Genomic DNA, 60,948 nt, shown 5'->3' with positions numbered 1-60,948 from the left:
TAATAATGGTGATGGATTGAAACTGAGCCAATCCCACTTTTTATTCAGCTGTAACCAAGAAGCATGCGTGTGTAAGATGGCTATTTCTAAATCAGGTGAAAGGACTATTTAGAATAGCCTGAAAGTAAAGAGATCAGACTGTCAAGCTAAAACTCATTAGCACCAATTAAAACTCAACTAACTGCCTATAATAAGTAAGCTTAGTACTCACTGAGATGTTTTATTTAAATGAAGTAAAAAAATGATGCTACGGGATACAGAATTTTAAGAGCATTATACTTTAAGAAAATGAACCTAATATATACTGTAAGTAATAGGATCCTATGGAAGAACACAAAGGTGCAACCCTGCCTAAAATATTCCTATAGCAAGAATGTGGTTTATCGTATTTGTGAACTATGACAGAGGCAGAGAAAATATCTGTACATAAAAAGAGACCCTATGTTAAAACCACAAAGAAGTTATTTCTGGGCAAAAGTTTAAAGCTTGGTGCAATTAATACTGATGAATTATTCACCTGAAAATGGTTAAAATGGTAAATTTTATGTTATATATTTTTACCACAATTTTTGAAAAGTAAAAAAAATGGATAGAAAGATGGTGAATGAAAAAACATCTCAGAGACAGATATGGAAATAAAGACTAGAAATATCGCCAAGTCCACTACTAAGAAACAAGCAACTTTTGGAAATTTTGGAAAATCATTTACAGCAGAAATCAGTCTGGAAAATTGAAACTAATAAATTCAACTCTTTTGACTATGAGTTACAAATAGACTACATAACAAGTGAGCCTTGAAATTGTCTTTCAATATGTTTCTGCTATAGGCTGAATGTTTCCCCCTCCCCCCAGCCAAATTCAAATGTTGAAACCTAATCCCCAATGTGATGGTATTTGGAGGTGAGGCATCATTAGGTGATTACGTCATGAGGGTGGAGCACTCATGAAAGAGATTAATGCCCTTGTAAAAGAGACCACAGAGAACTCTCTTGCCCTTTCTACCATGTGAGGACACAGAGAGAAGACGACTGTCTATGAACCAGGAAGCAGGTCCTCAACAGACAATGAATCTGCCAGCACCTTGATCATGGACTTCCAGCCTCCAGAAAAATGAGGAATAAATTTCTATTGTTTATAAGCCACCCAATTCTGTTATAGCAGCCCAAACGGACTAAGTTTCAAAGTACAATTCAAGAAATTCTAATGCTAAGAGGAAAAAAACCACTCATGATTGAGCCAAACAACTTCTGAGCCTGCCCACCTTTACAGTTATTAGGATTACAAAGGGACTCTTGCCACCCTTTAAAGTTCTAAAAATTAGTAAAGTATACACAGTGAGCTTTTAACTGCGCTGAAGCAAAAACCAGAAGATGGATTCAACAGATAAAGCTCTCAGTCTGTAGGCCAAGTAATCAGGCTTCCATGTAAGAAGTAAAGCAATGCTCCTAGTTGTATGACAAAATCTGCAGCTTTTTTTTTTTTTTTTTTTTTTTTTTTGCGGTACGCGGGCCTCTCACTGTTGTGGCCTCTCCCGTTGCGGACGCGCAGGCTCAGTGGCCATGGCTCATGGGCCCAGCCGCTCCATGGCATGTGGGATCTTCCCGGACCGGGGCACGAACCCGTGTTCCCTGCATCGGCAGGCGGACTCTAAACCACTGCGCCACCAGGGAAGCCCTAAAATCTACAGCTTTTATGCAAAGTTATTTATTAGAAAATAATTCCAGAGGCACTTTAACAGTACAAATTTTATTAAAAAAATAAGTAATAACATCAAAACTCTTCAGCAAATCTATATTCAATGTAACCAAAATAAACAAACACCAAATAAAAAAAAATATACATCTATATATATATGGGCAAGAAACAAGTGCAGTTTTTGGTCCCAATATTTTCTGGATATATTATCTTTATCCAAAGGAGTTACATTAATGGCTAAGAAGACATTATGTGTTAGATGTACAGAAAATGTAACTTTAAAATTTGTTTTAAGGTCTGTAGGAAGTGTTTTTTGCCAATTCTTTATGTCTTTGACCTCACAATCACTAAGATAATGTTAATGATAGTCCCAGGATAGACAGAGGATATAATAATGTCTAATGGTCTAAACAATTACCAAATTAAGAAGTCAATAGGTAGCTACATAAAATCTGTGGAGAATTGTAAGGATTTTTTTGGGAGTTATTAATGAAACAAAACAAACACAAAACAAGTTTTAAAGAAAAGAAATAAAAGAGGACATGACAAAACGGACATTAATAAATTTGGTGAAGACAACATAAAACCAAGATAACAAAATTAAATTAGACTTAAAAAAGTTGAATATTAGTATTGCTGAAAACTCCTAGGGTTTTTTAACACTGGATAAAACTTTAAATGACAGTAAAAATCACTAACTTTAGAAATTTGTTTTCCAAGAACATGGAAATAACCTTGGTTCCCTACATAACCAGTTTTTATATTCCTTGGACTGCATGCATGCTAGAGAAAGATTAAAGGGCAGCAGCCAAAATGATTAAACTTCAACTTGGATGTTGAAGCATTGATTTGATGGGCTTTTTTCTTGGTCAGAATCAACCCATAAGCTTAAGATCAAGAACCAAAGCCCCCAGGGGGAAGTTGTGCTCAATTTGGTGGGCCTTGAGGTCATCTCTGGCCACATTAGCATCAGTCTTATGGGAGGCCAGTCATGAAGGAAGGGACTCTCCCTAAGATCTGATTTCTTAAGGCCACAACCTAGAGGAGGTCTCACAGTCAAACAATTCACATTCCTTGGAAAGAGAGAACAGGCATCAGATGTGTCCATCGAAGGGGGACACTGACCAGGAGTACCCTGGACTTTTTTTGAAATTTCTGTGTTGCTTCTGCATCTGAAAAATACGAAAAATAGAACAATGACAGACAAGGAATGAGGAAAAAGACAGCTATCTGATCTAAAATTGTAAGACTTATAAGAAATTAACTAAGAAACCAGACAAAACAGACAAAAAAAGATGAACAGTCACATCTTTTGGAATGCAATATTCTGAAAGCAAGTATAGCAGAGAAAAACACAAATTATTTTAAGCAAAGCAAGAAAAGACCATAGCAACAAAAGTTATTTTTGAAGAGAGCCAACTGGAGAGAAAAACATATGTTAAGATATGTTAACCTGACACAAAGATAAGGTGGAATAAGACTCTAGTGCCATCTGAAAGCTGAAAAGAGCTGAATAATGAGAACTAGTGTCATGAACTTGGCTGTTTAACCGCCTTCGTATGAGAAAACACTTCAGAACTTTGAACTTAGGAAACTGCCTTTGTGTAAGAAAACACTTCAGAACTTTGAACTTAGGAAATTCCAACTTGTCTTGCACCAGGTTGCACGAGCTCCATAGAGCAGGAATCTATTTCAACAAGCGGCTTTAAAAACAAAAACAAAAACAAAATACTTTAATATTTTTCATTTCTATTAATGATACATTTAAAAAATGCAACAGTGCTAAAATCCATCAAAGAAAAATGCACTAAATGAATATTAAACTTACGCAGAAGTGGGTCCAGAAGCTGAGATACTCCCAGGAACTGAAATTAGAAGAGTTTTACATTTAAAATAGAATATATGAGGAATGAAAAGGGGAAAGGGAGGAAGGGATAAATTAGGAGTTTGGGATTAGCAGATACAAACTACTATATATAAAACAGATAAACAAGGTCCCACTGTATAGCACAGGGAACTATATTCAATATCTTGTAATAAACTATAGTGGAAAAGAATCTAGGTGTATAACTGAATCACTTTGCTGTACACCAGAGACTAACACTGTAAATCAACTATACTTCAATAAAAAAAATTCTTAAAGAATATATGAGGAATGAAACTGTCATTTTAATATGTAAGAGCCGTATTGTGGCTGATCAAAAACACTGGAATAAGTATCAGAAATCCAAAGTAACACAATTATATACGTACCATTCTCTATTATAACTTGGCAAGTATGAGTTTTACGTTGACTTAAGTGTTTAGCCATAAGATCTAAACCAGAAGAATCAGTTAGGAAATCACATTTAAGGCACACCAGAGTAATGCCCCTATGAAAAAAAGAAGACAGAAAGAAAAGGTTTTTATCTTTTATGAAAATCCATATACAAGTTCAATCATTATTTTTCCATGTAATAACTTGACTTGTTTTTTATGTGTCATGATCACCATTTGCAAATTTTGTTATATAAACCCGATATATATGAAATGGTATAACCATGTCTCTAGAAAATGGTATAGCCATGTCTAAATTATGCTAGCATTTAGTGCTCTATAAGCTTGTTCCCTCTGATGCCGGTTTCCAAAAGATATGAGTGAAGAGAACTAAAGCCCAGTCATGACTCCACTAACTTATATAACTTGTGCAAGGTACAATCTTTCCATGCCTTTGCCCACCTGCAAAGCAAGGCTACAATATTCATCCATTCAATACACATTTTCTGAGAACCTTCGTTACATACTCTGTACTACTAGGTCTTATGGATACAAGAGTGAACAAAAAAGGATACACTCTGTGAAGTCTACAATCTAATGTCCTATTTAATTGATGATGAAGTCAGAAAAGAAAGGAGGCCTTAAAAATAAATCATGCAGGGAGTTTCAAGATGGCGGAAGAGTAAGAAGTGGAGATCACCTTCCTCCCCACAAATACATCAGAAATACATCTACATGTGGAACAACTCCTACAGAACACCTACTGAACGCTGGCAGAAGACCTCAGACCTCCCAAAAGGCAAAAAACTCCCCACGTACCTGGGTAGGGCAAAAGAAAAAAGAAAAAACAGGGACAAAAGAATAGGGACTGGACCTGCACCAGTGGGAGGGAGCTGTGAAGGAGGAAAGGTGTCCACACACTAGAAGCCCCTTCGCGGGCGGAGACTGCGGGTGGCGGAGAGGGGAAGCTTCAGAGCCACGGAGGAGAGCGCAGCAACAGGGGTGCAGAGGGCAAAGCGGAGAGATTCCCGCACAGAGGATCGGTGCCGCACCAGCCCGAGAGGCTTGTCTGCTCACCCGCTGGGGCGGGCGGGGCTGGGAGCTGAGGCTCAGGCTTTGGTTGGAGCGCAGGGAGAGGACTGGGGTTGGCGGCGTGAACACAGCCTGAAGGGGGCTAGTGCACCACGGCTAGCTGGGAGGGAGTCCGGGAAAACGTCTGGATCTGTCTCTTTTTGAATTATGGTTTTCTCAGGGTATATGCCCAGTAGTGGGATTGCTGGATCGTATGTTAGTTCTATTTGTAGTTTTTTAAGGAGCCTTCATACTGTTCTCCATAGTGGCTGTATCAATTTACATTCCCACCAACAATTCAAGAGGGTTCCCTTTCAGAGCCCATATTCTTAAATGTGACATGACACCACCTCGCCACCTTAACCCAGGTTATCTTATTAAATCAGTGTTAACTACTGCAATAGTCTTAACCAGTCTATGTGCCTCATGTAGCTACAACTCACCTTGTATACCCCTCCAAATTGATCTTCTTTCAGTACCCTTGATTCTACACAAAACCGCAATGGCTTTCCCAACATCCTCAAATTAAAATTACGTCCAAATTCCCCAGCCTTTTTCAAGGATTCCACAATCTGCATCTCAGCTCAAAACCATTTCCCCAGACTCTGAACTTAATGCTATGTTATATGAACTTCATGCTCCATTCAAACTGTACTACTTGCCATTCATTGTGTATGTCTTCTGCTTTTTTCCTGTCTGCATTTTTATTCATGCTATTTCTTCCAACTAAAATGCCCCGTGCCTCTTCTTCTAAGTAGAAAACTTTCTTTCTTTTGAAATCAGTAACTCTCATTGCACTTATTACAAACCTCCTTGCATTAATTTCTGTAGTTATTTATGTTCACACCTTACTGTAAATGGTACATTCCTTGAAGGTTGGTACCAAGCCTTCTTCATCACTGTCATCTTTATAGGACTTGCTACACTGTGTTATACATAATAGATGTACAATAAACAGTTAAAAAATGAACACTGCATTTTAACAAAATATTAATTACAAAATTTATTTTGTAAAATTACAAGTATGAAACCTCCCATACACAGAAAATAACCAATTTTCTGTTTAAATTTGAGATCCACCCAAGGTAAGAAAAAAGCACCTCAGATCTTTAAAGTCATACAGTTAATTTAAGAATCAAGCACACAACTGTGTTTGACAATAGTGAGGTAAAAATCAAATTAAATTCTCATCTTTACAAATCCTTTTCATTACTATAAAAATTTTTAGTACAGGTTAATACCTAAATATAGTTTATTAGAATCTTCTAATGCCCTGAATTTAGTAATATTTTAAAAATAGCACTAATATATTTTAAAAATGGAATCAAACTTTCCTCTGCCTATGAGCTATTTGTCTATCGTCCACATACTCCACATATGTCACTTTCAATATTAATTTACTCAACAAATATTTATGGAATGCCTATCATGTGCCAGGCACTATTCAATGCCCAGCAAATGTCTGGCATAGCTCAGTATCTGAACTACACACATTCTAGTGAGAAGATATAGACAATAAACAAGAGGGTGAAATACACAATATACAATACATTGAACAGTAAAAAGCTGCCATGAAGTAAAAACAAAGCAAGAAAGGGAAGAGAAGGAGTGCTGGGGGTGGGGCCTGGGGAAAGGATGCTACTTTATTATTATTATTTTTTATTTTTATTTTATTTTTTGCAGTACACGGGCCTCTCACTGTTGTGGCCTCTCCCGTTGCGGAGCACAGGCTCCAGACACACAGGCTCAGTGGCCATGGCTCACAGGCCTAGCCACTCTGCGGCATGGGGGATCCTCCCAGACTGGGGCACGAACCCGAGTCCCCTGCATCGGCAGGTGGACTCTCAACCACTGCGCCACCAGGGAAGGCCGGATGCTACTATAAATGGGGCGGTCCAGGTAAGGCTCACTCATTGGAGGAGAGACCTAAAGGAGCTACCTAAAGGTAGCTACCATGGGAGCTAGCTACCCATACAGATATCTGGGGAAGAGGAAATGAGGCAAAAGGAATAATAAAATACAAAGGTCCTGAGACACAGCATTCCCTCTTCTACTTTTCCACTAACCCAAAGCATCAAAACAACTATTGGCTAAACTTAAGTCTATGTCTTAGCCTCCTGCTACAAAGATCTTGACACTGGTATTTCAAATAGCAATGAGAACACGAACAAAATAATTAAAGGAATATAGAGTGAAAAGGAATTAGAAGAATGTGAAAAAAATGGTTCTTAGTGGATTCTGAGCTAAGTGTGTGTGGTATAACCAAAATGAATTATCAATGCCTTTAGAAATGTTCACAATTCCTCTGAACAGTAAACAAGTTGTGTACTTTTATTTCAAAAATAAAAAAGCCCCAAGGATTATGAAGGCTATATACTGATCACAACCAAAGTAGTGTTAGTCACTTTACTAGGTATCTTAAAAGTCTTAAATTTTCAAATATTGCTGGAGAGCCTTATTTTTTTAATTTTATAATGCAAATTCATGAAAGTTTCACCTTAATGCCTGACATCACTGAAACAAGTTTAGCTAGAGAATACAGGCAATCCCCTCTTTGAGGTAAGGATATAAAGTACAGAACTCTATTATGTCTAGTAGCAATCACTTCATTTTCCAAACTAGGCACTCCAGCATCAGGTTAAAAAGCTACTATAATTTTTCAGTAGAGAGAATGAAAAAAGATCGAGTAGGGCTTCCCTGGTGGCGCAGTGGTTGAGAGTCCGCCTGCCGATGCAGGGGACACGGGTTCGTGCTCTGGTCCGGGAAGATCCCACAAGCTGCGGAGCAGCTGGGCCCATGAGCCATGGCCGCTGAGCCTGCGCATCCAGAGCCTGTGCTCCGCAACGGGAGAGGCCACAACAGTGAGAGGCCCGCGTACCGCAAAAAAAAAAAAAAAAAAAGATCGAGTAGTTACCTGAGAGTTCCAGAATGCTTCTTAAAAAGATAAAACCGTTTAGTTGGCTGGTTGCTATGAGAGCTGGAGAGACAAAAGACAAATGAGATTTTATTATACAATAAGTCATTAATTTTATGATCAGTTTTCAAGCCTATGCTTAGTTTTGAATAAAAGACCATGATTTAGATTATAAAACTCTATTAGCATCTCTGTTTAATTCAAGATTTTTATCTTACATTTCATTTTCCCTGTGTGTTTTCGAACAACATATTTCCCTGAGAATAATCTTAAATGATCATACCTCACCATTATAAAAAAAAAACCTTTAGAGTTAAAAATGCAAAGAGCATCAAGTTAAGTTTTTCAACTGTTAAGAGTTGAGAACAACTTAAAAGGTATTGGCTAATAATGTATTTTGCTATAATATAAATTGTTATGAATAATAATTATTACTTTCTAATCTTGATATACTTAGCCCAGGGGACCAATCTGAATGATCCTGGAAGTAAATGTTTCTTGGGCTAAATGACATTACTTACCATCAGTAAAATGAAACATTTAGAGAATCTTTTGCAATTACTAGGAGAGCTTTTAAAGAACGCGAATTAAAAACAGAGCTCATGAGTTAAAACAATACTTTCTCTCCGCACAGAACAGAAAACCACTAACCAAATTTTGCAGCCAATGCTAATAGCTTTTATACCCCCTTTTAAACTGATAAGGAAAGCTTTCCTGTATTAGAAAGTCAGGCAGAATTAGCTGGGATTAGTGTAGCACAGTATTACTCAAACTGTGGTCCATAGACCAGCAGCATCCGTATCACCTGGGAGCTTATTAGGAATACAAAGTCAGCTCCCACTCCAGACTTACTGAATTAATCTCTGGTGGTGGAGCCCAGAAATCATTTTCAACAAGTTTTTCAGATGATTCTTATGCAAGATAAAGTCTGAAAAGTACTAGCCCTAGCTTGCACTGACAGACCCAAACCAGACAACACATCAAGTCAATGGTTACCCTTAGACACACAGTAACTATCATCAGCATACCACGTATACATGGGAAAAGAATGGCTACCTATAATGCCAAGAAAAAATCCTCAGAATAGGTGCTATGGTGAATACAAAGAACTGCTCTCTCAAGTAGGTAAGACAGACACGTATTTAATATGAGGCAGAATAGCTGAGTAGTACAGAACTCAAAGAAACAACTGATTCCTACGAGTGGCTGTGGTGATCAGATACTTCACAGAAGGTAAAATGAAAGGGAAGGAGAAGGGCATTCCAAAGAATTAAGGAAAAGTCACTTTAGATATTGAATATGGGACAAACTATACATTGGGGAAGATTAATTAATCTGGGAGGCTTGACTTCTGTATGATTACAGAGTTGGTATGGGCTGAGAATAAAGATACTCAACCTCTGAGAAAAATGAAGCTTCTGTACATACAGAGCTTAATCCTATGACAAAAGTCCACACGGGTCGGAGTGAGGGTATCCAATTAACGGAGAGGTACTTGAGGCAACCAGGGAAGCAAGGCACCAATGAAGTAGGGGAAACAGAAGAGAGAGCTTCAAGGCCCTTAGAAGAGTAAAAGTGGAAGATTTCAGTTCTGTATGAGGCTAACGATGAGTAAGCAATCAGTGTGTGTGATGACAATGCAGTGCAGGGTTGGGGCTAACTGGAAATTAGAAAAAGGCTATGAAGGAAGCCTGGAGCCAATTGGGAATATTTTGGGATAGAATGGGGTTAGAGGTCCTACAGGACAGTTGAGGAGCCTATGGAAAATGGGAAAGGAGAGGACAGAATGATCCATGGGTTTAAGAAACACCAAAGATAACTTCCAATTTAATCTCTTGGAAATTAGGGGCAGAATTAAAGCCCCACTGGGGCAGCCATGTGTTAGGCACAGAATAAGAGACCAGCATTCTCCCCAGCAGTATACTGAGAGAAAGGTTGGCTGTGGTCTGGTTTGGAACAACTGAGGTATGGGTGCAGAACCACTGCAGTAGTTGTGAGGCAGAGTGGTAAATTACAGAAGATGGACTTTCAGGAAGCCATGATGAATGGTGGCAGATCAAGAGAACTCCATAGGCTTCAGAAACTTAAAGTCTATTATTTCCAGGTGATGCTCCACATTTATGGAAATAATGCGTGGAGACAGACTGAGCTTAAAGGGTATTGGGGTGATAAGAGTTTGGATCCTAGACAGACAAAAATGTTTGACTTATTTGTGTCCTGTATAAATGCCAGTGAGTTAAAGGTGAAAATATCTATCAAATAGTTAGAGATGAAGAGTTGGATCTCAGGAAAACTCAGCACTGAAATTGGAGGATTTACAGTTGAAAGGTAAAAGATAAAACTCTGAGAGTGGTTGAAGTACCAAGAAAAGAAACGTAAAGAGGCAAGAAGAGCTGAAGAAAGAAAAGGTAATGAAATAGAGGAGTAGCAAACAAGAAAAAAATGGTGGTAATAGTTTAAGAGAAGTTGAGAAGAGTTTCAAAAGTGAGTGATCAAAAGTATCAAATACTCTAAAGAAGTCATGGAGGAGTAAGAATGAAAAGCAGTGAGTACACGGAGTGATTAGGACATGACTGATAACCTTCAAAGGGGCAGCTTGAACTGATAGATGGGGGTGATACTCAAATTACAAAGGGTAAAGAAACGACAAACAAGATAGTAAAGAATACTCTTTACAAATGTTGACAGTAAAAGGAAGATAAGAAAATATGCAAAGTAAAGGCAAATCTCCCTCATCCTAAAAAAAAAGAATACCTGAAAATATTTGCAGGCAGAAGGAATGTGGTAGAGAGAAAAATGAAATGAAGGTGCATAAGATTATGGAGGAAATGGAGGAGATGAGGGGCAGGATTAACTTTGAAAAAGAGGACATATCTTTTTCTGAGATTAATGTTTGGATGAAGGAAAACAAAAACGAGGTAGAAAGAGGTTAACCTTGGGAAAAATGAAAAGGATGACCTCTGAGTAATTAGTAGGCAAGGTTAACAACTGAGAGACTAGAATAAAATCTTGAAGGTACTGAAAAGGATTTAAACATGTTGTAGACAAAAACAAAGAGGTATTTTTTAAAAGACAGGACCACATTAAGGTTAAAGATCAGGAATTCAGAGCTGACTGAATCAAGCACAGTTTGGTGGTCTAGAATTGAGCATAGAAAAAGATCAAAAAGGATAAGAGAGTCAAGGATAGCAAGGTTAAGCATGATTGAAGATGTAAAGGATTCTAGAACAAAAAACAAAGCAACATTCAAAACAGATGAACTTGAGGGTGAAGTTGACTATACAATTGGATTGGTGATGCTGGACTGGAAAGAAGGGTCAAGACTGAAAGTCCTGGGGTAATGAGATTTCAAAACGAATGAATATTGTATATGATGAGGTAAAATTGGATGGTGGTAAAGAAGCGGGTACAACACCTCAGAGGTGGATGTGAAGTGCTGGCATTAAAGAAGTCAAGGCAACATGATGACAGGCTGATCATCAAGGGGAAACAAAAAAACTGAGAGCTAAGTTCTGAAGGCATTAAAAAATGTGGGCAAATCCTTGAAAGTGGTAGTTAACTATGACCATAAAGTAACGTAGAGGTCTTGTTATGATTTGCAAGAGAACCACTTTTATTGGTTATACCTTATTTTTGACTGAAAATAAATGGAACTACCTCAATCTGAATAATCAACTTATTTATATCTGAATAATTTTTGTCTATTAAAAAAAATCTATCCCGAAGGCATAAAGTACCAATGAGGTTCAAATGAAAGTAATGAGGGCTCTGAAGTCTTTCTCTAGCAATAGAGTACATGGTAGGTGCTCAAATAATGTAAATAGAATTGATATATGAAAAGAAATTCCAACAGTAGCGTCATGACCGGAATATCCCTGTACTCTCTCATTTCACATTCATCAAATGAATGCAAAGATAGATGGCTTGAAAGACAAATGGACAGACAGACGGATGAGAGAGAGAGAGAGAGTGCGAGAGAGTGAGCATGTGAGCACCGATGATGTTCCTAGCGTCTTTGACAAAGCTGAAGTCTCTAAAAGTTGACTGCTTTGAAGTGGATAACACTCACGTGGTTCCATGTATTTATTTGATAAATATTTTGGAAAAATTTTAAATTTTATGGACCACTTTCTGAAAGACTTTGAAAAATAGTTTCCCTAACAAACCTATTCTAATTTCATTAGTCTAACTGTTCTTAAAATTTTTGTTCCACTAATTTCATGAGTTATTATGCTGGAAAACAGTATTGGGTAATATCCTAGAAGTTCCCTGTTGCTAGATCTTTTTAGATCCTTGATGTGACAAACTGGCTTTGTTTTCAAAAACCAAATATCTAAATATTAAAAACGCATGAGAAATATTTTTAAAAAATAAAACAAACAAATAAAAAAAAAACCCAAACCAAATATCTTGAATGGCAGTTTTGACTGGCAGTGTACATGTTTAACTCACCTCACCGTATGATTTATAAAGGCTTTGTTACAGTTTGTTTTGTATCTGCAAAAATTACAGTGGATATATATTGAAAAGTGGCTTGCAAAATCTTTTATTTTGGAACGACACTCAATGCACTTGTGAACTCCCCGAAGACACCTTATGGAGACAGGAAAAAATATATTGTAAAACAAAATAATATGGTAAAGCCTTATTAATGTTTTATTAATTGAAGCCAAGGTGTTTAAATTAAATCTTTAAATAGAGACTTATAATTTGAAAATCTGCTTGGAAACAACAAGCTAGAATAAGTAAAAAAGTCTAATACCAGTTAATGTTTCCTTGGAATAAAAAGGATCACGTTAACAATTCAACTATCACAAGATATAAGCATAAAATATAAGATTAGTGTAAAAGATGACAATTATACAATAAACTCAGTAATTCAAGTTCTGTTCAGCAGTTGTAGAAAGTACCTTTTTATTATCTTCTTGGCCTACATGCCAGATAAGTGATTATCATGTAAATGTGCATACCTAGTGATATGCTAAGCTATATTAAAATAACCTTTAATATTTAATATTAAATTAGGATTGTATATCAGGAATAAAAGATATTACCTTAAGTTCTTCAAAACTATGCCGATTTTATTCTTCTTGTTGCACTCTTTCTTTTGCTTGTGATAGGTTTTTGCTTTATATTCAAATACATCTCCACCTTGACTACTTGCAGTGGACGTAGTTGCATAAGACTTTCTTGTCTTATATTTACTTTCATAAGGTTTTGTAGGATCTTCAGCAGTTTCACTTGTAGACTTTGAAGGTGAGACCTGAAGAGAAGAAGTGCTTGGAGTATCCTTGGAAGATGTAGTTGATAGACTTGAACGAACAGGTCCAACTGAAGCTCGAATAGTAACCTATAAAAATGAAGGCAATATATATTTTTAGAAAATTAAGCATCACATTAATATTAAAAAGATCAAACATTATGCAGGCCATAATTGGTTTTTGACAAGGATGCCAAAACAATTCAGTGAGGGAAACAATAGTATTATCAACAAATGGTGCTGGGACAACTGGATATCTACATGCAAAAGAATGAATTTGGACCCCTACCTCATACTAAATACAAAAATTAACTCAAAATGTATCAAAGACCAGACTGTAAGAGCTCAAACTATAAAACTCTTAGAAGAAAACATAGGAGTAAATCTTCATGACCTTGGGTTAGGCAATGATTTCTTAAATATGATACTGAAAGCACAAGCAACCAAAGAAGAATAGATAAATGGACTTGGTAAAAATTAAGACTTTTGTGCTTTGAAGGACACTATTAAGAAAGATAAAAGATAACCACAGAATGAGAGAAAATATTTGCAAATCATATCTCTAATAAGGGACTTGTATACAGAATATATAAAGAACTCTTACAACTCAATAAAAAGACAAATAACCCAATTAACAAATGGGCAAATGATCTGAATAGACATTTCTTCAAAGAAGATATACACATGAAATAAGCACATGAAAAGATGCTCAACATCATTAGTCATTAAGGAAATGTAAATCAAAACTCCAGTAATGTATCACCTCAGACCAACTAAATGACTATAATGAAAAAGACAGGTAGCAGCACGTGTTAACAGGATGTGGAGAAACTGCAGCCCTCATATATTGCTGGTGGGAATGTACAGTGGTGCAGTAGCTTTGGAAAACAGTTTGGCAGTTCTTCAAAATGTTAAACATAAGAGTTATTATATAATCCTAGGTGTTCCACTCCTAGCAATTCCACTCAAGAGAAATGTACACACAAAAACTTGTACATGGGCTTCCCTGGTGGTGCAGTGGTTAAGAATCTGCCTGCCAATGCAGGGGACATGGGTTCAAGCCCCGGTCCGGGAAGATCCCACATGGCACAGAGCAACTAAGCCCGTGCATCACAACTACTGAGCCTGCACTCTAGAGCCCGCGAGCCACAACTACTGAAGCCCGCATGCCTAGAGCCTGTGCTCCACAACAAGAGAAGCCACTGCAATGAGAAGCCCGCGCACCGCAACGAAGAGTAGCACCCATTCACCACAACTGAAAGCCCGCGCACAGCAACAAATACCCAACAGAGCCAAAAATAAATAAATAAAAATAAATAAAAATTAAAAAAAAAAAAAAAAAACTTGTACATGAATTTTCATGAGAGCATTATTCATTACAGCCAAAAAGTGGAAACAACCCAAATGCTCATCAACTTATGAGTGAATAAATAAAATATGGTATATCCATACAATGGAATAATATTCAGCCATAAAAAAGAATAAAGTACTGATACCCAAGTACTAATACAGCCTTAAAAAGGAACAAAGTACTGATACAAGCTACAATATGGATGAACCTCAGAAACATTATGCTAAGTGAAAGAAACCAGTCATAAAAGACCACATATTGTATGATTCCATTTGTATGAAATGTCCAGAAGAGGAAAACCCACAGGGATGGAAAACAGATTAAAGTTTGCCTGTTGCTGGTGGAGGGGAAATTGGGAGTGACTACTAATGGTTATGGGGTCTCTTTAGGGGGTGATAAAATGTTCTAAAATAGATTGTAGTGATGTTTTCACAACTCTGTGAATATGCTAAAAATGCTAAAAACCCCTGAATTGTATACTTTAAATGGGTGAATCGTATGGTATATGAATTACATGTCAATAAAGCTGTTACCAAAAAAAAAATCACTGCAATACAAAAAGTTAAACATCAGGGTATAAACTACAATCAGGTAAGTCTCGCATTTATTCTAAATGGTCATACCAATTAAATGAAATTTACCCTCAGTATTTATTTACTGTTGTAATACTAGTTTTGTATTGATAGCATTTATATGTTAACACAGATAGTAATGGGTCAGAAGAGCACATTCCATGGCTATTTTATGCTCTGATATAACTAAATAGCTTTGGTAAATATAGAGGTCAAAATTTAAATCTCAAATCCTGAAATAACTCTTTGGTAACTATAAGACAGATCTCCAGAATCACTGTTAACACCTGAAACTTATATAATATTGTACATCAACTATACCTCAATTAAAAACAATAATGCACCCCCCCAAAAAAACCAGATCTCCAGTAAATGTGACCTCTCTCTGGGGGTTCTTTGGGCAAAGGTTACTGCGGAGGTTACATCAATTCATCATACAGCATGGAGAATTTAATAATATTCAGAATTTTCTTAGAGCGAACTAATATAAAATTTCTAATTTAATATTCAGAAAAAGAAATGTTTGATTATACCCATTGGTTGATAATGAAAAACAGTCACCTATATATTTGGTATCATACAAAAAGCACTGAACTAGGAGTCAAAAGACCTGAGGTTAAATTTCAGTACTACCTCTTCCTAGCCACGTGACCTTGAGTAAGTAACTTATCCTCTCTAAGCCTCATCTGTAATATGGGAATAATACCTGCCTTCTCTACCTCACTGGTTTGCTACAGGGATTAAATAACAGAATGTATGAAAAAGCAAATGGAAAGCTTAATTCTGAAGTGCTAACAAGACATTTAGTCTCATTTATTAATAATATCATAATTATAGTATATAATTATTACCATTATTATTAATAAGGGAAGATACGAGAGAGGATTGCACTGCTTATGTTAGTATTCTGCGTGTCTTGTTCCAGCATGGAATGAATGGACTACAGGGAAGGATACTGGATAGCTTCTCTCCCTCTAGAGCTTCAGAGCATTGCTTTACATTATTTTAATGAACTCAAATAGCAGACATACTCACATCAAAGTTTAGTACTCAAATATAAGTACTAAATGTTTGGGAATTATTTCACTTTGGATTGTGCATCCCTCTACTGGAGCAAATAGTCAAAAGCTGACTTTACATAGAAGAAGTCAAAGAAAACAGATGTACATAAGGCAGAGGGAAAATGAAATTTGTCGTCAGATGTGTGTTTGCTCACTTAACAGTGCAATGCTAATTAAGAGAATTTGCTTCTCTAAGAGTTGACTCAGTAATACCAACTTCAACAAACTACGGCATTCAAGGCATTATGACAGATGTTGGAGACACAAAGATAAACATGATTCCTCACCAGCTGAAGCAGACATGTACGCTGCCAACTGGAAAAGCTCAAAAACAGACTATAGAATATTTTTTTAAAGTATTTTTTAAAATTAATTAATTAATTAATTATTTTGCTGCGTTGGGTCTTTGCTGCTGTGCAGGCTTTCTCTAGTTGCGGCGAGCGGGGGCTACTCTTCATTGCGGTGAGTGCGCTTCTCATTGCGGTGGCTTCTCTTGTTGTGGAGCACGGGCTCTTAGGTGTGTGGGCTTCAGTAATTGTGGCTCACGGGCTCTAGAGCGTGGGGTCAGTAGCTGTGGCGCATAGGCTTAGCTGCTCCGCGCATGTGGGATCTTCCCGGACCAGGGCTTGAACCCGTGTCCCCTGCATTGGCAGGCAGATTCTTAACCACTGCGTCACCAGGGAAGTCCCCAGACTATAGAATATTGGAACAACACAATAACTCAGTCTACAGTTAATATAGTTGCACTCACTGCAAAGGAATATGCTCCAATATAGCACATTTCAATCAACTCAAAAAACAATGGATAGGGCTTCTGCCTGCCAATGCAGGGGACACGGGTTCGAGCCCTGGTCCGGGAAGATCCCACATGCCGCGGAGCAACTGGGCCCGTGAGCCACAGCTACTGAGCCTGAGCGTCTGGAGCCTGTGCTCCGCAACAGGAGAGGCTCCGACAGTGAGAGGCCCGCGCACCGTGATGAAGAGTGGCCCCTGCTCACTGCAACTAGAGAAAGCCCTCACACAGAAATGAAGACCCAACACAGCCAAATAAATAAATTAATTAATTAATTTAAAAAAAACAATGGATAAAAAATTTTCTTTCCAAGCATAAGAATGATAAAACCTAAAATTAAAATTTTAATGACAACCAGAAGTCAATTTTTAATATTATATTGAATAGATTAAAACAGGCAGGGGTTTATTTCTATTATCATACAATGTTAAAACACAACATATTTAAAACTCACTTTTGTACCAGGAGGCAATCCTTCTAGCTCTTTAGGCTTTATAAATGTCCGATGCTGGGTCCTGTGATCCAGTTTCTCTTTGTAGGTCAAAAATTGTAGTCTGCATTTTGTACAACGATGAACTCCTTTCTTCTGTTTACAATAAATATTAGAAATAATATTAGAAAATAATTTCTGCCACCACAAATCCCGAGGCCTGAAATTGCTCTTAATAGCTAAAGAATTTTAAAACCAGAATTTTACCACATCCTATCATAAATAATTCCAAAATATTTCATTTTTTACAAGTACTTCTTGCATTAGTATTTGAGTTTCAAAAGTATTTGTTATCATACAGGCAATCAATATGATAATTATATCAATTAGATTACAATGGGACAAGTCCTATACTATTTGTAGTGTGAGTTTACTTAATTATTAATTTGAAGTATAAACTATTCAAACATATGATATCATGAAAATGAGCTATATTATACTTTTATTCTTGGAAAGATCAAATAATTTTTGTTATTTCCATTTGTTTCACAAGTTGGTAACATATATTGAACTTTCTAAAACCAAACAAATTTAACCACTCCCAAGAAAGTTATGTTATAGAAATGGTTGTATATGTCAGTGTTTGTCCAACAGAACTTTAAACAGTGATGATAATGTGCTATACTGCACTGTCTGATATGGTATCCACTGCCACATGTGGTTACTGAGTGCTTGAAATGTGGCAAGTGCAACAGAGAAATCGATTTTAAAATTTCATTTAATTTTAATTTTAAATTAATTTAAATTTGAATAGACGCATGTGGCTAGTGACTGATATTGGACAGCATGGTTACAGAAGCATAAATCAGAACAACTGATCTGAATTTACTATTTGAGAACCCCTTGACTATGTTCCTTCTGAAACCTGGTCATATTATTACTTTACCAATAGGAAACAGGACCGAAGAGAGATGTAAGGCACTTGGCTCATAGCTAGTTAGTGTTCTTTCTACTACATACTAGCAACTGCAGTTTTTTTGTATATGCTGTCATCAATTAAAATATGTATTGTACATTCATCGGTAAATTTGGAACAACGTACAAATATAAAAATGTTTTCTCTAAAGCTGTATCTCCACAGGTTCATCACTATTTGCATTTAAAACACAAATAAACATTTAGGAAAAATCAAATGAGGTAACATACATTAAAGTACCTAGCCATTACTGGTGCACAGCAGGCATTTGATAAATAAAAATTCCTTACAAAGTTCAAAGCAATAGGTAAATATAATGTACTTGTATTACTATTTTAGTTTCATCTTAAGAAGTATGGTTAATTGGATCATATCATAGGTACAGCCAACATAAACAGATTCACCTATATGTACTCAAGAGAGGGGAAAGAGGGGGGAAAAAAAACTCAGTCAAGAAGCTGATAGCAAGGTAACATGACAGAAAGTTCCCCAGATATAGGTCCCAGAAATCTTTTCTCTACCTGTACCTATATCTCATCCAGTTTCATGACTTTAAATAGTATTCATCCAACTGCCTACTCAACATCATTACTTGATATCTAACATGCACTTCAAATCAACATGGACAAAATTAAACTCTAGATTTTCCCCCATCAACCCTTAAAAAAAATCTGTTCCTTCCATAGTCTTCCCAATATCTCAATATATGGGAACATCATTCTTGCAGCTGCTCAGGATGAAGGAATTTGGTCACTCTTAACTCTTTCTCTCACACCCCACTGATAAAACCTTTCAGCTCTACCTTCAAAAGCATAATCTTTCCACTTGTCATCACCTCCGACCACTGCCACCAGATGAGTCCAAGTCACTCACCCGCACTCTCTCACAATAGCCTCCTACCTTCTTGTTTCCACTCTTTCCTCCCAACAGTCTATTCTCTCCATAGCAGCCAGAATAATCTCTCACATGCCTAAACACTCCAATGGCTTCCCATAACCCTCCAAAATCCTGACTCTGGCTTACAAGGCCATATACTATCTTCCCCGCATTCTGTTGCTACAACCTCATCTCCTACTACTCTTTCTCCCACTTGTTTACCATGCTCCAGCCACACTGGCCTCCTTGTTGCTTCTTGAACATCTAGATATACGCTCACCTCACTGCCTACTTACTGTTCCCTCTGCCTGGAACATTCACTCCCAGATAGCCACATGGCTTAATCCCTTATTTCCTCTGGAGAGACTTCTTTGACCACCCCACATAAAAAAACAGAAGCTACTCTTTCACCTCCTAAGCCCTGGCATTCCCTATCCTCATGTATTTCCTCCCTATGGTACTTATTACCAGCTGGCATACAGATACATTCAGACATAATACATATTCTCATTCTCTCTCCCACCTGCCACTATAATGCAAATTCCAGAGAGCACAAACTTTGTTTTGCTCACTTCTGTAAAACAGTCCCTGGCATATATTAAACAGTAAATAAGTATCTGTTTAATAACCAGTAAGGCAGGCAGCAAGAGACTGACAGAGAGTGCACATGAGAAGCAAGCACAATTAAACTAGTTCAAAATGTCTGCCATTCCATTCAATGAGCATTTGCCCAGAGCCCTGAGATGGGGACATTAACCTACTATTCCCTTAGATGGACTCAAGTCTTTCATATCTCTCTTATGCATGTATACCTGTGATGTGCTGAGAATAATACAGTACGTTTTTAAAATAACATGATGTTCAACCAAAAAAATGGTGACCTATTCCAAGGATAGAGACAAAAATTGTGTTGAACTCTTTGACAAGGATACTATATCTTTTGGGCGATTTGAAGGTTTTCAAGGCTAATTCTGACTCTCTGTAATATCTGCCTTTAGACCTAATGTCAGTGAAGAATGACTCTGAGGTAAAAGCTTGGGCCCTAGGTCAATTTTTGGCTCTGCCAACTATCAGCGAATGTGACACTCGGCAAGGTAACTTACTTTCTATAAAGCTTTGTTTCCTTATCTATGAAATGGAAATGATCGCATACCTGCTTTGTAGAGTGGTTGTAAGGATCAGACAAGATAATGCAAGTAAAAGCACTAGTGGCTGTCGTACAGCAAGTGATTAGTATATGTTAACTGCTTGTTATTACTATAAAGATCTAATGAGGCTATTTAACACATCTGAAATCCTTCATCCTTTCTTAAAAGTTGTACAAACTGTCCTGTTAGCTCTGAAATCACTCAATACATAATAATCTATTCTTTTAAGGAAAAGGTTACAACCAAAGTCTTTAAAAAGAATAAAATGAGCCACAGACTCAACAATTCTTATGGTCTAAAATTGCCCTAATATCATCTCAATTACAAGCTTATAATCTTGCTCAGCTATGGTTTTTGAGTCTTTTGTGAACAATTATATTCAAACTGAGAGTCTTCCTCTATTGATTGCTGACTGCCTACCTCTTAGGTACTCCAAACTTACAAAAAAACTGGGCACCCATGGTGTGTCAGTAGTCCCAAGACTACTCTCCGGTTTGATGATTCAATAGAAGGACTTATAGGGCTTAAAAGCTGTTATACTCACAGCTATGATTTATTACAGTGACAGGATACAGAACAGGATTAATAAAGGAAAAAAGTGCATTGGGTGAAGTCTGGAGGATACTGGCACCAGTTTCCAAGTGCCCTCTCCCAGTGGAGTTGCATAGGACATGCTCATCAATCCCCCAGCAACTAACTGCAGCAACAGGTATGAAGTTTTTTGGTTTTGTTTTGTGTTGTTTTATTTGGTTTTCCAGGGAAGCTCTCTTTGAGTCTTAGAGCCCAGGTTTTTCATGGGGTTCAGTCACCAAACCTTCAGACTCCAGAAGAAAAGCAGGCATTCACCATAAACATATTTTTGCACAAGACCTAGAAAAGCTGGTACCACATGGCTCAAGGTTCCAGGCGTGTAAAACACTCATCAATTAATAACAAAGGCTCAGTTTCCAGAGTTAGCCAAGGGCTAGTTATGCAAGTAGACTCTTCTGAAAACGTGCATATTTGAGCAACTCAGACCTGCTGGGTTAACACTTTCCTATATATGTGGCAAGTTAAGACATACAACTCACGGTATGAAGAGTGACTACAGATCAGGTTAAACCATTTAGGAGACACAGTCCACATAGCAAGCCCATCCATCTCTTTCTTACCTTTCTAAGCATCTATTACTCCCTCCACATCTACACCTCACTCTGGAGCTTAGTAAAGCACAAGAGAAAGAATTACGTTAAAAGCTTCATAATAAAATAGAGCTACTGCTTTATATCTCATTCTTTCTTTCAAAATCAAAGGTCAAAGGATGAAATACAGAGTACCAAGATCAGTGTTTCAAAAACTCTATTCCTAAAGAAATGTTAGTATGTGTTGTGCAAATAAAGGATTCAATGGTCAAATAAGTTTTGGGAACAACATATACAATATCACTTGCTTGGAGATTTATGATCTTTAAAGCATTTTTTAGCATGTTAAAAGCTCTGAAAAATCCTATCAAAAAATAAACAAAAAACTATTCATTTTGTAAGTGCAGCCATTTACTGAATTTCTTTTTCCAGGAACAATTTTAGAGTAGAACATGTATTTGACGTCTGATGGAACATGGGGGAAACTCTAGAATAGAAAGATTTTGCCAGAGTTTAACAGTGAGGTGACATACCAGGATAAAAAAATAAGCATGTTGCCATAACACAGGTGATCTTGAATGCATCTGGATATTCTATATTTATGATTTTTTCCAATTAACAACTATAAGTTGATTTCATGATTATCTAATGACTGGAACTGAAAGCAATGTTAGCACAAGTGCTGAATAAAATGGCCATGATAATGCATTCAATAATAAGGAAATGTAATGAGCTGATCAGTGAGGAGGCAAAACCTCATTACATAATCAGATTCAGTAAATTCATTGACTTCTGATTTTGGCAAATGTATGACTGCTCTTTCAAGCACTCAAGAATAGGCTCACTGTTATCAAGTTTTCAGCCCAAATAAAGGATGGTCTAATTGTGTCAGGAAAAGAACCAGCAAGCATAAAATGAAAATTCAAGGGAAAGGTGCAAGCACTAGTACTGATATTCCAGAAATTACAAAAGCAGAACTGGTAAAAGTCATCTAAGAAACAAGTTATAACCTAAACACTGTTCTTTGGCATAGTTCACATATCTAGAAATGTGTCATTGCTGTTTACTTTGTCACTGTCTGCTACAAGAGACCATCCTGGATCACTGATGACAACCACATGTCTTCTCATAATAAAAAGTGGGCTAGGGAATTCCCTGGAGGGCCACTGGTTAGGACTCTGCGCTTCCACTACAGGGGCCTCTGGTTTGATCCCTGGTCAGGGAACTGGGATCCACAAGCCGTGGAGCGCAGGGGTGGCGGGGGGAAGGTGGACTAGAAAGTGGAGATAAAGTTTGAAGAGAAAGAGGAAAACAGAAGATTGTGAATCCTCAATCTTATCTTCCTTAGTTCAAACTTATCCTTTTCCCTGCTCTTTAAAATCATTCCCATTCTCACCACTCTTAAACCCTTGAAATGTCCAATATAAATATTCCACTCATCTTTCCTCTTCCCCTCCACACTAGGCTCCTATTTGTACCTACCTTTCAGAATTTTCACTATCCATGAGCCTCATCATCACCAGGAAGCAGACAAGGAGAAGAAGTGGAAGTTTCACAAGTATTTCAGCATAAATTATGAATTAATGGTGTCATTTGGAACAACTTTGCTTTCCTTCTAGAACAAATCTAACCAATGTTCTAAGTTTATATATATAACCTTTTCACTAAGACAAAATGAACAAATAAGAACTGCTAAACCTCACCTGATGCTTCATGTAATGATTCATGTAGGGGGTTGCCATTCTACTAACTTTGAGGCAAAATGGACATAGCAAGTTCTTAGTATTTTCATGGGATGCTCTAAAATGAGTTTCTACATCAGAAAATGTTGATGATCTAAACTGGCAAACCTAGAAATATAAAGAAGATTTAATTTAACTTGAAAATTTGTAACCGATATGCAATTATATCAAAGTAGCCACAATAAGTCATTTGTTTAGAGTAACATGATGTAGTACTAATTCAGCTCTGCTGCCTATACAACCAAGGATCCTGATACTGCAAGTAATACAGATAATCTCTGAAGCAGAAAAGTTGTCTTTCAAAGTTTAGGGATATTCCTAAACATCAGTAGATTCCCTTCTTTTCAGATCTACTACCCCCCATCCCCATCCTGACTTGAATTTTCAAAGTCTGACACCTCTTGACCAATAAAGTTTTTCCTGTTACATCAAATGAGGATCCTCTTCTTTGGATTTTAAATAGCATCCAGGCTGTAACAGAGGCAATTTATCTTTATCTTGCTATCTTACTGGGGACCACTTGAAATTCTGGAAAAATACTGGCTCCAAAGCCTTTAGTTGAGTTCCCCGTAACTAACAGTATTTCCGATTTCTCTAACACGTCTATATTCTTCCCTACAGGGTAAGAAAGTCAATGTGTTTGTCTTTCTCCAGCAGGGCTTTTTGTTTGTCTAGCAGAGGGGTCAGCAAACTATGGCCCACAGGTCAAATCCAACCCACCACCCACACATACATGAGTTAAACCAAGAGTTTCAACTATTGAAGAGGGTCTTCATTTTAGTAATTCATTTTTATTTTTTAAAAAAAGAACAATACTATTTCATGGCATGTGAAAATTAAACACCTAAATACACAATAAAATGTGTGTGTACCTGGCAAACATATGGCATTTCACCGGGTTTATGAGTGTCCTTCATATGTTGTAAAAGAGTATGTTCTGTTTCAAATGATAATTCACAGATTTTACAAATAGCTGAAAGTGGAAAAAAACACATTACATCATTTTAAGGATGTATAAATCAAAGATTCAGTTTGCACATCCATAACAACAGCAGCAACAAGTAATAATAATAATAGTGGTGATGGTGGTTCCAACAATTCTAGTGTGGTTAACTTTGTAACGCTGTTCTAAGGACTTTACTTAGTATTAGCTTGTTTCATTCTCATACCATCACTGAGAGCTGTACTGTTAATTTTTATCCCCATTTTTTCAGATGAGGAACCTGAGGCACAGAAAGATTAATTAAGTTGACTGACATCTCACAGCTGTATTAAGAGGCAGAGCTGGGATTTGAATCCAAGCTAACTCCAGACTCTGTGATTTTAACTATCACTGCAGTTACTTTTCTTATTAGAGTGTAAATGAAGACCATTAATTTTATATTTGCAAACCAGGGAATCTGAGTTTTGTAATTTACTTCCTACATACAATGCGTAAGTTATGCCAAGGAAGTTTCAATTTACAAGAGGGACTTCAATTTTAGTAAGTAATTTTATTGAAAAGTTTATACAAGTTAAAATATGCTTTCAACTTTGCCCCCAAATTACAAAATCTACTTCTTATTTTTCCATCAGAATTCTTAAGGATTCCTCATAGGTTAGATAATCAAAATCATTAATGTTCAGGATTTTAATAAAATTGTGACTTACTAGAAAACTCATGGGGAGTGTGTGTGCTCTCAATGTGACACTGCAGCTGGAATGGTGTGGGATACTGACGGTAGCAGTGCTGGCAGGTGGTGTGGTTTTCCCAGCTCTCAGTGTTCTGCTTCTCAAGTTCCAAATGATGTTTCATGTGGTTCATAAACCTATAAATGATTGTGAACAGGTTCAAATATTCAAATTTATAACCAAAGACAAATCTCACAAATAAGTACCTGAACCTAAATGTTAAAAATGCAGTTGTATTACTCAAAGTAACACCTCTAAAGCCATATAGTCCTCTGGAAAAGTGTGCAATTCAAATGATCACTTTCATTAAGTGCATCAGTGAACATTCTTCTTTGCATCTTTGTTTTAAAATAATCCATTAATATAGTTAATACGAAATACTGCTAATTTGCTTCCTCACCATTATTTCAGATTAAAATTTTTTTGTAAAGAAAAACAGCAGGCTTCTTTTCCATACATGAAATACTATTTACATTTTAAAATAAAATACTTAAAGGAAACTCTACCACCAAGAGCAGCTACAGAATCATGAGAGAAATCTTTTGACGGCCTTGTGATATACAATAGCTTTCAGCTGCTTAAAAGACAAATTGTTAGTATTTTTATTTGTGTCTTGGTTTCTACATGCATGTAATAGCAATTTTAATACCTATAATTACAAGAATCTTTTATTTAATGATACAGGTTTACCGTTAGCACAAACAGTTCATTTTAACTCACAGACTGTGCCCTTTGTAGCACAGTCCATTTTTCAGTTCTACATTCTGCTATGTCAGATTCCCTAAAAGGCTTCTTATGAGAAGGAACTATGACCTTTAATGGCAGAGAGTACAATATAAACAGGCATATCTATTTCAAACGGCTTACTGAAATGTTTTACTGAATTTCAAAGTAAAGTTATTTAATCAAAATTACAATCTCAAGTCTGGGTCAAATATTAATAGCTAGTCACTATGAGTCCCTAAAGGAAATAATCTTGAAATGAAGTAATAATGTCAGCAACCTAGGCAGCACTTATTACAGAGGTTTTAACATTTATCTCTTCACACCTCCAAAACACCACTTATCTTTAGAGCTGCTTATGGTACACTTTGAAATATCTTTTTCCCCCTTTCATTTTAATATCATCTCTATTAAAATCTATTTAAAAATCCTAGTCTTGCCTAAATATTTACATATAAAGGTCATGAGCCATTAACCTTTCAGCTCACAACTTTAGTAAAATGTATTTGTATAAAATAATCTGTTAACTACCTATCTCTCAGTTATTACCCTGCCCCCATCAGCAGCTCACACCTCTTAAACCAGTAGATGGAGATGTGGAAAAAAGGAAACCCCTCACAAGGCTATTCTCAGAATAAAATAACCCTAACTGGTTTTGGTGACACTCGATGTAGGGAAAAATATACTACAATATGTTGACAGGGCTGAGAGGAGAAATCTTGAGCTATTAGGGTCTACCATCCCTTAAAACCACCACCTTTATCACATCAGATAATTATAATTTCTTTTTTTATGGTAGGAATAATTAAGATCTAGTCTCTTAGCAACTTCGAAGTTTATAACACAGTATTGTTGTCTATAACCATTATGCTGTGCATTAGATCTCCAGGACTTATTTATCTATAAAAAGTTCCAAGTTTGTGCCCCTAAATAACATATCCCCAATTCCCCCATCCCTGGTAACCACTGTTCTACTCTGTTTTTATGAGTTACAGAGTTTTTTGTGTTTTTTTTTTTGCGGTACGCGGGCCTCACACTGTTGTGGCCTCTCCCTTTGTGGAGCACAGGCTCCGGATGCACAGGCTCAACGGCCGTGGCTCACGGGCCCAGCCGCTCCGCGGCATGTGGGATCCTCCTGGACCGGGGCACGAACCTGTGTCCCCTGCATCGGCAGACGGACTCTCAACCACTGCGCCACCAGGGAAGTCCTGAGTCACAGAGTTTTATCGTAACATTGTTTCAGTGTTACATAGCAAATAACAATTTCTCTTCTGTTAAGCTACTGGGACCATTAGCAATTGATGGCTGGTAGGGCTTGATAAAAGGAGGTAATGAAGTGTGAAAACTCATATGAATAATATAAGTGAAAGGTCTTTGAAAACTATAAAACGCTACCATAAATGTAGCATTCACAAGTGTTTTAGGCTTATATTACAGAGTATTTCAGTGTTTTTCTATGTACTTCATTTTGGACCCAAGAATTCACCAGGAAAAATAAATGCTGAGCTTAGAAATGACCTACCTATAGAATGTTTAAGAATGCTAGTTATAAATGATGGTTTTCAAGGGTAAATATTTTTAAAAGTTTATAAGCGTGTTATGTGTCACAATATAGGTACAGACATACATATGCATATATGTATCTGACCTAAGGGAAGTGCATTGATGTCTGCAATTTACTCTGGAAAGTATAAAAAACTCAGATGGATCTATGGATAAATAGATATGTAGTAATGCAAGTAGAGTAAAATATTAATGCTGGAATTGAGGTGGTAAATATATAGAGATGTTCACTGTAAAATTTTCTCAACTTTGCTGACTATTTGAAATTTTTTATAATAAAATATTGGAAAAGCAATGTCAGGCTATATAGCCAATTAAAAAATACCAATCAATATATCCCGTTACTTTGTTCTTGTTATATTTCACTTAGGATGATAGATATGTAATATGCCATATAACTCAAAGACTGCAAAGTATAAGCTCCTAAAATTTGAAGCATACATGTATAACTCCTCAGAATTCCATTGAGAATTGAATCTCTACTTTGAAAATCTGTTAAATTATAAAATCAAAGCAGACATGTTGCACAGAACTGGTACTTCTGGGCTTCCCTGGTGGCGCAGTGGTTAAGAATCTGCCTGTCAATGCAGGGGACACGGGTTCGAGCCCTGGTCCAGGAAGATCCCATATGCCACAGAGCAACTAAGCCCGTGTGCCCCAACTACTGAGCCTGCGCTCTAGAGCCCGCGAGCCACAACTACAGAGCCCACGTGCCACAACCACTGAAGCCCGCGTGCCTAGAGCCAGTGCTCTGCAACAAGAGAAGCCACCGCAATGAGAAGCCCGTGCACCACAACGAAGAGTAGACCCTGCTCGCCGCAACTAGAGAAAGCCCGCGTGCAGCAACAAAAACCCAACACAGCCAAAAATAAATAATAAATTAAAAAAAAAAAGAACTGGTACTTCTCTAGATGATCCAAAAAAATCACTTCTTCTGTAAGGAAAATGTACTAAAATTATAAATATGAACTGTAAAAGAGAACATTAAATAAAACAAACATGGAGGAGGTAGAATTGGATAAAGTGGTTCTTCTTGTGATAGGAAAAATAAGATTCAGAAGCAGTTAAAATTTTAATAAAAATATCTCACGGAAATTCCTAGTTCAATGATAAATACAGAGAAAAGAATGATTTTCCCCTAGCTTAAAATAAATTTTGTCCTTTCTTAAGCTATCTGAAAGAAATACAACTAAAGTGGATCCAAGTGTCAAACTCCTAAAAATACAAGAAAAGATAAAAGCTTTTCAACATGAAAATCTGCCTTTATTCTTAGTAGAAAGTTAAAATTGCTTATCTAGGATGGCACAGAAAAAGAAATACAATATTTACATCTGTAGCATCCCAATTTTCAAATAGAAATAGAAATAAGTATTTACATACCTAAGATTATTTTTAAGAACTTTCAAGCAACTGAAGCATTTAAATGTTGTATAAGTCTTCTCTTCCTCATCAACAGCTCCTTCATGTCTTCCATAGTAAAAGTCACTAACTAACATAATCAATTTTCCTTTCTCTGCACCAGTCTCATTTTTATCTTCAGTACTGGAAAGTTCCACTTTAATCATTCCCAAAAATGCATTTACCATGTCTGGACAACAACGCTGAAAGAGAAAAAAATATATAAGCCTTATTTATATTTCTTTAAAAAATTAGACACCAAAAAATGATTCTGTGTTTATAACTAGGGCCAGCTCATGTGGAAAGACAGTCTCACATAGTTTTAATCACAAACAATAAATAAAAGCTACATTTTAGAAAAAGTCTGTCACTTTCTCCAGGTGCAGAAGTATATATAACATGCTATGATTTGTGTATATTAATAGATGGAAAATAAGAACATTCATGTGTGCTGGTATACACAGGAAGAAAATCAAAGAGGATACAAAACAAGTTAATAAAAAATGATTCCTTTGTGAGTTGTATTGAAAACTAGGCAAACAGGAGTCGGGGTGAGATTTTTTCACTGTATTCCTTCTTATACTTTTTGAATCATGTGACTATAATTACCCCAAAATTAAATAAACTAAAGATAACTAACAAACTCATTCCTTTCTTTTCTCTATCTATGATGCAAAACATAAAAACATCACTTGATTGTGTATCTCTACACAATATTACATAAATAGGAAACCTGAAAGCATTGTAGAAGTTACTTCTTACTTTTAAAACCAAAGCCCAAAGTCCAGTTAACAGAAGTCACACTCAGGGAGACGGAAATAGTGATAGATCAAATACAGTTTTGCCCAAGAATAAAGAGACTGTAATTGGAATTCCAGGATGCTCCTTTTCTTTCTACATTTTTTTGTAAAATGCTGAATTTCAATGAAAAAATTGCCAATCTTTGAAATAGTGAGCAATAACTTTTACTAAATAGTTTTCTTTACCTTGTATTCTTCTCATCCCTTCTTTTCTGCATATATCCTACACTACCTTTTTTCTTGCCTCCTTCCCCCCTTCCTGCCATTTATACTAGGCATACAAAAAGAATATGGACTATCTTTCCACAGACACAAAGGACACTGTAGTATCTACTAAAATATTTTAAAATATTTTCATTAGTACTTTGAAAATTACCTAAAACCTAATTACAAGAGCTTCTTACACCAATATAAATCTAGAATTAATTTATAACAACTACACATACTATATTCTGGATTGAGTTAAAAACTATCATTTCATATGAAATGCTCCACCATTAGGAGTTTATGTCTAAGTGCTAAAAATTAAAATGCAAGGCTAAGATTTTCATTGAGTAATGTGACATGCATATATCACCATGGACAAAAAATAACATAAAAAAATAAATTAAGTTACATGAAAGATTAAGCACCTAATAAAATGCCTGCTTTACAAGAAGTTTGAAGAATGGCATGACCTAGTCAATAAAATATCCCGATTAATATATTATTTCATTAAAAATTAAAATATAATATGTAGTGTTTGTAAACTTAATTTTAATAATTTAATGATTGGGAAGGATTTTAAAATCTCTTATAAAGTTAATCATTATGAGTATCAATTTTTACTTAAGTTATATGAAAATACCAATGAGAAGATTTCTTATCTAAATATCTGGATAAACTAGCATTTACTATATATCAATCCTTAATATTTTAATATTAATATTTTCAGAGATTTGTGAATATTTTTAAAAATCAAATTTTGAAAAAGTTTTACCTTCATGTGAAATTTCAAAGGATCCAAAAGATTGAACTGAACATTGCACTTTGGACAAGATCTTACAAGAGGTGTTGCAGTTTTATGGAGAGTTGGTGAGGTATTTGTACCTAAAATAAATTAAGGAGTTTTATGAGTCAAATTCTCCTTTTTTAACCTTAAACCCAACCAGTAATAACAGTTTTAAACTTCATCACAATTTCTGAAATTTATGTATAAATAATACCATTTCTTTTTTATACACCAGATTCATATTTACCTTTCGATAGCAAGACAGGGGAGGATGTCACTGAAGGAGTGTTCATTAAAGACAATGAAGCACAAGGACTTATGTCAGAAACTCCTTCGGTGATCTTTGGCTTTTTTGGACTAACAACGTTTTGTTGAGAAAGAGAACAATATTCCATTATTATAGGCGGAGACTCTTCTAGATCTACAATGATTAAAATAGTGGGAAAGATATTTGAAATTGCTTTAGTATAGAATATTGTTTACAAATGCTACTAAAATGGCCTTACATTTAAAATTCAGTAAGAATACTTTGGAGATAAAGGTAATATAATTGAATTACCATATCATACAACTGACAATAAAGAATGACCAAAATTTATATGATCAATAGGTAGAAAGAAACCGCACAAATAACCATTATGGACAACACAGTTTGAACAATTCATGAAATAAACTTTTTATGCAAGAAAATTCTAAAGATGCTTTCAAATTAATATATAAATAGGTATCATGAAAGAAGTCGGACCAAAAAAACCCAAGCCACCCCCCCACCAAAAAAAAGGCAGAAGAGAGAATACTCTAAAAGCTCAGTTCCAAAAAATGAATTTCTCTTCAGATGCTTCAATGCATTTGAGCTTGTAAACAAAAACAATTTATATTCTAATCTAAAAACTTAGAGAAACTCCTTAAGATACTTGAAAAAAAGTCCTAAGATATCTAATGGAAAACCAAGTTGGTTCTTTTCCCACTTAACAACCTGATGGGTAGTTTAAATTATCTATTTAATTCCTACATGCAAAGTAGAAACAACTAATCTTAAATATCTTGAATGACAATACCTCACTTATTCATATGAAAAGGTTTGGAGTTAGTATGATGGCTTTCAAACTATGTTCCCCTGAGCCTAATGGTTCTGTTTTAGGGAATTCAGTGGGCATGTCAGACAGAGAAATTCTCATTTTACTTTAAAAAAAAAATGAGACTTTTACATAAAATTCTGTTTGAATAGAGATTTCATTGCTGAAAATAGTTTTGAGTTTGAAAACCATCACTTAAAGGCTAAAGAATTATGCAATTCAGGGTATTTGCAAGAGAAGTGGGGCTATTTAGGCTATAACCAGACCCAGAAAAAGTCCCTTTTGAAAATAACACACAATTGTACTTTGTGATAAAGATTCTAAAACTGCACATGTTTTAATGCTCCCAACTGTATACTAATAGGAGAAGCAGAATAGGTATATGCCAGGAAAATAAGAGTATTACACCAGTGGGCTCCTCTGTCAAATCTGCGTTTCATTCTTTGAGATAACACAGAAATGATTTTTTTCCATCTTCAAGCACATGATTACTGACAGCTATATTGCAGACACTTAGGACTGATTTCTGTGTAATCACACTAACATTCTTCTCAGTTGCTTAGGTTCACTGAACAACCAATGAGTGCTGGTATTTTGGACTAGGCAACTAGTTATCTAATAGGCTGTTTTATATATAATTTTTAAAGCATGCATAAATCTCCAAGTTAAATAAAATCACTCTGAGCTCAATAGTTTTAAATTCTGATTCTTCAACTTATTTATCTGTGTTGCCTCTGGCTTGTGCTGTTCGCTATCCTCAACAGTGCCAATAAAAATCCCATTCTCCTTCTTTAAAATCAAGTTCAAATCCAGCCATCTCCAATATCCTATGATCATCCTAGACAGGAGTCCATTAATCATGCTTCTGAACATATAGTCCATATTACTATTCATAATTATCATGCTAACAATGTTTATTGTCAAGTCTTTCAATGCTTTAATGAATTTTTCACTTTTCACTTATCTCATTTGAGCCTCAAAAAAGCCCTGAGATAAACAGAGCAAGAATCAAAATTATATAGCTAAATGGCTGATTTCAGGTCTAGAAAATGAATGCATTATGTGAGAAAAATAAAAATATCTATTTTAATAATATGAGAAGATTGAGGTGTAAAGAGGTTAGGTGATTTAATAAAGGCTACAAAAATATTTAGAATAGAGGCTCAAGCCTGTATCTTCCTAATCAACTATAAACCTATTTACCATTAGGGCAAAGTTCCACTCTTTGCAGTATAACAACTTAGAGAGAGAGGGAGAGTGGAAGCTTCAAGAATTCACAGATTTTTTCTATGAATAAAGACTGTGTGCATTATAAAATCAGACTTCAGACATCTATTTCATCTTATTTATTTTGGTTCTTGGTTATTTTACTCACTAGATAAGTGGCACCTAGATAAGTGATTATCAAACCAAATATTATCAAGGGAAAATGTTTTCGGCGCACATATTACTATAAATTTCTTTCTATTTTGGTTTTGTAAATATATACTAATTTGTGAGTAAACAATTTAAATATTCACAAAAATTTTTGTGTACCTTTCTCCAGTTAGTGAAATACATCAAATTTGCTAACATAGAAACAATAATTGCTTTGATAACAGGGAATTTTTCAACTAGATAAAACTTCATGGCATACTATTTCAGGTTAATGAAGAACTTTGTTATGGTGTACAATCAAAGAACTATAATTCTTCTTTAACTGGAAATTTTCATTATTCCTTCAATGGATATTTACTGAGTAGTTACTATGTGCAAATCACTTATTTCTTTAGTATTGCCATTTTATACTACTACCCTATAACCATATTTAACTATCACATCTACAACATTAATTTTGATAGAAAGACTCTAGCCTATTAAGAAATCAACTATAACCATGCATTTTTTCTCATACTAATTACCAAGTAATTAATACTTTTTTTTTAAACCATAGTATTAGGGTATCAGGGGACTTCCCTGACTCACAGAAATTATATTAAGATTTTTCAGTGCATGGCTGGCTCCAAGTGAGAATGAGCTCAAAGAATATGTTAGTCAACTTAATAAAAAGAAATAAAATATTCTATCATTAAATACGATTTTATATAAAATCACCCAAGAAAGACATTCAGGAATGATTAGCTTCCATTTTACAATATATGAAAAACATAGCATGAAGATACAGGCTTCAAAATAGAAATCCATCGTATATATATATTCATCAAGTCTCTTTTTATTATATTTATAAAAACTGCCAAACCAAACCTATATAAACTGTTGTTCCATGTTTGCGTAGTGGTGTTGAATCCTGGGTCAAGTCTAACACCAGATCTGAAGAATCATCCGATTCATCTTGTGATGAAGTCTTTATAAAATCCTGTAATAAGTTATAATTATTTGTTTTACAAAGTTTTATAAAGGTAAATTTAACTGTATGTCAATACTATAAAGATAACCTTAATGATTCAATTACTAATAAGTTATAAAACACAAAGATATTTATTACTTGCTGTCAAAATCAGCATCTACTAGGTAAAGGGTACATGAGAACTCTCTGGATTATTTTTGTAATTTTTCTGAAAATCTAAAGTTAGTTTTAAATAAACAGTTAACATTTAAAAATAATGATAATATTACTAGCAAAGTAGAGGTTATATTTTGGTACAACTTTCCTGCAAGAAAATTTTGGGAGTATCTATCAAGGGCTTTAAAAAGTTCATATCCTTTGATCCAATTATTCTAAATAGTCCATTTCCAAGACTTTATGCTAAGGAAATGAAAATATTTAATGGAGAATTATTTATAATAGCAAAAATTAAAAACCTGTATGTCCAACAATGGTGGAACGGTTAAATAAATTAAATAATAGACTATCATGCAACATTTTTTCAGAAACAGCCAATGACAAAGAAATGTTTCTAATATAAAGTTCAGTGGAAAAAAGAGGACCAGACACCTGTGTATAAAATATAGTCCTGATTGATGTACTCTATATACCACACTAACCATCTGCAGAAAACAAAATTCTCTTCCGTTTCTTTTCAACCCCTGTCCCGCTCTGCACCAAACCCCATACATATTACCTTTATCATGGGAATATAAGGATCCCGCTTGCGTGTTTTGTGCTTACAAGTTGAGAGAGACAATCATGTATTAAGAATTTTACTTTGCTACTAAGTTTTCTGTTGACAGAGACTTGTTATGGAGACAGATATTGAAGTGACACAAACCATTCTATTCCTAGAATTTGAGGCATAACAGGCAGATTTCTGCATTTGAGCTTTACCATGTATTATATAAAATCAATAATAGCTATATGACTTAATTGTAACCAAGCACAATCTAACTACAAGGTAAATATTTGCACTTAAAAATGGAAAATATTTACTAGCAATTCCCAAAATAGTTCTTTAACAGAAGTTCCTCCAAACAAACTTAACACTTTACTTTAAATCCTTTCCTAGGTGATAACTCTGGTCAATTAAGTACCACCGTTTCAGAAAGCAGATATATTATTAAACAAATAACTTGTTAAAATAATTCTCCAATTGGGATTTTTTAATATCTCATAAAGTAGTTCAGAAAGATACCAAATACAATGGTAAGGTACAAAAGGTGATAGACTAGGATTCGGAAGACTTGTCCATTTATTTAACTATGGAACCTTGGGTAAGTCACTTATGAGATTCAAGTTATTCCTTTGCAACTGAAATAGTAGCCACCAATTATTGTCTGTTTAAAATGTACTTGCCTCTTTCACAGTACACATGGTCCCAGACTTTCGATGGTTCAACTTACGATTTTCCATATTACGATGTTGTGAAAGCGATACGCATTCGGCAGAAACCATACTTCGAATTTTGATCTTTTCTCAGGCTAGTGATATGTGGTTTGATACTGGGCAGTGGCAGCAAGCCACAGCTCCCAGTCAGCCACGTGATCACGAGGGTAAGCAATCAGTATACTTACAACCATTCTGTTTTTCACTTTCAGTACAGTATTCAATAAATTACATGAGATATTCAACATGTTATTGTAACATAGGCTTTGTATTAGATGATTTTGCCCAACTACAGGCTAATGTAAGTGTTCTGAGCATGTTTAACATAGGCTAGGCTAAGTTATGATGCTTGGTAGGTTAAGTGTATTAAATGCATTTTTTTTTTTTTTTTTTTTTGCGGTATGTGGACCTCTCACTGTTGTGGCCTCTCCGGTTGCGGAGCACAGGCTCCAGATGCGCAGGCTCAACAGCCGTGGCTCACGGGCCCAGCCGCTCTGCGGCATGTGGGATCTTCCCGGACCGGGGCACGAACCCACGTCCCCTGCATCGGCAGGCGGACTCTCAACCACTGCGCCACCAGGGAAGCCCCCAAATGCATTTTTAACTCAGGATATTTTCAACTTACGATGTGTTTATCAGGATGTAACCCCATCAAAGAAGTCAAAGAAGATCTGTACTACATGTATTCTGTTAAGAAGTTGTCACAGCAGTACTAATGAAGACCTAATATGATCTCCCATTTTATAAACAGGTAAGCTAAAGTTAAGTATGGTTAAGTAAGGTTCCCAGTACAACCCAGCTTCTTACTGATGATGAAGCTGGAATTAGAACAAAGGTCGGCCTTATTACGAAGCCTGTGCCTTAAGCTATATCAGACTTACTTTAAAATGGATAATAATAATTATGTCCCTGCCTGCTGAAAAGAGTTATTGAGGTTAAAGAGAATGAAAAAGTTTAAGAATTTCAGAGAAAATTCCCTAACATAGGATTCTCAATTCATTTGAGAATATATGTCATCCTTAACTGTGGCTGCATAACAGAATCACCTGGAGATTTTTCTGTTTTAATCTATTATGCCCAGGTCTCACCCAAGACCAACTGACAAAAATCTCTATTTTTAAAAAACTCTCTAGGATTGGGAACCTGATTGAGTAACTTTGATGAAACAACCATGCCCACAGAAACAAAAAATTCTGAGTTTGGATGAGCTCTAGTTTCTAACTTTTCTAACATGAAAGATATCCCTCCTCCTTATTATTCTTCTTCCCTGGGTCCAACATAGAAATGATTTTCATCTATCTGTATTTAAATAATGATGTTTCCTTTATTGTTTTTCCTTTTTTCCCCCCTTTTTTTTGGCCTCACCACATGGCTTGTGGGATCTTAGTTCCCCGACCAGGGATTGAACCCAGGCCCACTGCAGTGAAAGCGCCGAGTCCTAACCACTGGACTGCCAGGGAATTCCCTGGTTTGTTTTTCCTAAATGCCAGACAGCTTATTACAGTATGAGGAAACCACTGAGTTAATCTGATTCCAGCTAAAATCAAATAATTTTTGCATTTCTTGTAGCCTGCAATTATCAGGTGCACCTATTAAGTTTATAAAAACATTAAGAACAGCCTGTGGATACTTAGAGAATCCAAGTTTGAGAGCCAGCGGTCTGGGTAAAGGTTGTCATTTTAGAAATGAAGAAAGTGAGGCCCACAGAGGTTGTGAAAATGCTCTACTTAGGAACAAAGACAGAATCAGCATTCAAGTCTCATTTTCAATCCAGGTTTCTTGGACCATTAGTCCAGGGCTATGATTGATAATAATCTCTGAATACAGATATAGGTTTTCCAAAATTGAATTTTTTGCTTGAAAGCTCAAATTTTATCATTGGCAAGAATAGTATCAGTTTTCTTCCATGATAGGCATGCTTTGTATATTTCTGAGTACTGAAAAACTGTGTGTGGCAGATAGACTCTAAAGGTGGCCCCCATAACTTCCTCCTGATATTAAGACTTGTATAATCTCCCCTTGAGTGTGGGCGGGACCTGTGATTGCTTCTAACCAAGAGAATATGGCAAAAGTGACGGGATGTACATGATTATGTTACATAGGCCATCTTTCCCTTGCTGGCTTTGAGGAAGCAAGCAAGTCATGTTAGGAAGGCCTACACAGCAAGGAACTGAGGACGGTCTCCAGCTGACAGCAACAAGAACTGACACCTTCAGTCTGACAACCCACAAAGAACTGGATACTGCCAACAACAATGTGAGCTTGGGAGCAGTATTAACTGATACTGCAGCTCTGCCTGACACCTTGATTGCAGCCTGGCCCAGCAGAGGACCCAGTTAAGCCATACCCTGACTCCAGACTCATAGAAACCATGAAATAGTAAGTATATATTGCTTTAAGCTTCTAAGTTTGTGGTACTATTGTTAAGCAGCAATAAATAATTACTCCATGGTGCTTTATCAGTCATCCTTTCAAGTAAGAATGGCATTCTATTTAAAAAAAAACAGCTAGTTCAGCTTGCAATTCAATCTCACAAGTGCTTTTCCTCAAGAAAAACTCTATACTGCAGATAGAGAAATGCTTTATGATGCATACTACCCATTTCGTCACACAGAATATTTAAAAAGAAGTGTATTCAAGGGTTGAAAGTTAATAAAATTAGAAACAATTTATTATTTCCTCAAGAATATTCTTAAGTGAAAGTGAAATTTTTCTACTGTGAGTGCTTGGTGGCCACCGATACAAAAACTACTAGTAGGGTTGGGTGGCACTGCCTTGACTCATATTAAGGCACCAGCAGTTTCACCCTCCATTGCCTTTGTACCACTAGTGCAAATGTTAACAGAGTGAAAAGGGCAAATGTCTTAGTGTTAGTATGACAATGGTTTTGACCTCACAGACTACTGAGAGTCTCAGGGAACCCCAATGGTCTGTGAAATACACCACTGCTCCAAGGCAATGCTTCTATTTTTAAAAGCACATACTTAAATGTATGTATGATGTGTGTATGTGCATATTTTAAAAACTCTGGGCTAACCTGGATTGAAATCCCAGATCCATCATTACCAGCTGTGTGGCCTTGAGTGAATCATTTAGACTCTCTGAGCCTCAGTTTCCTCAACTATAAAATGGGGGAAATAACTGCGCTTACCTCATAAGAAAGTCATAAGAATTAAAAGAGATTAATTTATATATAGCATCTAGAACTAAGACTTACCCATGTTGACAGACTAACAAATGTTAAATATTACCATTATATATTATTTCTGTTAAAAGTTTTAAAAACTAAACTATGAAAGTATGTTTTCAAAATAAACAGCAATAATGACCTTGGAAAAATCTTCCCAATTAAGAATGCCTGGTTTAAGGGCTTCCCTGGTGGCGCAGTGGTTGAGAATCCGCTTGCCGATGCAGGGGACACGGGTTCATGCCCCGGTCCGGGAAGATCCCACGTGCCGCGGAGCGGCTGGGCCCGTGAGCCATGGCCGCTGAGCCTGCGCGTCCAGAGCCTGTACCCCACAACGGGAAAGGCCACAACAGTGAGAGGCCCGTGTACCGCAAAAAAAAAAAAAAAAAAGAATGCCTGGTTCAGTTTACTGTCTTAAGAATTTTGCCATTATGCAATTTTCATTACTGATTATACTTTTTTACTCACCTTTCGATAGCATAGTTTTCAATATTACACCTATTTAAGCATATTACCTGATTTATTGACAGGTTGGATAGTTAGTTCCTGCAGCTATTATTTTGGGTATTGGCTGAGCCATCATAAAGATGGTGACATTTTCTTTTTTTATACTCTAATAAAGATGTTAAAAAAATGGTATATATGTGTTAATCCCATTCTCCCAATCACAGACTCCTTGTTTGTAATAGCCCTTCCACTTTCCCTTGCTCCTTTTTTTTTTTAACATCTTTATTAGAGTATAATTGCTTTACAATGGTGTGCCAGTTTCTGCTTTATAACAAAGTGAATCAGTTATACATATACATATGTCCCCATATCTCTTCCCTCTTGCATCTCCCTCCCTCCCACCCTCCCTATCCCACCCCTCTAGGTGGTCACAAAGCACCGAGCTGATCTCCCTGTGCTATGTGGCTGCTTCCCACTAGCTATCTATTTTACGTTTGGTAGTGTATATATGTCCATGTCACTCTCTCACTTTGAAGATGGTGACATTTTCTGATAGTGATTATGTTTCTACTGGGATGGTGACTAACTATGATAGTCCACAATTCTGACTGGGTATTATAATATCCACTGTGTCCCTGATCTAATTCTGTAGTTTTAGAAACACTTACAGGTTTAGACATGCTCTGAACAGTATCAGAGCTATGTGAAGATTTAGATTCAGGATGAAGTCTAGGCAAGGCAGCCACTGGATCTGATGTCGGGTGTTTGTAGAATTCACTTGTAGGCTTGAAAACATCAGTAACACCTGTATTTTAAAATTACAAAAATATTGAATATTTCTCTACACAACCAATTTTGTCAAAATATTTCACTTTAAAATTAAAATAATACAATAATACTATACCTTGACTGACTGTCTTTAATTCCTTTGAAGATGAGCTGGGAGTACCTCTGTTCAAAATATCTGTAAAAATTATATTTATTTAAAAAATTTTTATTTGAATGAAATATATATTAAGATAATAGAAAAAACTTTCCAAAAATATATCCATATATAACCAATAGTTGAAGTATATTTTTTTCTCTTAATGGTGACAGGGTTGTATATAGACCTGGGTTATTGTGACTGGAAATCAAGTCCTTCCCCAATCTCCATGCCACATTCACACCCCTAAAAGCCTGGAAGCTTCATTATGGGCAAGCTGATGGATTATCTGTACCGTTACTCTTGACTTCTGAAAGGGATACCATCAGAGACTGCAGACTAAATTGAATCTAGAGTTTACAAAAGTATCTCATATCTACCTACTACACCAAAAGTCAATTTGAGCCTGACATGACCTTCTTTCTGTATCAGTTTAATATTGCTCACTCGTATACCCATGTGAACCCATAACTTCTAGGTTATTGAGAAATCAAATGAAAATTTAGAAAACTGCTAATCAGGAGAAGATACAAAGCAGACCAAAAAATCCCATAAGACATCAAAAAATTTCCTTTTTCCCCTCCTAGTAGAAAAGAACCAGATCTCATAAAATAATTCTATAAAGGGTCACACAAAAGTAGGGTTTCTGACTAAGCACTACAGAAGTCTTCTAGGAGAAAAATCTGCTCATTCAAACAACCTGGTATTGTTTTTGTTCAGAAATTCAAGGTAAGTATTTACCCAAACCAGTAAAGAGCTATTCCTATAGTACTTTTTGGTGACTGCAGTGTATCAAACACAAGTTTTTATCCCCCCTCTTACAGTGGTTCTTTTTAAATATTTAGCTCATGTTCCATATGCTAAAATATTTTATGGCTCACACATAAAACATCAATAAAATCATTTAAATTCTGAGTTATTTAGAAAAGAAATTTCACTGGGGTCAATTTTCTTTCTGACAGAATCACTTAAAACTAATACAGGACTTTCTTGGTGGTGCAGTGGTTAAGAATCCGCCTGCCAATGCAGGGGATAAGGGTTCGAGCCCTGGTCCCGGAAGATCCCACATGCCGCGGAGCAACTAAGCCCGTGCACCACAACTATGGAACCTGCACTCTAGAGCCCATGAGCCACAACTACTGAGTCTGTGTGCCACAACTACTGAAGCCCGCACACCTAGAGCCCGTGCTGCACAACAAGAGAAGCCACTGCAATGAGAAGCCTGTACACCGCAATGAAGAGTAGCCCCTGCTTGCTGCAACTAGAGGAAGCCCACACGCAGCAATGAAGACCCAATGCAGTCAAAAATAAATAAATTAATTTTAAAAAACGGATATTAAAAAAAATACTAATACACATTATTCTAGTTGAGTACTAGTCATCTATAACTGATATAAATCCAATGTGAACTGTCATGCTTTCAATAAGATGATTTGAATAATATTGAAATATGGCAATATTTCAGTATAAAAATAATCACAGTGACTAGGGAACATTAAGAGAATATTCTGTTCCTCTATCGGCAGCAAATATGCCAACATGCCTACTTCTTTGAAGTTGCACTCCACTTAGCATCTCTCAATTTGCCACAGGAAGTGATACCGAGAATTAAACTAAATTAAATTATTCTACCTTTTATAAAACTGAATAGAAGTGCTATTCTAAGTTCAGAGTCAAGAGAAGTAAGAACTAGGCTTTCAGAAAGTTACGAACTTTTCTCTAAACTACACTATTATGCACTGCCATAGTAAGTAAGAAAACACTGGTATGCTGGCTACATTCTTTGGTAAATTCTCCTATCTTAACAAAAGTAAGTATAATGAGAAAGAATCTGTTTCCTCATTCTCCACTGAAACTCAGTATGTTGTTCCTCTGCATTTTACACATTTCTGATTGGACATCATTAATATCTTCACTTTAACATTATAACAATGTCAAGTCTAATTACTCTACCAGAAATCCACAAAGGTACTGGACATATTCTCCTAGAAAGTGTGGATTAAGGATTAAGTGTGCTGACTGCCTGCATCATCCCAATATAGCAGCTGAAGATCAGGCCACTGTATATTCTTCATGAATATACAGTAATCAGGAGTTGCTGAAAGATGGGTGTGGCCAGAAGCTAATGGCCATGTTGGTACACAGACCAGCACCTTTTAATTTTTGTAGCCATGAATCAAGATGACTCTGATGAGGCACTTGCCTGGGTGTTAAGAAACTCCATCAGAGACTAACACAAACTTATTTAGTAGTCTGATATTTTAAGCAAAGCATTCCAACACTTCCTTTTCCGGGTACATTTGGGCTTAAGGGAAAAAAAGAAAAATTAACAAATAAACAAGTAAATAGGCTACTTGGCTCCAATAAAATTATGATTTCTAATCTCAAAAGGCCTACAATGTTGTTAGGTAATCTTAACCTTTAGGTAATTTAGTTAACATTTTCCTTTTCTCTCATATGATATTTTTACCTCTCACATCTCCTTATTCAAGTCCCCAACCACATTCTCCCTCTGATTCTCACAAATTCTTATTGACCTCTATGCTCTCTCTCTCTCACCTCCAGCTCCTTATAGAGTAACAAGGACATATAAGACAGCCCCAGGTTTTCCATTAGAAGCAACATCTTATAAAACTTTGCTTCACTGAAAGTGAATGCTTACTTGAAATGGCTGGTTTTGAACTTTGTATCTCTCCAACAAAGATCAGCTCATCATCGTCTTCATCCTCAATTCCTTCTACTTTCTTCTGCCATGGTTCCAGATCTTCTTCTTCACATTCCATGAACAGTTCTGCCATTTTGGAATTATCTAATTTTTCAAAAAGAGAGAATCAAATTTTATTTTTTAAATACGTTTTTTTGCAATACATAGTATGATATTTAAGATGTACTTTAATATTCTGATAGCAATTACTGAACTGATATTTGTCAGTAAATGGTAACAGCAGTATGAAACTTGGAACTCAACCTCTAATATCTAAACTAGTAAAATTAATCTAGCTAGATAGATAATGGATGACAGTAGTTATTTACAGTGGCTAATAAATGTTAGGAACAATCAAATCCAATCAAAGTGAGTTTCAGTTTTATGACTAGAATATGATTATATCCATGAAAGGATTGTACCTATTATCTAAAAACCCCCCACAAACTTCTGTATTAACAAAAGGGAGATAAACTGAGAATAAGAAGCAACAGGTGGGAGATATGCTAGAAAAACTGAACCAGATTCAGGGATACCAGGCACAGGACAAGGCAGGGATGAAATGCTGGAACGAAAATAGGATAATTAAGTGAGGTTTATTCCATCCCAGAGCAGATTATGCATTTCTCACCTGAAGAAACTAAGTAAAGAACATACTGTGGATACCACCAGCCTACAAGTGCTGACCAATCACACAGAGCTACCAGGAAGCATTTTAGTGCCTCATTCTTAAATATGGATAGACACCCAATAAGCCCCAGAAATATGACTAAAATCTCCAATGTGAAAGACCAAAGTAATAAAATGGACCAAAAGATATTAAAGAAAACACAGATAATACAGAGAACAAGAGAAAACATTAGAGACTGTAATTAGCATTTTTAAAGAGATAAGATAAGAATGTTATAAAAAGTAATATTCTCAAAGCAAAAAGATTAAAAATAAAATAGCCAAAATTCAGTAAAGAAAAATAAAATGCCAAAATTGAGTAAACAGCCCGTAAGTGGAACTAAAAGTCAAAAAGTATACATATACTAAATAGAGAAGACAAGTTTGTTATAAAATCAATTTCAAAGGTACAACTCACGTAATAACGGCCCAGAAAAGAACAGAGAAAAAAGGGGATATAATCAAAGGAAAAATACAAGAAAAATTCCCAGTTCTAAAGGACATAAATCTCTAGATGGAAAGGATCCACCAGCACCTAGCACAATGATCAAGAAAAAAACCTACAGTAGATGGACAAATCATGAAATTTCAGAATGCTGGAAATAAAGAGAATATCCTAAAGTCTGAGAGAGAGAGAGAGAGAGAGAGAGAGAGAGAGAGAGAGAGAGAGAGAGAGAAGAAAGTTGGAATAATGATTTCAAAAGTCTTAGTAAAAATAATTTTCAATTTAGAATTCTATACCCAGCCAAGATTTTCGTCAAGCATGAAGTTACACATTCTTTCATCAAGAATAAAGATCCATGGGACTTCCCTGGCGGTGCAGTGGTTAAGAATCCGCCTGCCAATGCAAGGGACACAGGCTTGAGCCCTGGTCCGGGAAGATCCCACATGCCACGGAGCAAATAAGCCCGTGCACCACAACTACTGAGACTGCGTGCCACAACTACTGAAGCCAGTGTGCCTAGAGCCTGTGCTCCGCAATAAGAGAAGCCACCACAGTGAGAAGCCAGCGCACTGCAATGAAGCATAGCCCCCGCTTGCCGTAACTAGAGAAAGCCCATGCACAGCAACAAAGACCCAACACAGCCAAAAATAAATAATGAATAAAATAAATAAAAACGCAACCTTTAAAAAGAAAAAAGAATAAAGACCAGCAACATCACACAAAATTTACCTCCCATTCACCCTTTCTATCTTAGGAAGACCCCCATCAAAATATGAGACTTAAGGAGGAAGACAGAATGCAGAAAACATGACATTCAACACAATACAAAGACAAAGGGAAGTCCCAGGACAATAGCCGTTCAACAGGTCTAGAGAGCAACCAGCCAGAGTAGAGACGACCATTACTCCCAGGAGGAATGTCTCTAGGAGACCAAACACACACACACACACACACACAGATTAACAATCAAATTGTTAGATTACCTGACAAGTTTTACCATATAGAAAATCAACTTAAGAGGCTACAGAAGGGTGTGAGAAGACTTGGCTATAAATTTTAATAAATGTATCAAATTTTAAAAACCAAAAAATTTAAATTGCTGGATATAAAAAAAAAAAAGAAAAAGGAAATGTATCCATAATATATTATTACCATCGTATCAATACTATGCTCATCAGCAAACAATATTTGTTATAGTCATCACAATAAAAACATCAAATATGATTTAACCAAAAATTGAGATATAACTACATTGGGAGGTGCTTGGAGGTGGTGGTTAAGTGTACGAAAACTAAAATCCTCCTATTTCTTAATGGAAAAATCATTAGATAATGGCAAAAACTGATGATTCAAGAGACAGCAGTACATATTTCAAAAATTTAGAAATATGAAACTAATTATTAGAAAAACAGCTAAACTATTCAAAGTGGATGCCTTGAAAAAATAGGGAGTACGTAGGCCCAAAACACACGCACACCTCTCTCTTGCTTGCTCTCTTACTTTTCAAGAATCTGTGGGTATGCAACCTATAAATTTCTGATTGTCTTTTTTAAACTATGTATTATTTTTAAAAATGCACCCAAATTAAAATAATAGCAATGAAGATGGATATAAGTGGCACTAGATATATGGAGTAAGATGTGGATGGGGTAACAACTTTGAAAAAATAAAAACGAAACAAAATAATAGCTCTAGAGTTCTGGCTTAGACAATGATATCCTTTTTTTATTAGACAATGATATCTAAAATTTATCTTTTAAATTAAATAATTTCTAAAGGTAATTTTACTAGATTAAAACAATGTCATTTCTACTTTTGACTCAAAATTAAAAGGTACTATGTGAATATAATGATTTGGGGATGGCATACAAAAGAAACACGTTAATAAATTGGTGCTATTTTCTAACAAATTTTTAAAATGTAGTTTCCCCTTCTATACAAATAATTTCTTAGCATAGTGTTGTTTAATGCTTAGTAGTTCACCTACCATAAAAGAAAATAAAAAAATCTTCCACCCTCCCAAATGTAACCAATTTTAAGAACCTATCTCTTTTCTAAACCTTACTTAAAAAAATATATACAGAATGCTCTAAGTGAAATAATTAAGAGTGTAATTCATAGTTTAGCTTTTGCATATTGTGTCCCTCAGAGCCCTCATTTGTACTGTTTTTTCCATCTAAAATACCCTTCCTCCTTACCTTATACTGTCCATATTATTCAAGTATAGTAGAAAGAGCATGGACTTGACATCAAATTGAATAGCTCAAATCTTCATTGCACCATTTCTAATGTAACTCTGGAGAAATTACTTGAATCTGTTTCCTCACCTAAAATATGGGTGTAATATCTACCTAATAGAAGTGGTAATGTAGATTTAGGGAAAAGCTTTATAAGTATCTAACTTCAAGCAATACTCAACAAAATATTAATTCCCTACTCCTTCCCAACTCTTGGTTCAATTGTAACTCCTTGATAAACTATTAGACCCTGTTTTTCTTCCACCTTTTACTACACTGACAGCCTATGCCAGGCAACTCAGAATATACTATATATAATCTCAAACTGCTATTTCTTAATGTGTCTTAACTGTGCATGTCTAACTCCAAAGTAAGCTCCTTGAGAGTAAAGAACATATTTTCTTCTTCCTTGACATTTCCTTTTACACACAGTAGTCTACTGGATATGCAGTATGCACTTAACATATGGTAATCTAAGGGCTAAGGAACTAGGCAAAGTCAGGCAATGCCAAATTAAAAAAAAATGAGAGACCCATGTATACTGATAATAAAGAAATTTATATCTACGTTAATACCATGGTCTTAATGCCATGTTGATACATAGGTCTTCCTCATTCTTTTTAACTGGGTACCGACACTGTCAATATATTCAAGATAGATGGTTGAGTAAAAAATTGTAAGGGCACATAATAGCATATATAGTATGATCTTATTTAGAAATAATTTATTTTTTGTCTATGCATAGAAAAAAGTCTGTGATTATGTATACCAACCCAATAATAGTAGTTATCTCTGGAAATGAGGAAGAAACACTTCATTTCTACTTTACTGACATTTTTATTGTATGTATTTCTTTTATACTATGGTATTACTTTAATAAATTTAAGTGTTTTTGTGTGTTTTTTTAACGTGCCCACCTCTGTCTCTCTCACCTTTCCTCATGAAGTAAGGTTATCAGTACAAGACCCAAGTACACTAGTATCACTTGCAGCAGCAATACTTACTTTTTGGTTGAAAAGGGTTGTCGTTGTCCATCAAGTTGCAGAGTCACCTATGCATTAACACATGACATCAATCAATTTTATGAGTCACTTTAAGTAACACCAAATATACTGAAACATGATACTTGGGATTCAGAAATCTTGGGTCTAATTTCAATCTCCAGAAACTCACCATGTGACTCCAGACAAGGTAGCAAGGTAGCTCTTAGTTTTCTGCCCTATAAAATAAAGATACTTACTATTAGGGTGGATTTATTAAATTAAATGTACACACATTAAATATTTTTCTCTACAAAAAGTTTACCTTTTGAGTTTGATATACACATGCTACTCACTTTCCATAATTGGTTCATTCCTGAATGAATGCAAATTTTGTAAATAAAATGCTGAATGTAATAAGCATTTATTATTTGAAGAAATCTGAAACTATTAAACTACAAATAATTTTTGAAAGACACCCTTCTGTAAATGAGTAATCACCCTGTAATACATGCCTTCGTAAATCTGAATTTTGAAATGCTAAGTAACATTGACCTTTAACTGTTGCTCTTTACATTTCAGAAATAAATTAATATTATAAAAAAACACATTCAAAGAAATTTTTAGGTTTTGTTTCTTATCAACGCTAACTGAAAGGAACAGAAAATTAGTTGGATACACTTTATCATAGATTAACTCATTAAAAATAATTACTCATTGCCTCTGTACTCAATGTAATGTGCTCAGTTCTAGGGAAAAAATTAAGATGAATAAATCATAGTCCTTGCCTTCAGAAGTTTACAATCTAATGTCTACGTTTCTTTGGGCTTTTTAAAAAGCTGTAACATTAAACATTTTCAAAAAAACATTTAAATTGCTTTCTTTAAAACAGGAATTTCTGTTCTGAATTCTCATGCACATACACATTTTTTTACATACAAGATAAACATGCTTAAAAAACTATTTCAGCTATTTTAAAAAGTTAAAACTTAAACATCAATACTCTAAAGTATTAAGATAAATAGAGTTAACCGAGTTTCCACATTTGTCATAATCCTCAGAGTAGCAAAAGCAAGCTTTCTTGCTTTTTCCAATTCCAAATCATTTAGACTGAATTAGGTCAAAGGAAAAAAACGACTTTAACTCCAGAAGAACTTACTGGTATAAATGTTTGAATTACTATTACAAGAATCTAGTGAATTCTGTACTTAAGTAAATTCCCCTATTTCTGAGGTTTGGCTAATTAAAACCTCTGAACTTAATTATCTGAATAGTTATTGCTTGTCCCTAAACGAGAATTAAGGTAATGCATATGTCAAGTAGATAAATACACAACAATTCTTGCTCAGCATTAAGGACCTACTGCTACGAAGAATATAGAACATTTTTTAAGTCACAACTGTACAGCATTTGAGACTCATATAGAATCCTTTTATTAAATGATCATATACAATATCTATTGGTACAAATACCCTAAATTGGTACTAAATGTACGAGTAGTCTATATAAACAAGTCATATCCACTGCCCATGACTACAGCAGTACCTTTTGAGGCTGATAGCAGCCACCAAGGAGCCTCAGTTGGTACATTCATAAACACTCTCAGATGCCATTAGATCCATAACTTCAGTCTAAAGCTGTGCTATCCAATAAGGTAGTTGAGCCCCCCCAAAACTAACAGTTTTGGTGGCAAGGCAAGGAATTCCATGGGACATTAAATCATCTGTTAGAGAAATGGAATATCTAGCAAAATATGCAAGAAGTAGCTTAGAATCCCTGTAAGGGCAACTCCAAAGGGTCTCTAGGTTCTGCAACTCAGAGTTGGCACCAAAATAAGCGGAAAAGAACTCTCCACCTCAGCTACTGACAAGTAACTGACTAATTCCAAGTAACTGACTAATGAAAGACCTCCTCCAGCACAACCCATTCAGTTTTTGGAGACTGCATGTATAAATAATTATAATTTACATACATATATTTTGTTTCAGCTTTTATACATCTAAAATTCAACTATCTTTTAAGAGTTAATTCTACAAAAATTAAAAAAAACATTAGTGGATTATAATAGTTACAATAGTAAATTGTATGTTATGTGTATTTTACCACAAAATAAAATATTTTAAAAAGTAATAGATACAATTTCACACCCACTAGGATGGTTATAACCAAAAAGACAAACAATAACAAGTGCTGGCAAGGATACCGAGAAATTGGAACCCACATACACTGCTGGTAGGAGTATAAAATGGTGCAGACACTGTGGAAAACACTTTGGCAATTCCTCGCAAACTTAAAGTTACCATATGACCCAGCAATTCCACTCCTAGCAAGAGAGAATTGAACACGTATGTGTACACAAAAACTTGTAGATGAAAGTTCATAGAAGTATTATTGATAATAGCAAAAAGTAAACAACCCAGGGCTTCCCTGGTGGCGCAGTGGTTGAGAGTCCGCCTGCCGATGCAGGGGACACGGGTTCGTGCCCCGGTCTGGGAAGATCCCACATGCCGCGGAGCGGCTGGGGCCGTGAGCCATGGCTGCTGAGCCTGCGCGTCCAGAGCCTGTGCTCTGCAACAGGAGAGGCCACAGCAGTGAGAGGCCCGCATACCGCAAAAAAAAAAAAAAAAAAAAGTAAACAACCCAAATGCCTGATTAATGGAGAAACAAAATGTGATATATCTATACAATGGAATAATATTGTCATAGAAAGGAATGAAGTACTGATATATACTACCAAATGGATGGATGGACCGACCTTGAGAACATTATACTAAATGAAAGAAACCAGTCAAAAAGACCACATATTGTATGATTTCATTTATAGGAAATGTCCAGAAATGGCATATCCATAAAGGCAGAAAATAGAGTAGTGGCTGCTTAGGGCTGGGAGGGTTGGGGGGAAAATAAGGAGTGACTTCTAATGGGTATGGGGTTTCTTTATGGGGTGATTAAAAAAAATGTTTTTTTGTTTTTTTAAAAAATAAATTTATTTATTTATTTATGGCTGCACATGGGCTTTCTCTAGTTGCGGTGAGTAGGGGCTACTCTTTGTTGTGGTGTGCAGGCTTCTCACTGCGGTGGCTTCTCTTGCTGCAGAGCTCGGGCTCTAGGCGCTTGGGCTTTCAGTAGTTGTGGCTCATGGGCTCTAGAGCACAGGCTCAGTAGCTGTGGTGCACAGGCTTAGCTGCTCCGTGGCATGTGGGATCTTCCCGGACCAGGGCTCGAACCTGTGTCCCCTGCATTGGCAGGCAGATTCTTAGCCACTGCACCACCAGGGAAGTCCGAAAATGTTTTAAAATTGATTGTGGTGATGGGTGCACAACACTGTGAATGTACTAAAATCACTGAATTGTACATTGAATGGGTGAATTGTATGTTATGTGAATTATAGCTCAATAAAGCTGTTAAGCATATAATAAGCTGGTAGGATATAAGCCTGGTGGTGATGGAAGTCCCTATGTGGAGAAAGACTACCTAAGAAAGACGCCAACAAAGAGAATAGCAAAACCATAAGATTATGGAGTAGAGAAAAAGAGGGTAGGACAGGGAGACATTCAAGTTCTTTTGCTACCATTTAAACACCTAAGCCATGCTTGGAGGCAAAGTACCTACTAGAACTTTTCAGTTAAGAGAGGGAATAATTGTTCATTTCTGGTCAAACTACTTTGAGTTAAGTTTCTGGTACTTACATTCAATTCAAGATTAATAATACACTTTCCAACAAATTACCCCAACATTTTTGAAACTAACAGACCTGTAGGAAAATACTTATATTCCAGATGGTACAAGAAAGCTCTAAAACAATACATTGTTTTGCTATCTAAAATATTAACATAAGCATACTCCAAGGATCATCTGAATGACTACCTTAAAACGAAGCTCAGTTACATAATTTCAGTACTCACATTTTTAAAAACTGAGATATAACTGACATACATTATATTAGTTTCAGGTGTACAACACAATGATTTGATATATGTGCATATGCAAAATTATCACCACAGTAAGTCTAGTTAACATCCATCACCACATATAGTTACAATTTTTTTTCTTGTGATGAGAACTTTTAAGCTCTACTCTCTTAGCAACCTTCAAATATACAATAGTCTTATTAACTGTAGTCACCACACTGTATTACATCCCCAGGACTTACAACTGGAAGCTTGTACCTTTTGACCACGTTCACCCAATTTTGTCCCCCCTCCCCCAACCACCAATCTGTTCTCTGTATCTATGAGGGGTGTGTGTGTGTGTGTGTGTGTGTGTGTGTGTGTTTAAAGATTCCACATACCAGTGAGATTATATGTTATTTGTCTTTGTCTGGCTTAGCATAATGCCCTAAAGGTCCATCCATGTTGTCGCAAATGGCAGGATTTCCTTCTTTTTTATGGCTGAATAGTATTCCACATTTTCTTTATTTGTTCATCCAAAGATGGACACTTAGGTTCTCCCATGTCTTGGCTATTACAATAATATTATAACATTATATTACAATAATGCTGCAATGAACATGGGAGTGCAGATATCTTTTTGAGTTAGTGTTTTTGTTTCCTCTGGATAAATACTCAGAAGAAGAACTGTTGGATCATACCAGTACTCATTTTTTTGTCTGTATTTACTACTGCATTGTCATCAAGTACTATCACTTTTACTGCTGCTGGCTAATAATAAAAGAACAGAGGGAGGGAATATCTAAATGATGCATTTATACTAAATGCAAGGAAAATGACAGTATTTATGGTTAGCTAGAGAAATGAAGGTATTGAAAACGTTTAAACAGAAAAATCTTGCTACTGTTTAGACAGATATGAATCATGGATATGAAAAACTCAAAAAAGTAGTCAGTGACTTTGTTTCACCAAAATACATTATTCAATGTATTAAAGTTGATTCGAATGGCATTGATTTTGCAGTTTTGATTATTTTGTTTTATGATTGTACAAGAACTCGAATAATATTTAAACATTTTAAGTAAGAGGGTGTCTGTGAAAATGTTTTCCTTATAATAGGAATTAATTGGTACCGTACTCAAATCCAAGAAACACTGGATTATACCTTGGTTTCTTAGACAATTTCACTGGCACCTAAACAATTCAAACTCTCAAACCAGGTTTTGGGAATAAATCACATATAATTTAGAAGGAAAATATAGACTCATCATCTTTTCTTTGTCCAAGAAGCTTTTATATTGTGGAAATGATTTATTTTTTTGAAAGCCTGAACACACGAAGTCCAGGTACATTTTGGGCAGATTTTTAATAACTCTACTATTTCCCCCCTAATTTAAGTTCTCAACTTTTGTCTGTTGACTTTCATACTTCATCTATATGTAGAAAATAGCTAGTTGACGCTAAGGTTTAAAATTCATTAGCATAATACTTTGCAAAGATTGTCTATATTTTAAAACATTTTAAAATTAGCTCTTGGGACGGACCACCCCTCTAATAAAATTTACTTTCTGCAAAGTAATTTTTAGATCATATTCAGGGTAAAGATTTTATCTATAAGATGTTTTTATTGTAATTGATATGTAAAAGATATAACCTGGAGAAAAGACAAATGCATAATTGGCCTTTCAAAGACGAACTATATAATAAATGTTTTAATAAGTTTCCTAAGCTATTCTTTAAAAAGATTATTTATTTATTTGGTTGCACCATCTCTTAGTTGCGGCAGGTGGGCTCTTTAGTTGCAGCACGTGAACTCTTAGTTGCAGCATGCAGGTGGGATCTAGTTTCCTGACCAGGGGTCGAACCAGGCCCCCTGCATTGGGAGCACAGAGTCTTAACCACTGTGCCACCAGGGAAGTCCCTTTCATAAGATATTCTATAATCATTAATTCCTAAAGTAACTTCAGGGAGTATATATTCTTAATTAATTCACATTTTAGAGAAGTAAAACTGATCCACTGGGAAAATATCAAGTAAAAATATGGAGCACAATTATGGGAATACTGGACATAGGGGCTGAACGACTGAGTGGGAATTTGAAGTCTACCACTTTCTGGTTGCCAAACCTATAGGATATTTAACTGGCCTCTTTGAACTTAGTTTTTCTATCTGTAAAATGAAAACAGTAATACCTTCCTTGCAGCACTACTGGAAGGTTAAATGAAGCACATGAAAAATTACTGTACAATACTTTGCATTATTTTGCTCAACTTTTCCTTCTTTACTGAAAATCATACAAGTTGATGAATATAAGCACTAAAAAGAAACAAAATTCTAGTTCATGTATAGAACTGTTAAATACTGTCACAAATAAAGAACACCAGATCAGCAGTTCTCAAACTTTTTTGGGCTCAGGTCCACTCTTCATTCTTAAAACTTATTGAGAACCCCAATGAGCCTTCTGTTTATGTGGATTATATCTATTGATACTTACCATATTAGAAATTGAAACTGAGAAAAAATTTAATATATATTAATTTACTTAAAGTAATAATAATCCCATTACATGTCCATATAAATATTTTTTAATTAAAATAACCAATTTCAAAAACAAAAAATTTAAGGAGAAGAATGACAATGATTTACATTTTTGCAAATGTCTTTAATATCTGTCTTAACAAAAGACAAGTGGAGGGCTTCCCTGGTGGCGCAGTGGTTGAGAGTCCGCCTGCTGATGCAGGGGACACAGGCTCGTGCCCGGTCCGTGCCTGGTCCGGGAAGATCCCACATGCCACGGAGCGGCTGGGCCCGTGAGCCGTGGCCGCTGGGCCTGCGTGTCCGGAGCCTGTGCTCCGCAACGGGAGAGGCCACAACAGTAAGAGGCCCGCGCAAAAAAAAAAAAAAACCAAAAAAAACAGTGAGAGGCCCGCGCAAGTGGATTCTTTTATCAGCTTCTGGAATGTATTTTTTGTTCTTCTAAGTATATACAAAGACGTACACCATGTCTAAACACTTATTAAATACCTAATAAAACTGGTTTAGCTATTTCTTTATTCTTATGTAAATTATTTCTAAAATGACTTATAAAAGATGAAATAAAAATTGTCCATTGGACCCAGATGGTACATAGGGATGACTACTTTTCCTGATATACTATTATTTAAAACACTCCTTAAAAGAAAACTGCTTTGCAATGAATGAATTTCAAAAGTCTAGACACATGTTTGATACAAATTACTGAGTAAAACAAGTCTTCTGGGGTCATTATTTAAAACAACCTGACTGAAAATCATATATATTTTAAGTCCTTCTCTGAAGCAAGAAGAAAAAATATTCAGGGCTACGTATTTAATTAGTGAATATGTCAAATATTTCTGATCTTTGAGAAGTCACTTTTGAAATAAAATACATTTTCAATATAAATTTCCAATACCCTATCTGTCACTAAAACTATGGGTTACTTTCTATTCACAAAAATTGCTATTCATTTAGGTATTGCCCCTGTCCAACTGGTATAACAAGAACAACAGAAAAATTTCGGTATGGATCTAAATGTCCTCTTGAATAAAGAAAACAAATTGGATAGAAGAGGAGGTACAGAATTATATATCCTTTCCCCTTACTCTCCTCTTCCACTAAGAAAGCTGATGCTGAGAAGTAAAACCCTGGGCTGAAAAAATCAGACTGGACTAGAAAACTTAACTGGGGAAAAGGGGTTGAAGAGAAGAAGCTGAAATTTGGATCCCTTCAACGCAGAACTTTTTTCAACTTTTCAACATGCTTGGAAATAATAACATTATTTAAATACTAAAAAAGTTGAAAAGATATGAAGTCTTTAAAAAATATTTTACTGAAGTATAGTTGATTTACAATGTTGTGTTGATATGAAGTCTTAAATATTTTAAATATAAAGGAAAAGAGAATTGAAAAGTGTTACTTATATATTTTAGGTGAGTCTCCATGCTTATTCTCCTTGACCACCTCACTCTCATAAAAAATGGATCACAATATAGTGAATTAAGCACTGGGTGAGGAGTCAGAAGACCTAGGTTCGAGAATTGGTTCTATCACTCCTAGCCACATGACCTCGGTAAAGTCTCCTCCTTGAGGTTGTTTCCTCACCTTCTAAACAGTTCTATCAACACCCCACAGCCCATCTCAAAAGAGGTGATAGCCATGAAATATACAAATGCAAGATACAACTGCAGTGGGACTTGTACAAATGTTAAAACATCAAGGGCACACAGCCTTAATTTTATAAGCAACCCAGTGTCTTCATAGGCTTAGTAAAGCTTCTGCTTAAGGAGACAGTTTGAGTTTTCACTGTAACCCCCCAAAGCAAGACACATCACAAATGCTAAGACCAGACCTCTGTAGTTAAAACTCTACTTCTTGGTTTTAATTTTATGTTTAATGGCACTAAAAGGCATTAAAAATCACAGTTCAAACCTGAAAATAATAAAAGCAAAATTTAAGTTCACAGATTAAAAAATCTTTGCAAACAAAGAGAACTCCTTGGATGTAGACCTCCTGTGCTTGTAGAAGCTGGTTCACTTGACATTTTCTGCTCTGATTTCTCCTTTTTTAAAAAAAGCATTAAAACTTGGGATGAGTTAAGAGGAACTCCCTCCGTGTCTAGAGAAGGATAAAACCTCAGAATGAGATAATTTTTTCCGTCTCATTAAGTAAAACCTGCAAAGATCACTGTTAAAAAACTGTGTCTCTAACTCCACGTTTCTCCTCAGGGCTCTTCTCTAGACAATAACGGAATGGAGCACGATTTCTATGACGGAGGAGCGAAGTCCCTTTGGCAAGAACAAGGGTGTGAGCATTGAATGACCAGTAACCTGGGTGGGGGGGAATCAGGACAGAAAGGAGGGGCCCAAGAGACCAGAAAGTTCGGAACCCTCTCTGGTCTCTATTCCCATGACTGAAGAGCCGTGGGGATGGGCGGGTCTCGCCAAACATCGGCATCATATATACAAAAGACCAAAGGGAGTTGCCTCCAGAAAGAAAAGCCAAAACCAGGCTGGGACCGACCGACACATAGGCCCCGGAAGGTGAGGAGGCAGCAGTGGCAACCGAGTGACCCCGGCCCTCAGGCCGCCAAACGCTGCCGCCAAGCAGCTACCTTTCCGAGATGCCTCCCCCGCCGGACTGGTGCAAGATGGTGGCCCACCCGCCACCGCGCCGCCAAGTCCGTCCCCTCCCCCGCGCCCTGGGCCATCCTGGCAACGCACGCCAGCATCCAGACCCTCGACCTGCAGTCCTCACGGCCGGGCCACCTCAGCTGCCCTCAGAGTACGGTGGCCATAGCCTCGCGGGAGAGCCCCTGCCTGCTTCCGCGCGGCGCAGGCGGGGGCGGGGGACACTTACCGCGAGCGGAGCAGGTCGGCCTGACTGGGACTCGGAGGAGGAGAAAGAGGAGGAGGAAAGGGAGGAGCGTGAAAACATTAGGCGGCGTCCACAGCCACAGCCTGGGGCGACTCTCAGCGCGGAATAAGCACCTCAGAAGAGGGTAGAAGTATATAACTACGCGCGCTGACTCATGGGTAGACGCCAGCTTCTCCCCCGCCCCCCAAACATCCGGGTTTCTTTTCTAACTGACCAGGGAGGGCGGGCGCGGACATGTGCGTGGCCTTACACATTCTCGAAGGCAGCGGTGCTCTGCCTGCGGGTGGTGGGCTGTGGGCCGCATTCCGCGGGTCAGGGCGAGGGTCTGGGCTGATGCCTATCTCCTCGGCCAGACCACTGTCTAGCCCGTGTTGCAATCCCGAAATCAGGGCTACACATGAAATGTGAGCACATGGAAACGTGAATTCTGGGTCCTCCCAGTGTGTAAGGGCTAGAAGGACCAATTAAAAAAAAAAATACTGTACCCAACAGGTGAAGACATAAATCAGATGAGTAAAAGGAATAAAAATCAGGTTATTTTAAATAATTGGTTAATTTTACCAGATTTGTTTTTAAAAATATGATTTTGGTTGCATCTCTGTTATTCCTAACTCAGTCATATAGTCGTCTGTAATAGTTATTAAAATGTTAAGAAAAAAATACATTTACAAGAAAAACACTTGCAAGATACTGCTTACACAAACATATTCTAAATGTGTACTAAACAGTATAGAAAATGTTCTCTCCCAATTTTCCTCACAAGGTCTATGGCACTAGTGTTCCTCCTCTCAAGACTTAAAATCTTGCCTCAGTAGTTCCTTAACACACATGTAAGTTCAATCAGCCACTGAACTCTACCAATTCTTCTATTTGAGCTAGTTTCTTCTTTCTCACCTATACTGCTCTTTGCTACTGGCCCTGATAGACAGAGAATGATCAAAATAACAAACTTGGAAAGTTTAAAGTTCCAAAATCTTAAAGTATTCATAGATTGCTCCCCACTTCTGGACAGGCTGATAAGAAAGCCCAGCTCCCTCTTCCATGTTGTCAGTAGCAAACTTAAAACTAGCAAATTTACAGTCCTGGAGCCTTCACCCTCGCGGGAAATTTCTAACTCGCAACTCTCCAGCCTGACTCCTCCTTGGGCGCAGGTGGGAAATTTAAAACTTGCAAACCTACAGCTAATGAGGGAGTGCTTTTCCCCAGTCCCCTGCCTAAAGACTATAAAGGCCCAACGCACTCCCTCTGCTTCTGTCTCAAGACAGTCCTGACCATTTTGGCCCCCCTGCTTTCCGTGGGGGTGTGTCCCTTGAGTAATAAAATTTCTCTCAAATTCTGTGTGTAGTGTCATGAGCCTGCACATCTGAACTAAAATTAGGAGGAGGAAGAGTCAATCTGCCTCAGAGGGAGGACCAGAAATTGTTTATAAAACAAACAAAAATCCCAATCCAATTTATTCTTTCTTCAGGAAAAATATAACAGCCAAGAAGACTGGAAAACTCTGGTCACCAAATTATCTTTCAAAAGGAAATGTATATGAGAAGCCAAATTATAATAAAAAGGACGCCTGGTGAGAATGGAATCAGCACAAGGGAAATTGTTTGGATGATTTTGACTACTCTATCCTTAAAACTCCTCTTGACTAACTTGTCCACGTGGTCTTTTTTTTTTTTCCAGGACCACCATTCATCAGGATTTACTCCTGTATAGCCTTTTGTGGGCAATTTTTAATTGAGATAAGTTAACATAAAAATACACCATTTTTAAGTGTAAATACAGTGATTTCTAATATACTCACAATATCGTGTAACTATCTCCACTGTTTAATCAGAACATTTCCATCATCCCCCAAAAGAAACCCCATACTTATTAATAGCCACTCCCAATTCCCTCCTACCCACACACCGTGGCCTTTTTTAACCAGTGGAGGGAAATAGAATCAAGGGTATCCCACAAAAGATGCAACACTCACATGTTTTTCTACTTGAGTTTGGAATAATTTTTTATCAACTTTTTATCAACCAATTTTGTGTCTCTACAGATCTGCCTGTTCTGGACATTGCACATAAATAGGATCACAGTATGCAGCTTTTTGTGTCTAGCTTCTTTCACTTACCATAATGTTTCTGAGGTAGCTTCATCTATGTAGTAGCATGTATCAGTAGTTCATTCCATATTTATGGCTGCATAATATTTTATTGTATAGATATACCAATTTTTGTTTATCCATTCTTCAGCTGATGGATATTTGGGTTATTTCCACTTTTTGGCTATTATAAATAATATAGCTGTGAACATTGGTGTACAGACTTAAAAAACAGCTTTACTGAGATATAATTCTCTATTGAGATATATATTCAAATGAAAATAAAAAATTATTCCAAACTCAAGTAGAAAAACATGTGAGTGTTGCATCTTTTGTGGGATACCCTTGATTCCATTTCCCTCCACTGGTTAAAAAAGGCCATTTCTAAGCAAAATGGTGATACTGTGAAACAAGTTTGTCTGCTACTCCTTTTCCTTCTTCCCTTTCCATGTTTCTTCCCCTACTGCCAACACACTCCAGTACCCTGGAAATTCATGATGCCTTGGTGTGTTTATGATACCTACCTGAGCTTCCTTCTCCAGAAAGTGTCTCATTCTATTTCTTTTTATTCTTATCTGTTGCCCTTATTTTTCTTTGAAACCTTACTTATCTCTAGCATAACCCTCAGAGACTTGCTCTTTGCTAGGTAGCTATTGTAACTGACTGACCTGGGCTAAAGGACTGGTTTTGCTCCTAAAGAGTGGTTGCACACAGAAAAGTATGGCAAATTTTAACCCTTGAGAGTTGGCCATGGTAGGAAAATTACTAATCAGGGCTCACTGGTTCTAGGAGAACTAATTTACCAACACAACACTGATTAAATTCTGTGGTCTCAATGCCTGTGGCCCAGTGCTTAACTAAGAGGTGCCTCAGGAAGCGCCTCATCTTCTTTTTAACCAAAGGAGCAACTACATGTTTATATTTTGAACTCCCACCTAATACTTATGTGAAGAACAGTTTCCACTGATATAAAATAAATAATAAACATTTGAAAACTACTGTTTTAGGCCAACCAACTAATTTTGAAGATGAGTCAATGGAAAATTAGAACGGTTAAAAAGAGTTGTTCAATATCACACAAAGGACAAGAGAAAAATGGCAGGGCAAGTACTATAACCTAGGTTTCCCTATTCCTAGTCTAATGCTCTTCCTATTTTTACTTAATGGTCCCACATTAAAATTTCCCTGTTTTGTTTCTCATCCCATGAAAAAAACAAAGATGTCAAGTAGTGTATCTGATAAAATAACCAAAGTTCCCAGTAATGTATGCTGATTATGAGTGGGGCCTTCTAGAGAAAATGCCCCCTCAGAACATTTTAGTGAATGGAAGAAACTGAATGCAAGAAAGAAAGGAGAAGTAGCAGTAGAGGCACTGGGTATACAGTAATGATTACAATTGTAATTTTAAAAATTATAAAAAATTATATAGCACTTAGTGTGTGCCAAACACTGTTCTCAGTACTTTATAATATTAATTACTCAATACAACAATTCTATCGGGAAAGTACTCTTTTTATCATCCCCATTTACAGAAGGCACAAAGATGGTAAGTACTTTGTTTGCAGTCGTACAACTAGAAAGTGATAAAGCCAGGATTTGAACCCAGGCATTCCTGCTCTAGCATCTAGAATCTAAGCCATTAGACTGACTTATCTCTTCAGATGTTCAATAAATATATGTTGAACGAATAAGTGACTGAATAGATAGTAGATACTGGGATCAGAGATTCTTGGGGACATATCAAATAACGGGAACATCAAACAATGCTGTCTTCACGTAGAATAAGTGCAACAGAGTAAGTCGAATGAATCTTTTATTAAGAAAAAGTCACTCTTGTCATAAATTTTGGTGGGGAAAAACAGGTTTAATCAACTACGCCTCTAGGATTCTAGTTAAGCCTTTCTATGTCCCTCACATTTCTGATTGAACCACTTAGCAGTAGAGGGCTCTTGAACAAGTCTCAAGGATGATCAGCCCACTTATATAATTTCTAGGAAAAGAGTCTTCCCACTCCTCTGGTAACTGTATACAGAGACTGACTTAGCCCTTCAAAGTTGAAAGGTTTAAAATTTTGTAATCAGTACTTTTCATTATGCTATATGTTAAAGGGTGGGGGGGGATAAGGAAGTATACAACATAGACCCTTCTCTTATGGCATTACAATCTAATTGGCAAGCTAGGCTCAACACCCCACAAATGATTAGTGAGCAATGCAAGAACACTTATAATCAAGTGTGTGATTCAGACTGTCAAGCAGAGTGAGAATTTAGAGAAATGGGATATTAGAGCAGATGGAAATAGATGTGGAAGGCCTGGTCTGAAACTGAGTTTAAACTAAGCGGGGTCTTGCAGGATGAACACAACTTGATAAAGCAAAGAAGAGCATTTTAGGTAAGAGGAGAGACATGAAGGAAACCAACCATAGATAATGCTTCTATGACTCAATAAATGGACCACTTTGATTAAAGCAGATATTGTGCATCAGGGATAAGGGAACTGAGGTTGGGTATTTATTCATTTACTCATTCATTCATGGAGCAAATGCTAAGTGAGCACAATGTCATGTGTTGGGAATATTGTGATAAATGGGACCCAATCCTGGCCTTCAAGTTGCTTATATTCAAGTAGTAGAAACAGATTCATAAGCATAAAAGTGCTATGATAGAAGTATGCTCCAAGTGGGCTCCTGACTCAGCTTGGCTGTGTCAGGGAAGGTTTCATGGAGGAAGTGATGGC

General features: G+C 36.3%; 1 protein-coding gene across 1 annotated transcript; it reads right to left on the bottom strand.

The window, feature by feature from the left end:
• Positions 1-1,730: 1,730 nt before the first annotated feature.
• On the bottom strand, positions 1,731-56,287 carry ZNF280C (zinc finger protein 280C). Its single transcript, XM_067722463.1, has 20 exons — positions 56,109-56,287; positions 47,036-47,081; positions 46,867-46,913; positions 42,470-42,616; positions 39,787-39,846; positions 39,551-39,687; positions 33,733-33,844; positions 30,660-30,833; positions 30,401-30,510; positions 28,604-28,824; positions 24,917-25,074; positions 24,139-24,239; positions 23,228-23,374; positions 17,428-17,559; positions 12,991-13,286; positions 12,389-12,529; positions 7,937-7,999; positions 3,949-4,067; positions 3,524-3,560; positions 1,731-3,398 (listed from the first exon to the last, which is right to left on the bottom strand). The coding sequence occupies exons 3-20, from the start codon at positions 46,895-46,897 to the stop codon at positions 3,383-3,385; spliced, it is 2,202 nt and encodes a 733-aa protein (XP_067578564.1). The 5' UTR covers positions 46,898-46,913; positions 47,036-47,081; positions 56,109-56,287; the 3' UTR covers positions 1,731-3,382.
• Between the last annotated feature and the right edge of the window lie 4,661 nt (positions 56,288-60,948).

The sequence above is a fragment of the Pseudorca crassidens genome, chromosome X (assembly GCF_039906515.1).
Source record: "Pseudorca crassidens isolate mPseCra1 chromosome X, mPseCra1.hap1, whole genome shotgun sequence".
Classification (NCBI taxonomy): Eukaryota; Metazoa; Chordata; class Mammalia; order Artiodactyla; family Delphinidae; genus Pseudorca; species Pseudorca crassidens.
Note: the sequence above shows the minus strand (reverse complement) of the source record. Positions and strands in the feature narration are given on the sequence as shown.

Coding starts and splice junctions, on each gene's coding strand:
- ZNF280C (XM_067722463.1), bottom strand. CDS start 46,897: ATGGACAACGACAACCCTTTTCAACCAAAAA. Junction 33,845..39,550: donor TTCAGAGCATGTCTAAACCT/GTAAGTGTTTCT, acceptor AACTTATTACAG/GATTTTATAAAGACTTCATC. Junction 12,530..12,990: donor ATAGTTTTGAAGAACTTAAG/GTAATATCTTTT, acceptor TGTCTCCATAAG/GTGTCTTCGGGGAGTTCACA.